The sequence below is a fragment of the Sinohyriopsis cumingii genome, chromosome 10 (assembly GCF_028554795.1).
Source record: "Sinohyriopsis cumingii isolate HCF-2022 chromosome 10, ASM2855479v2, whole genome shotgun sequence".
NCBI classification, from domain to species: Eukaryota; Metazoa; Mollusca; class Bivalvia; order Unionida; family Unionidae; genus Sinohyriopsis; species Sinohyriopsis cumingii.
This window is the reverse complement of record NC_142970.1, coordinates 63073135-63134082: the sequence shown is the minus strand read 5'-3', so window position 1 is coordinate 63134082 and position 60948 is coordinate 63073135. Positions and strand designations below refer to the sequence as shown.

At 36.4% G+C, this 60948-nt stretch overlaps 1 protein-coding gene and 2 long non-coding RNA genes across 3 annotated transcripts; 2 read left to right on the top strand and 1 right to left on the bottom strand.

Annotated features, from left to right (window-relative positions):
• Positions 1-15533: 15533 nt before the first annotated feature.
• LOC149790256 (2',5'-phosphodiesterase 12-like) lies at positions 15534-45383 on the top strand. The gene is made up of 7 exons (XM_089972290.1): positions 15534-15582; positions 18458-18591; positions 19840-20002; positions 24161-24293; positions 28836-28991; positions 34028-34148; positions 43862-45383. The coding sequence occupies exons 2-7, from the start codon at positions 18468-18470 to the stop codon at positions 44122-44124; spliced, it is 960 nt and encodes a 319-aa protein (XP_089828416.1). The 5' UTR covers positions 15534-15582; positions 18458-18467; the 3' UTR covers positions 44125-45383.
• LOC149790258 (uncharacterized) lies at positions 35866-38696 on the bottom strand. Its single transcript, XR_016423822.1, has 3 exons — positions 38428-38696; positions 37708-37804; positions 35866-36849 (listed from the first exon to the last, which is right to left on the bottom strand). It is a non-coding gene; the product is annotated as an uncharacterized LOC149790258 (long non-coding RNA).
• On the top strand, positions 38888-42560 carry LOC149790257 (uncharacterized). The gene is made up of 3 exons (XR_016423821.1): positions 38888-39194; positions 39885-39979; positions 42004-42560. It is a non-coding gene; the product is annotated as an uncharacterized LOC149790257 (long non-coding RNA).
• Positions 45384-60948: the final 15565 nt, after the last annotated feature.

The following is a 60948-nucleotide window of genomic DNA, read 5'->3' as shown; positions in this document are numbered from 1 at the left end:
TTAATTACATGTTTTCTACTGGAGCATCAATAACTCTCATTCGTCCACCAACACATTCAAGCAACATCGTTTTGTCGCTGAGTATAACAGCGATTGCTCTGTAATTACCACCAGCGGTATATCAACAACAGATTGCCTGATTAAACCTAACTGTTCCAGAGAAAAGTAATGCATTGGATACAGCGTTGTAAAATCTAGTTCTGATATTTGCAGACCAGAATCAATATTTTGACCATGTCCCGTGAATGTCATCAAAGTTCAGTATTATATCCTCAGCTAGTTCTTGATGCCCGTTTATGTTTAATGAAACTTCTGTAACACTACGTTTGTCAAATATCATTGAACTGCGTGTTTGTGAGTTTACTCGTATAGCATCTTGAAAAGCAACAAATATATGTCTTGGTGCAGAAACACCTTGCTGTGATGCTATATGCCATGTGAATAAACCATTAATGTTACTTTGGACACTATCTGCATTCATCGTCAACCATGATACTGTTGATTTACCACCTTGACTCATAAAAGAGAGCAACCGCTGTTCTTCGTCGATTGATGGAGTCATTACTGGCATCCACAACGATAGTTGTGTCCGTATTACTTTACCAGCGTCACCAATAGGGCGCCAGATTGCATCATCGTCAGTAGCTTTTCTTACAAGTACAACTGTGTGCTTAGCTTAAAAAATAACCTTTCTGACATTTCCGCAAAATCGTCTACGACCATCTTTCAGCTTTAATCGACGTGCTGTGAATCCTAAGTTGAATTATGTATTAAGTTAATAATCATATTTTCCAAATCGGCGACAGCAGCGCCGACATTGTTTCTTGGTCGTCTTATATCATTATGTCTGTTGTCAGGTTGATCAAAATTATCCTTGACAAACATTACTGACGGACCAGCTGATCTTGAATAATCATCTGAATATCTTGCCAGACCCAATATCGTCGTGGCAACGTCGACATATTTCAATATTTCTTCCGTAAATCATGTGTACATCACTGTTGAATGACGCCATAATAACATTATTAACAGAATCAACTATAACCTCATCTCCATATTCGGTATTATTTGTTTTCGCAATTTCACCTTCCACTTCAATAAATGTTTCAGCGGGTAAGGAATATCTGCTTGTCTCCTGAACTTGAAGTTCAATTCGTCCAAGCTGTGTGTCATAAGACTAATATTGATAATCGCGCACAGATTCATCTTACAGAACTGGCGCATCCAAGTCAGTTGATTTATCAGATATACGTTTAAACATTTTATTATAATTACTGTCGTCTAACACGAAGACCACTTCCTCCTATTAGACAATTATTTATATCTTTTTCTGATATGGGTACACCAGCCAAGATTTATTTTACTGATATTTGCAGGCATAATTTCAGTGCTCGGAAATTTTACTGGTTGTGGTTTTAGTCGTATTAATCGTGCTAGTCTGTCCTTGATTGCCGAGAATGCTTTACTAGCAACATCACCAACTGCACAAATACCTTTATCACGAACAACGTCAATAGCTTTCGTTGATAATTGTTTTACAACCGGTACTGCTTTTGGGGCTATCCTTCTAAATAAACCCTGAACAACCTCACCTAGTCCATCTCCGTAGATAGCTTGATAGTTTGGTAATAATGAATTTATCACTCTGACCATGATCGGTCCACGTTGAGCATTATATATGATCATCTTATTTTCTTGTCACTGATCTAATTTTATACCTTCAATCACTGTGATAATCATCAACGATTTCATCAAGAAGAGATCAATAAACATTAATGTTAATGATACCACCTGTAAAAAATCTCTGACAAATATCAGCTGCTTCATTAACAATTTCTGGGGAATTATTACCGGCTCGTTTTCCGCCGATCAGAATTTTTATTCGTTCAACAACGGCAAGGACATCATTAGGACATGGAGTAACAAAACCGCTTCCTCGAGTAACAAGACCACTTCCAGTTACTCATTCTTGCTTTTTCTTTTATATGCCTTTGTCTTAAATTTTACTAAGGCTGATTTCCATTTTGCGTTTGATTTTTCAAGTTGGTGATTTATTTCTTCTTCTCTTTGTCTCCTTTTCTGTTTTGTTTGTTCAATATACTCTTCTACTTCCTGGTTAAAAAGGTTAAAATCATTGACATCCTCATATTTGATTCTTGGTTTTTTAGTAGTGACACGATATACATCCCTAATCCAATCAGCAGATTTTAGAGTTTTAACATATTCTGGTTTTACATAATTATCTCTAGCACGATACCCAAACGCGGAAATCTCACTTGTTTTTGGAGGGTCCCCGATAGCGGTAATACCATCGGGCGTAAATGTATCCATAATTTTAGTTTTAACTTTTGGCAGAGGTTGTGGTTGAACTTCAGGTTTTGGTTGAGGATATTGCTGAGGTGGTGTTTGAGCTGCTTGAAGATGGCCAGCAATATCAACAGCCAATGTCTCAAGAGCTTTTTGAGTCGCCTTAGTTGCTGTAACAATTTTCTTGGTTGGTTCGATATAATTAGTTTGAATAACTGTTTTGTACCTTCTGCAAATTCCACCTGAGATTCTTGACGAGCTTGTAGTTGCTGCCTGAGACGAACAGGGATATATTTCTTAATTGACTCTAGTCGCTCTTGAGCTAATCTAGCTGTGCGAGATTCCATTATTGATATAATAATGATTTAATTACTCACATATTACAGCAGCAGAGCGGGGGCCACCACAAATGAGTGTCCGACGCGTAAGCAAAACATATACAAATTCAGAAAAACACGAACGACAAAGATGAAGTAATTTTTTTTTAACCCAGGTAGTGAAACTCTCGGTTTTTAGTTAGAGGCTTCGGTTTTGTATTATTGACCATATATTTTTTATTTTTTCGAAGGAAGTTTTATTTTTAATAAATTGACCTTCCAACAAGTGGTCTCTTCGACCTCTCTGCTGCTAGGCTTATTATGCTGCACATTACTAAGTTATCTAACTAACCTCGGCACGGATCCGTGGTGTAGAGCCAATGCAAAGGAAACGTTGCTCCATAGAGCATGCGTTAGTGGTCAGGTGGAAATAACTAAGTACTAAGTAGACAATTATCATAAAATGCTGCTAAGATAGACAACATTTAAGAGAAACATGGTTCATGATGCTGCAGTAGGCGGCAATGTCTCTTAGTCTAAAATGCTTAAAAGTCCAAGTAACTGTAATTGGATTCCATTCAGTACCTCAGGTTTTCCAATATTTAAGTTCATAAATGTTGTGAATTTCCAGCATTTGTGGTAGTGAAGAAGACTTCTTGATTTCAGTGTGAAAATGGACCACCCAGTCACATTATCCTGACACCAGGACTGCCAGTCCTAACAATAACTCTTAATGCTGAGCCCCAAGAGAGGCAGCTGTTGAGTACCATTTTTGTAAGTCTTTGGTATGACTCGGCCGGGGATCGAACCCACGACCTCCCGCATCCGAGGCGGACGCTCTAACCACTAGACACCGGAGCGGTCGTTAATATCTGAAAAGCAAGTTTGATATGTTTGGTGAAATAGCGTTTAACGTTTGGTTGCATCACCATGTTGGCGTGCCTGGTAAAGAATTTCTTATTAATATGATTTATACATTGTGAATTATTCTGTCATTTCGTATATTCAGTGTCAGTACTCATTAATTTGAAACGAATATTTGTACTTTTAATTTTTAATAACAAAATGCTGCAACATGCATTTTTTTTTTTCCTGAAACACTTCCAGATTGAATTTTATTGACTTTTAATATAGACTCATTTCCATCATATAGAAGGGATGGGAGGTGGATGTATAAACTTGAGCAAATTGTTCACCATTCCTCTGACTGAAAATTTAATAATATAGTTTAAGACAAAGAACGTGTATGTAAGAAAGATGGAATATGAAGGAGAGTGAATAGGAAGCAAATAACATGAAAAATAGCCGCTTTTAATAATCTTTCTGGGTTTTTAGTTTGCATCACACCCATGACCAAACTTTGTGGATGGCATGCATGCAAATGGGTTAAGGAAGAACCTATTATCTTTGAGGAAAAAGGTTAAAGGTCAAGGTCATTGCGACAGAAAGCGGAATGGTTTCTACCCAAAAATTCATTCTCTACTATATACATTCACGAAGGTGTGCGTGAATGATTTACACGCTGGAAATGAAAGAAAGCATACTGATTTTTGGTGGGTGAAAATGTCAGCGTCAATGTTAATGTTGTTGATATAAAAAAAATATATTTTAGCAGCATATCGTTTGTTCCTTGAGTAAACATTGTGGATGGCTTGCAGTTTAAGTAATGAAAAAGAAAGATAAATTTTGGGGTATAAAGGTCAGAGATCAGAGATCACGGCATTCGTAAGTCTGGTAAGAAAATTATAATGTCTGTTCATTAAGTTTAGTTCAAGACAATATCAAAAGCCCAGATCATTCAGGTAAGTAGGTCAGTCTCAAGAGTCAACAATTCCCTACTAGTACCTTTATTGTGCACTATTAAATACGAGACGAGCGTTTTTATTTGTTTAACTGGTTTATTGTTTTTTTTTTTCTTTCTTTTTTGTGGTTGCATGTTCTTTTTTCTTTCTTCTTTTATCGTGTGTCTTTATTATTTATTTTTAATTAGCACATTCTTTCCGGATCTTTATTTCGTCTTTTAATCTGGTGTATAAAAAAAAATTAATTAATTTGGGATATCTCTGATTTTTTATTTAACGGAACGTACGTATCCACGAGCTACGCGACACCTATAGCAGAGAGGTTGTAAACATTATTTAACTAGAATAAAATCGTTCATAATGGCCCGACGTAATTTTCCACCAGCGATATTAATAGACCTGCCTCCCTTAATTATGACAGGATTCCCAGTTGTGCCCAAACTACCACCGGCAGTTTGCAAATTGTGATGGCCGTACATTTTCTTGGTCAAGAGTTGAAGAAGAGTCGTCGGATTCCTCTGGACCATCAGATGGGACCAAGAATGAAGAAACGGAATATTTTGATTGCAACGAAGTTTCAAAATCATTTGTTTACACGCCTACAGTGGACGATATTGGCTGCCACTTGAAATTTTGTACAGTTCCAGGTCAAGGAGAAGGGATAGCAGGGAAGGGTGCCTGGAAATCATTTCAAAGGTTAAAGTGACTGCTGGACCGGGGCCATGTCCATTTGAGAAGAGACATAAATACACCTCAAATTCAACGGAGAATGGAGTGTAAGGGACTGACCATTTTTAAAAAGGGCTATTGGTAATGCACATTTCAGTACAGGTGGGGAATGTAGTCCTACAATGTTAAACATTGGATCTAGATATTTAAGTATTTATGTTTTGGGGGTCGGTGTGTTAACCCTTTGCAAAAAGTCAGGAGAAATTATAATTTTGTCCGACCTTGAAAAGTACTTGAATTTCGCAAATGTTGATGAAAGTCGGGAAAAACCAGGGAATTTTCCGGCCACCACTTGACGCCCGAAATAATTGAGTCGTAACTAAACTGATTGTGAGTTTAGTTCTAACTATATTATTTGGAGGGTGCAGTATAAATTCTTTAATTGCTTGCAATAAAGATATATGCTGAGTCAATCTAAACTCCCAGTGGATTAGATTCATCTAGAAAACTTTTAATTTCAAAGTCTGCTTGATATCCATATCTTTCGAAAACCAGTAAAGCGTCACAAGAGGCCAACAAGGTGGTGGCAAAGCCTAGCGGCTCACTGAATGGTGTTGCAAACTTTAAATGTTGTTAGATCGAGTGATGCATGCATGCAGTCGATATGAAAATTACTTATTTTCTCAGAAATTGTGAGTATTAAAATCGTTGTGTCTTTATTCTGCTGAAAGACAAGATAAAACCATGTTGTTGATGAAATGTGACCTGCTACTTGCAATTTCCATTGCTAGTCATATAAGTACACAAATCTAACAACCCACATTTTCAGAAATAAAAAAATATTAAATGAAAGTCGTATAACGGTTGTAGTAAAAATACAAAAATGAAAGAACACAATATTCTTCATATTTATATATTCCGTGAACTTGTGGAGTTTTGTTGTATCACATGACTACAATTGTTGACATGTGCTCTCTGCTTGATAAATCAGACTGGCCAGATTGCTGGCTTTTACAGAAAGTATTGGATTTTCATTTAATGTAATTGAATTTCTGTACAACAACATTATAAAGGAGTTTGTTCTAGCAGCGGGGGGGGGGGGGGGGGGGGGGGGGCGAATCGGACATTTGTCTAAATCGTAATTTGGTTTAATTAATACCTTCTGCACCCAGCGGATCCGGTGTCGTCAGCGCCTGGTAAAAAAAAAAACGACGTCGTCGTCGGGGGAGCGTCCAATCGTCATTTAGTTTAATTGATACCTTCTGCACTCAGCGATCCCAGCGTTGTCAGCGGTTCGGTAAAAAAGCGCGACGACCGCGTCGATGTCATCGCCCCCCCCCCTGCAGCTATGATCTTACAAACAAAGTGATCACTAACTCCTCCTCTTGTAGATCAATTAGGTTATTTGACTGATCGGTAATTCTAAAATTAATTCTCGTTAAAAACCGATTATGGCATCGCATATAGACCGGATTAATCGGACTCTCAACGATTAAAAATCCCGGAGGGGCTGTTGGTGAAAATGAATAAAGGATATACCCCTGTTGAGCTTGATTTGATTGCTTGGTATTCACCTGGTAACTCCCTTCGATAACATCACACACCAGATTGATTGCTATCACCGATGCAATATTTACGTTGTATGGAGCAATATGCCTACCACCATCTCCGTTATCGTGTCTGAGGATAGTTGATGGGCGAGAAAATCATAAGAGACTTTCTTAGTTCTGGCGCGTTGTATCCTGGAAACCTGAAATCGGGTAAATCGGCTTCTGTGATATTATACTCGGTTAGGAATTTTTGTTTATTATCATCGCTGTTAGCGGATATTGTCCCGACGATTCGTTCATTGATATATTCCATGTCTGATATAAGTTGATTTAACACCTCAACGTGTTTTCGTGCCTTTTGTTTCCCGTAGTTGTTCTAGTTGTGATTGGCAAATACGATTAATCTCGGCAAACGCATCAGTGATATCATTTAAACCAACTGTGGCCTGGGCGATAATTTAGGAGTTTCCTTATACGGAAAATGCCATTGCATGGTATTCCTGTCTTGAAATATAAACCTACTGGGTAATAACGCGCCTTTTATAATAGACCAATCAGTTCGATACGGGGGGTAATCTCATCATACGATTGCTCATTCGTGTGCAAGTCCTCGGGGATTTCATGAGGTGGATTCTTGGGCCAACCTAGTATGGTTCTTATTGAACTGCCATAAATATCAACCATATACCCCGGTGTGCTTCTTTCAATCGTCGACGATAACGTCGGTTCATGAACCGTAATAGCGATTTTTGATTCCTTTCCTGTGATCGATTTTATCCTGCGTTGAAATTCTTTATTGATTTGTTCTATTTGGTATGACCCAGTTGGTATTGTAACCTCCTTCCAGTCTGGGGTCCCATCGGGTTTATTTGTCCATGCAAAAACCAGCGAGTTATTAGGTTGTTGTTCGTTAAATGCATCCGCTCGGATATTAGGCCAACTGTGATATATTCGCAATTTTGCCAGCGCTATTTCCTTCACTGGAACCGGCGACGGGAAGTTCACACTGAATTCGGGTTTCGTTGATGTCACTGATATCATACTTGTTTGTACCGGAGTGGTGTTCTCCGCGATCCGTTGAAGCAACTGAAACCCTTCGGGGTTCAGCGACATTATTATTATTCGTTGTTTTTAGTGTTTAATATTAATAACCAGAGCCCATTGAAGTGGTTCCGGCTTCCAGTTGAAAATCCTCGATTTTTGACATCGCGGAGCTATACAACTGGACCATCGTGGAGAATTCAACATCGGATATGAACAAATTATCAATCGACAACGAGATCAACCCGGATAATTTCGAGTACGCGTCGGATACTGTTTGATGTTTTACTGTATACTCGTTGAGTTTTTTCTGAAAACACGATGATATCTTTTTAGTGATTGCGTTGGCGACTCCAGCAACTGTTGTCATCGCGGAGATAGCGATTGGAACAGCGATCGGGGCTATCGTGGTCACCGTGGATAAAATAACACCGGTACCGGCTACTATACCCGACATCGAGTACACGACCGCGTCGATGGCGGTTATTTTTCGGCGGTATTTTTTTTATTTTTGCGCGGTATTGTTCGGAAAGCGTTTTCAAGTTCGCGGAGAATTCTTTTGCGGTATCGAATCGATATTGATGTGACGTCGGTGATACCTCTGATTCAATTACCTTGGTGGTCATTTTTATTTTAAAAGAGCTTGTGTTTTTAATTAATTAGATTCGCTACAAATTCCACATACCATGTGATGTTTGCCCCGGCTAAATTTCTATCAACGGCATAAATTGTAAACTGTTCAGTTGCGTTCCTGTCTATAATTGTTGATATTGTATTGTTAAACCCGAATGAACTCGACGATAATATATTAAACTGCATCATTGAAACCAGTGTCAATCGATAAATGCCCTTAACAGTTGCGGTAATATTTACTGTATTCTGTGTAGGAGTCCAATTGAATGATCCATGCCGAATTGTGTATACTGTGTTGATGATGTTCTCATGAGGGGTTTTTATTTTTTCGAATTGCTCTGCTACTCTCGGTAGTCCGTCTTTAATCGCTTCAACATCAGTTCTGATTATTTCTATTTCCCGTGTATTCTCGGTCATACTTTTTTTGTTCGCTGCAACATTAGTTTTGATTGTTTCTATTTCCCGTGTATTCTCGGTCATACTTTTTTTGTTCGCTGCAACATCAAGTTTGATTGTTCCTATTTCATATGTATGCACGTCTATACCTTTTTTGTTCGCTGCAACATCAGTTTTGATTATTCCTATTCCCCGCCAATACGCGTCTATATTTTTTTTGTTCGCTTCAATATCAGTTTTGATTGTTCCTATTTCCTGTGTATGCGCGTCTACACCCTTTTTGTTCGCTTCAATATCAGTTTTGATTGTTATTATGTCCTGTGTGTGCGCGCTCATATTATTTATGATCATTGTAACATCAGTTTTGATTGTTTCTATTTTCCGTCCATGCGAGTCTACATTATTTATGATCGTTGCAACATTAGCGCCGATTATTCCTATTTCCCGTTCATGCACGTCTACACTCCCTTTGCTCGTTGCAACATTAGTTTTGATTGTTTCTATTTCCTGTCTATACGCAGTGATATCATTTATAGTTATTGTGATCTCATCCAGCTTGGTATTTTTTTTACCAAAGAATTTATCAAAGTTGTCATCGATCCTGTTAACATTTTTCCGTAACGAGGTAAATTGGCCCGACAGCGTTGCAAAATCCAAAATAGTATTCCTTATTATTGTAATATTCGGTTCGGTTACCGTCGGGGTCCCGAAAAAACTAGCGGTAGTGAGTTGTATATCGGTGATAGATTTTTTCACCTCGGTGGCAGATTTTTTCACCTGCGCGTCAAGTTCGGTCACCGATTTATTCAACCTTATAAAACCGTCTTTGACTAATGTTACCGCCGATATATGTTCACCCGGTTTGAGTCGTCCGTCGCCGGTATACAACGCGATAGTGCCCTCGGCGGCATCACGCTGTCGTATTAAAACGTCATCCAGCGACACATTACTGGATTTCAATTTACCCTGGCGGTCTTGAAATACAACTATTTCGCCCGGGTCAACACTTGTTAAATTCAACGTATCAGCGATTTCATCCTCGATTAGTTTTTTTATGTCATCGGTGGCGGGCGTTTTTGTGGATTCTTTCAGCGCCGAAACCGGTCGTCCCCAAATATCAATCATCGTTATTGTAAAAAAAACGGTGTTTCTAATTAACCCGCCGGGCCTCTACGACCCCACTAGTGTATTCGTTTACAACCACATGAGGTGGTTTCCGCGATGATGAAATCGCCGCGAGTACGTTCAATACCTCACGGCCGCATATCGGCGGGTCGCTTAACTGCTGTGTTGGCAGCGTGGAATAAAAAACCCGGGCTGAACACGCCCGGATATACCGCATGAACTCTTTCGGCGGAGCTAACCCGTATGAATCAAAATAGACGATCGCACGCGGATCAATCGCGTATGCAACCCAATGAGTTCCCGCTCCGGAGGACCCATCGAGGTTAATTATGCCGGTTTCAATATTCCTTGGTGCCGCCGGTAATTGATCCCTCATAAAAACACCCCTGAAGTTTTTTATCGCTAACGCGTCGGCGGCGTCTATTAAATCAAAATTAGACATAGGAGTCATTAAACGGTTCCCGGTAGTCTTAGACCCTTTCCCGAATACCATGAATACGGGGTTCCCGGTAGTCTTAGACCCTTTCCGGCCACGGATCGTTTTTTTTTATAGCCTTTCCCGGTTGCCTTTTTCAGTGCCATTCCCGCCGCGGTACCAACGGCTCCTAACGCCGCCGCCTTCGCCACTGCTGGGGCCGCCGCGGCAATCAACGCTGGAATCGCAGCCAACAACGGAAATATCCCACCGGTCTTTTCCATGTTTTTAATCGCTGCGGCCGAGAAATCTATTCGAACACCCTTTTTATTCTTCATCGCATCATTGAAATGTTTTATTTGACGCGCCGTCAACGATATCTTATGATTACCACCCGCCATCTGCGACGGCTTTAGCGTTATTGCGGCCCCGCATTGTTTAGCCGACTTTGATCGTAATTTCTTGACTTGACCATCGGTCAACTCTACACTGACAACACTATACGACATTTTATTGTAAACGCGTTTGTGTTTTCAATTACATGTTTTCCACTGGCGCATCAACGATTCTCATTCGTCCACCAACACCTTCCAACAGCATTGATTTATCGCTGAGAATGACAGCAACAGCTCTATAATTAACACCACCCGGGGCTATATGAGCTCTAAAGTGTATATCAACGACGGATTGTCTCGTTAAATCAAGATGTTCCAACGAAAAATAATAAATCGGATACAGGTTTTTAAAATCAAATTGTGATATTTGCAAACCAGTGTCGACGTTTTGATCACGACCCATATATGACAGCAATCGATGATACACACGTGCGATATGGTTGTCGCCGTAATTAAGCTGTATATCCTCAGATGGTTCCTGTTGTCCGTTTATTCTCAGCGAAACATCCCTGACTCCTAATTGATCAAATATCATATGGCTGCGTTCTTGATTACCCAATCGTTCCCTATTCTGTAGCGCTATGAATATATGACGCGGGGCTGAAACACCCTGTTTTGATGCCAAGTGCCATGTAAACATATCGGCGACGTTATCCTCTTTAGCATCAGTTGTTACCGCTAGCCAACTCAACAACGATTTTCCTCCCTATTCCATAAATGCTAACAATCGTGCTTCCGTGGTAACTGATGGAGTCAGCACCGGCATCCACAATGCCATTTTAGTTAAAATGACTTTACCGGCAGCGACGCCAGCAGCACGCCATATTGCATTGTTATCATCGCCCCTTCGCGTCAGCGCGATTGTATGCTTAGCCCCATAGATAACTTTTCTGACATTTCTGCAGAATCCAAATATGTGATGGAGTGGAATCGCGCATGAAAACTTTCGGCGTGGTCTTTGCAACATTGTTACTCGTGCTGCGAATCCTAGATTGTAATTATCGTTAAGACTTTTCATAATATTGAAATCAGCGCCTGGTTTTGCTCTGCGATCTGGATTGGCTGCTTCAGCCTGGTCAACTGCAGTATTTTCTTTTATTAGCACGTTGACGTACTGAAGATGATCAGCGTTATCGGTGGAGTCCTTTGCGAACATCATAGATGGGCCCGCCGATCTTGTATAATCATCCGAGTATCTCGCTAACCCAATTATCGTCGTTGCAACATCAACCTCGCGTTCTATTGATTCAATTTCTCGCCCGTCAATAAGATATCTGGTGCTCTCAAATAACGCCATGATACCGTTGTTGACAAAGCCAACTCGAACACGATTGTCATCTGCATATGGTGCATTATCGGCAGCATTTGTCACGAGTTCTCCCTCGATTTCGATAAACGCTTCACACGGCAAAAAATATTTACTGGTATCTTGGACTTGAAGTTCAATTCGCGATCGTAGGTCGGGTTGCGCTGCATAATAAGAATAATATTGATAATCACGGACAGAATCATCCCTGCGCACTGGGGCATCCATATCAAACGCGGGATCAGCGGTTCGCGCAAACATTTTATTATTTATCATGTTGATGTTTTCAATTGCGATTTTTTCGTCGTAAATTCTTTGAATGAAAACATGGAAACCAAACGATTTGATTGTAGCGAGTAGAAATATAGTCAGAGACACACTTCAGCGGAAGTTGTTTACGTTGCATAAGGAAAAGTTTCCAACGCGTCCAGTGCCGTTATGCTATAGACCCGCGGATACACGGCGGCAGAACATTGAAGTTGAAATCCCAGCCCCGACAGCGTCAGGGACAAAAAAACAAATTCTCGTGCTGAATGATATCGTGCTCGTTGATATCAGCGTCGTCGAGGACGCGCTACATGCTGATAAATCCCCGTGGACGCTAGGATACGTAACGACAATACATTCCTTGCAGGGACTGACTATCACGGATACAATTGTTTGGATGGTTGATAATCGCATCGAATGGTCAAATCTAGTCTATCTTGCAGTGTCCAGAGTACGAAGGATAAATCAGCTTCGAAGAATTGTTATTGACGGAGTCAGTGACGAAGCCGTTGACAAAGTCACTGACGAAGTCATCGATGCAAGCGTCATTGATAGAAAACTCTCGGGTTACCGCCAACAGGATAAAAAAAAACAGCGGCGTTTTGATATTGATGCCGAATTAATAATCTCGCTACGACAACAACAGAATAATCACTGCGCGAGTTGTAATTGTGTAATGCGTTGGCGCTATTCGGATAAAGACGCTCGCCAATTTACCGTGGACAGGATCGATAACAGTCTCGGTCATGTCAAAAACAATGTGAGGTTGACCTGTCTTGAGTGCAATAGACGCAACGGCGCTAGTTAAGACCACGCGGGGGTAATTGAGTATCGTCAGGTATCACTTGTAGTTGCTCGCGTGTAAACCCCCGCTGTGGGGCAGTTGGATCCAGTCTATAGATCGGTGGTCTACCAGTTGATCGTGTTATCGTTGATATGTTATGTGTGGTAACACTCCAGATAGGATCAGTAGCTCTTTTTTTACCGCCTTCAAGCTCTCCTGGTTCATACAGATATCTAACAGTGACATCGCCGAGAATCGGCTTGGAAACGCTATCTATTTTTGATCTTCCGGGTATATACTCGTATTTAATCGCGTGGCTGGGCTTCATGTTGATTGCTCGGGTAATCTCGTTATTTAACGCTGCAATTACGCCTGGCAACCTTTTGACCCATTCACGAGATCGTTTTTCTTGGATGAATTCCTTCGCGTATTGATATCCAAATAACCGTTCAGCAAGAGTCCGATTGAATCGTTCAACAATTGCCTGATCACGATGTAGCGCAGTATGACCTCGTCGTACCGCGACGCCATGATGTTTCAGCGTTGATAAAACAGCGCCGCGAAATTCACTACCAGGATCAACTTGTAATAGATTTGGCCAGCGCAGAGGACCTCTTCGATAAATTGGCCACTTCAGTTGCTGACTTTGTTTTCAACGGCTCCGCTTGTTTGTATCGACTCGCAACATCAACTACGGTTAGCGCGTATTTGTAACCTTTGTCATGCGGCAGAAATAGTATATCAGCCTGATGAACTTCATTAGGTACGATGACATCAAAGCGCGAAAAGTTGATTTGTTTAGGCGGTGGTAGATAGATTTGCCATATAGCCTGTTTGGATAACCAATTAGCCGCAGTGGCCTTTGTTACCTTTGCAGCGCTTGCAAGCTTACCAATTGCGGCCTTCCCCTTCCAGTATCCTCTCGGAGAATAATAGATGGATTCCATGTTGTTATTATAAACGCTAGCGTTTTCAATTACCAGCGCGAGAAGCTCCGCTTCCAATCATTAATTTACCTTTCATAGCCGATTTTACCAACCATGAGGCCAATTTTTCTTTGAAGGATTTATCAGGAATAGCATTTAGCGCGTGAATTAATTTTACGTCCGCGATATGACGCTGTTGCAGATCGCTACTTTTGTAAGCAACATCATGAGCATGACACGCCTTATCGATAGCGTTTATTGGATACTCATCGGGTTTGGGCTGATTTTGATCATCGAGTCTGATATCTAATCGTGTTCCGGGGCCACAGTAGCTATATCCTGGGAGGTGTTTTTCTCCTGGATACTTTGCCCACGGGGTTCCGGGGAGTTTTGATAACTTGGCTGCAATATCACCTCCTCGCTTTTTTTTAAAACATCTCCGGGTCTAATAGAAATAAATCTGAATTTCTTTATACCGCATTGTGCACACTTGCCAGTAAGCGCCGATCTGTTATTTCTTGTTGTAATGGTTGTCATATCATTTGTGCCAGTACGCACTCTACACTTTACACAATATAGATCCATAATTTATGTATAGAGACATGAATATAATTGACTTTTCAGCGACTAAAACAAGAGAACCAGTTAAGCATGTTGCAGCGTTACCAAACTCAATCCGGATGATTATCATCGGACCATCTGGATCCGGCAAGACGCAATTGTTACTTAATTTAATAATGAGATGGATGAAGTGGGATAAGTTGTATTTGGTTGCTCCTAGCGTAGATGATCAACGATGCTACGAGGTGTTGAAAGATTTCAACGAGAATGCATCAGCGATCGCTAAAAAAAATGTTATTGAGTTTATTACGGATATCAATGATGCACCAGGTATCGATGATATTGATGGCGACGTTAACAATCTAGTCGTGTACGATGATGTTATGTTAGACAATCAAAAAAACCCAGCTAGGATATTTTCTAAAGGCAGGCATAAAAACACTGACGTGATATATGTCACTCAACGATACACTCAGATTCCAAAAGTAATCAGAGACAACTGCAATATTCTTGCTGTATTCAACGGCGTTGATACACACACGCTACGAAATATTTGGCAGACATGGTGCGGCGGTGACATGGACTTTAATGTTTTTCGAAACTTTTTTAGTCATGCTCAGTCGACCCCACATGGATTTGTAACGATAAATTTACATGACCCTCGGACACGATATCGTATCGGACTTGACCAAATATTCGGTTAAATTGTAAATAGCCACTTAGCAGCAGGGGGGGGCGATGACATCGACGCGGTCGTCGCGCTTTTTTACCGAACGCTGACAACGCTGGGATCGCTGAGTGCAGAAGGTATCAATTAAACTAAATGATGATTGGACGATCCCCCGACGACGACGTCGTTTTTTTTTTTACCAGGCGCTGACGACACCGGATCCGCTGAGTGCAGAAGGTATTAATTAAACCAAATGACGATTTAGACAAATGTCCGATTCGCCCCCCCTGCTGCTGTTCTTGATATCACGTGACTATTGGAATTCCAATGTCGTCATTTGAAATTTGTGAAGTCATGTGACTAGTAATGAAAATGGCGAGTACTGGGTCAGGTTTCATCAACGCCGTAGTTTCCTCTTGTGAGTCAGCAGATTAACGACATAACGATTATAATATTTGCAATTTCTGTGAAAATAAATAACTTCTTATCAATTTCATGGTGTGAGTCGATATAATATAAGTGTAAATTTTCTAGCCCCGCTAGTAAGTAACTACCAAATGTCGCTACCACATGGTGGTGGCAAATTCCAAATTTTCTATATGAAGTTGCAATGACCCCCACCCCAGTATAAATGTCCAAATATGACAAATGGGATGGGAATATTATTCGGAGGAAACTAAGATTAGAAAACAGATTGCTATTTGTTTTAAGCCAAATTTGTAGTCTAAATTGTTGAACCTCAGCGCTGAAATGAGAAATTGTCGTCCCTTTTATTATATATTACAAAATGATATGAGCCCCTGTATCAATACAGGTTGGGGGACTGGTTTAACAAATTACATAAAATTCTGTCCTTGCTTCTACAACAGTATATAATTTTGAAGGTCTTTTGTAAAAATTTGAATCAGCCCTTTTGAAAATGTTTTTTAAATGATGGATTTTTAAGCAGATCGTCTTAAGTAGATTAGGTTGTTTGAAAAATCTTGTTTGGGATTTTACTGGCACAGATAAATTCAGGGTTTAACTCTTTTTGTTACTAGACATGATTCTAATTATTTGTGTTTGCTATAGAATTCTTTAGAATTAAAGGTTTGAAATGAAACAAAACATAATTTATGTTCATTATGTTATTCTCACTTAGCAACATAATGCAGCAAAATAAAGTTAGAAATTTTATTCTGAACATTGAAATGCCTTTACATGCGAATTTGTAGGAATATAATCAAACTTGTTTAGTGTGATACATTTTGTGGTTTGGTACATGCCAGTAGCTTCTGGTGGGTCGGTGGTTCTTCCTGGTGTTTTCCCGGGTTCTTCCTCCACCATTAATACTGGCCACCATGCATAGCCTGTTGTGTGCTGAAAAATGGCGTTAAACCCCACAACAATAACAACAACTTGTACATACACATCCACACCTACACACAAATACATACACAACACCTACACATACCTCCAACACACACACACTCACACACATACACACACAGCAGGGCTTCAGAATAGCATTTTGGGGTAACAGGTCCATGACCTGACACCCACTGGGGGAGCCAGGTCCAACATGCATATTAACAGATCTGACATGCTGAGCTGTTGGTGAAGAACATCAGTTTCAATACAAAAGTATAGTTACATGCATGAGCTTTCATAAATGAATAAAGTAGTTTTTTAAATACAGTGCAGTTTCTTCTCTTTACTGATCTGAATAAAATGACTGTCATTGGACTCTAGATAAATCCAGCTGAAGTCAAATCAGTCTTTAGGTTTGTTGTACATTGGTATAGGTTGCTGGACCTGTCAGTTAAATCAGGGAACTTTAAACAAGTTGAACACATTTTTCTTGTATTCCGATCATATTCGACCCTTTGGAATTTTCTCTTTCCAAGTATACATTGAAACTGCATGATTAGACATAGGGTATTGGGACTGGGATAATTTTTGTGGATTGGTTCTTGAATTCTTGATCTGAGTAGTGAAATAGCTCTGGCCTACACACTTTCCAATACACGATGTTCCAGTCTGACTATCATGTACGCACAAAAAATGGGTATGTGATTTGGATTTTTTAATGTAGCTTTAAAATAAATTCAGTCATATCGCTACGATGTCTGCAGTGTGGTAGTTTATAGTGATGTCTAGCACTGGGGCATTATGCCACAGACATGTAGCATGATGGTCCCACTCAGTCACATTATCTGACACCAGGCCGACCAGTCCTAACACTAACCTCCTAATGTTGAGCGCCAAGCAAGGCAGCTGTTAGTACCATTTTTGTGAGTCTTTGGTATGACTTGGCCCGGGATCGAACCCACGACCTCCTGCATCTGAGGCGGATGCTTTAACCACTAGGCCACCAGAGCAGTCCACAAAAAGTGTTACTAGGCTTCGAGTTGCATTGCTTGCATGTAAGTTTGCAATTATATATTTGCTGACATTTTACACTTTGTTTAAGAAACAACTTTGAGACTGCAGAGGAATACTTTTAATTTTGCATATTTTGGAAAAGTGGGAGGTCTTATATCTTTGGAGTCCAACTGGGAAAACTGCAGGTCCTGTACTTCATACCACCATTATTACATACATACATACATACATACATACATACATACATACATACATACATACATACATACATATGTATGTATGTGTACACACTCACACACGCACACAGATATGTTTGGAATGTTGATTGGAGATGTAGACTGTCCATTGAATTTCATCAAAATAATAAGGAAAAAAAGTTATATCTTTTGAAAATTATATTTAGGATAAATTATATGAAAAATAAAATTTATGTCTTAATTTATTCTTGAAATCTGCCGTACAGTACTTGGTCTTTAATATATATTAAATAAGATACTGTAACAATAATTGCAGCAAATTAAATTGACTTGTGTAAAATGGCTCATTCGAGTCATATGTTGGCCTACTTTTCATACTTCATCTCTTCTCATGTGGCAGTGGTTCTTTCCTGGGGTTTTCGGGGTTCTTCCTCCACCATTGATACTGGCTGCCATGTATAGCCTATCTCGTGCTGAAAAATGGCATTAAACCCTACAACAGCAACAACAGCATACTTGACCTTAAGGTCACATTGTTTGGGTTGGTGGATTTACAAAGCAATCAAGTGCGGGGACTTGTGTTTTACAAACACTGGTTCTGAAGTATTACTAATAATGTTTGGAACCAATGTAGATTGAGTTTGGTATATCAAGTTCTTCTCTTCCCAAAATAACCTTAAATTCCCCAGATAAGAACTACAAAGATAATATTAGATTTTATTATCTTTTCAGATTCAGAATCATGTCATACAATATCTTAGCAGAAATGTACTTGAATAGAGATTATATGACTGAATTCCAGTACTGCCCTCGTTATGCTGTGGAACTTGAATATAGAATTCCTCTGCTTCTAAAGGAGATCAAAGGTAAGATGACCACCCCATAGGTAGCCTCACTACAGTTTGATCACATGTTACAGGTAAGATGATCATCCCATTGGAAGCCTTAGAAAAGTCTGATTACACATTACAGGTGAGCAAGATGACCACCCCATAGGAAGCCTCACTACAGTCTGGTCACATGTTACAGGTGAGTAAGATGATTATCCCATAGGAAGCCAGCCTGCAGCCAGGTCACATGTTACTGGTAAGATGACCATCTCCTAAGAAGTCTCGCCACAGTCTGGTCACATGTCACAGACCTCACAGAAAGCCTCACCTCAGTCTGGTCACATGTTTCAGGTGTGTATGATGACCATTCCATCGGAAGCCTAGCTACTCTCTGGTCATATGTTACAGGTGAGTAGGATGACCACCCCATAGGAAGTCTCACCACAGTCTTGTCACTTGTTACAGGTGAGTAAGATGACCACCCTGTAGGAAGTCTAACCACAATCTGGTAACATGTTACAGGTGAGTAAGATGACTATCTGATAGGAAGCATCACCACAGTCCATCACATGTTACTGGTGAGTAAGATGTCTACACCATAGGAAGCCTCACCACAGTCTACTCACATGTCTGGTCACATGTTACAGGTGAGTAAGACTACAAACCCATTGATAACCTTACCACAGCCTGATTGTTACTCTGATGTCTTATATCATTTTGTTTTATTTGTTGACTTTAGTGGAAGAATAATAGTGGACAGATATGAATCTGAGTCAGTCTACAAGACTGAACAGATTAAACTGTTTTCTGATAAGAGTACAAGTTTTTTTTTTGTAGTAGGAAGGGAAAAAAAGGAATTAGCCTCAAATAAATTTGCTATTTTGCCCACATTTTGTGGACTTTTCGGGCAGAGGCTTGTCGATAATAATGACTGGCAATTTTATGGACCCTTGTCTCTAATAAGGACTAGAAATGAAGCTTTGTGTGCACTGTAGTAAGTACTTAAAATTTTTAAGGAATTTTAGGCCTGTTTTTCAATGTGAATTGTTAACATGGGCGTATACTTCTCAGTACCTGTTTTCATTAAAATAGTACTTTATAACAGCACTAGGCAGGTGACACTTTTAAGTTCATACACTATTTTGTGTATTTTTTTGTAGTATTTTGTAATTAAATTTTGATGTCGTATCATCTTGTCCTATAAAGAAACTAACTGTTAAAGCTAGAATTTATAAACTTTTCTCACTTCAGTGTAATACGTTTTGTGAACACAATTTATTATAGGATACAACAATGACATTCTGTGTCTGCAAGAAGTTGGGAGGGAATTGTTTCGAGATGACCTTTTACCTTCACTGGTGGCCTTTGACCTTGAAGGTCATTACAGGGAAAAAGGAGGGGACACACCAGAGGGAACAGCCATTTTCTTTAGAAAATCCAAGTTCAGGTTTGCACCTAGTGTCATTCACAGAATATAATATAGTGCCTCGGTTTTAGAATCCTGTCTTCTGTTTAAGAGAACAATTATTGTCCTTGTTCTGATGTTATGTGAGAAATTTTCCATGCATGGCATATGCATTGTGCATGGACAGTACCTCATATTACCTCACTACCAGGGTGTTAATTGTATTTTCTGAAGGCTTGTTTTGGCTTGGTTTGTTGTTTTAGAGTACAGCAGCACAGGAAGGTCATTTACTACCAGGCAATCTGGATTCAGGTTCCTTGCCGAACAACACTACACAGTAGTCAGCCTGACATGATGCAATGGTAGGATTCAAAACCACATTTGTCAGGCTGCAACTCTGGCATTCGAAGCTTTAAGGCATTTTTATGACAGAATCAGTCAGGCTGCAAATCTGGCATTTTATCCATTAAGCTATCATGACATTTTTATGACATAATTATATTGTACTGCAGAACTGCACTAACAGCCAGCCTGGCTTTGTGGTCAACTATGTTGTTTTCTTTTGAATGTACACTGGTCCATTACTGTAAACTCACTCATTATGCTGCTGCCCATTTTATAATGCTGGTTTGTCATGGCACCCATTAAATAGGATAAATTTTGTTTCACCATTTATACTCTTGTAAAAGTTCAATCCTAATGCAAACTTCATTGATCCAGATCTCATGTTGCATATTGTGCCTGCATATTTTGTTCTATGCAGTTTGCAAGGAATAATCAGTAAAACAGACATCATACACTCTGACCTGCCACTGAATTATGTGCTTGCAGATTAGGGTCTGTGTTGTTTGCTGAAGTGAGTGAGTATATACATCATTTTATCGCTACATCACTCATTTCAATAAATATTACATCCTGGCTAATGAGAATGAATATAATGTATGTATAAGTAAGTACCTTATTTGTGTTAGACTTGTTCAACCAGACTCTGGTTTAGCTCTGTGAGATCACTGCCATTCAAAGGTCTAATCTAGTAGATCATTGATCACTGTTTCATATATTAGCACCTTTGTCAAAATTTATAGAAGCAACACTGCAAATATATTTCTTGCTGTCTCATAATTTATTTGGATGCATTTTCTTTGATCATTCAGACTAGAATTCTCTTGCAAGCTTAAAAGGATATCATTAAGCTTTAAAGGATATCATTAAATATTGGATTATTAACCCATATTAACTCAGTCTGCTGTTGAAATGTTTACACTAAAAATGACATTATTACATTGCCTCATCTTACAAGCCAATCAGATCACTATTCCAAACTTATCAACCAATCAGATCACTTTTCTGAATTTTGGGAAATATGAGAAATATGTCATCAACCCTGTACACAAAAGGACATTCAAATCTGATTACAAAGGACACTCAACTTAACATGAATAGAGGTAGTTCAAAAATAATTCCATTTGTTTTGACATGAATAGAGCTAGTTCAGAAGTAATTCCATTGGTTATAATACAAATAGAGCAAGTTCAAAGTAATTTCCTGAGGTCTTGGAAACGCTTAATTATGCGTATTTGGATGCCGTTTTTTTTTTGGGATGCAGAAAATCACTGAGGCGGGAGTACTCTTTGCGCATGTAATAGGTGTGTGGCAAAATTTTAAGACTTGCCAGTCCTGCTTCTGCCACCTGCTTTGTGGGAAAATGTGTTGATCAGTTAGCTGTGCTGATATTTACAATGACAGAATTCAGTGACTGAAAGACCCCTTGATGTACATGTTGCCATTATGAGAGTACATCAAAAGAACATGATGCAATAGATGGGTGGCAATTTCAAAGGCATTGACTGGTGGCTGGGTGGGAAAATGTACTGATATTTACAGTGATTGAATTCAGAGGCAGAAAGACCCAGAGATGTACATGTGGTCGTTTATAAGAGTACGTAAAAAAACCACTTTAGCTTTTGTTATTGTGTTCATTTCCAAATGTAGTGGAATAAGCAGTGACCTCAGAATCAAGACATGTTGAGACTTAGATAAAATGCCATTCGTAAATTTGGATAAGTATTTTGGGGTTAAATGGCAAACTGCCGAAGATTGTAACGAGATTCAGAAGTGTGCTAAAGCTGTTAGATTTGATAGTTTGGATGGGACAGAAGCTAAGTGTAAGAAAGTGTGTGATGCCTAGCTTAGTGTTTGGAATAAGTCCTTACTTGGATTGACAAAATTCAGTCTCACACTGATGGATGAAAAGGAGCTATGTCTCTGTTAAAAGAATTCAGAAATTAAACTCAGTGGCAACCAATAGTTCTTCTAATTTTCATAGTTTTTGAGGGAGGTCCAGGGGTCACGTTACCAGGTGAAGTGGGCAACTAAATCTCCTAAGAATGTAAACCTTCTGTTAGGAGAGCAAAAATGACTTTGCCCTGTGATTTTTTTAAGAGGCACATTGATGGACCATACTTTTTTAAAATGCCCCTCGACCTTAGCCCGGTTAGTTCTAGTGTAATAGTGAAATGTATTCATCAAGACATCAGTAGCTAGGCCTAGTTTTTATATCAATTACGTTGACAAACTCTTGCCCATTCACAAGCATTATGTTTTGATAGCTGATTGACCATTAACCCATTTCCGAGTAAGGTAGCAACTATCAATTTCCTGCATGCTATCCATTGATAATAAAAACATATCAGCTTGTGTTTTGAAACTTTAACAATAGTGTGTAAATATGAGTTTGTGTTTTAAGATCAGAATCTGTGATCTGGATATATATTAACTGCCTCTTGTACACTATTTCATCATTAAATTAGTTTGAAACTGTAAGTGGGCCTAACAGGAAATAATGGCTGACTTAGCTAAGTCTGGGATGTACCAGTTTATTAGATTGTCTCTTTTCATAAATCACCGGGAAAATATGCAGTTAATTGAAAGTGATGCCTAGGTATTATTTTATTAAGATTTAACTTTAAAATGCAAATTATATAGGTCAGAAACGTATGGGACAATGCTGTGTTGTGGAATTCACAAGATGCGCTGTAAGGTCTAAGTTGTTTTCTGACTTTACACATATTTGCGAAAATACTGCAAAAAAACAGCAAAGCAGATACATGTACTATTTTAATCATTGCCTAAAATTACTACAAGGAGGTAGACAAATAAATAAACCATAAATTTGCAGTCCTGTCAATGGTCTGTTGTAATGAAGCTATATTAAACTGAGTGATTACATTACAAAAACCTCTCCATCTAAAAATAGATGCACTCACGTCTATGTTGATTCTGTAGGAAAGAAGGGTTTAGTTCATATACCAACTATAAAGGAGACGTCCTTAAATTTGTGCATTTTAGTGTGTTACTTATGAATAGTTACAATAATGTTTAATCAGCAACAAAGAAGTGAGGACGAACAGTATGATCTGAAGACACGTGTGCATCTGCCTTCATGTACATGGTACAGGGGTTGTTTCAGACACGTTTAGAAATCTTTGAAAGAGCCTCTTTTGTGAACTTTTAGAAAGTATAAATAAATAAAAGAATTTAAAAAAATTGATTATGGGTAGTTGATTAAGCATTTTTACTAACTTGAAATCACAGTAATATCACCTGGTTACTCAGTTAAAATTCGTTACAGTGTAGTTTCTTTTATTCTCTTTTAGAGTTATATGGCCAAAATAACTCTGAATATTGTCTGCTTGAAAATAAATTATTGCTTAAATGCAAATATGAATATTGGGAAATAGAGAGCTTAATTTAAATAAGAGAACATATATATATATATATATATATATATATATATATATATATATATATATATATATATATATATGCGTTTCTTGCTTTGCGTCTGCTTCTCCCTGTTGAGCTCTCACTTCTCCCTGTCGGGTGCTCTGTCCAAAAGGAGAAGTAACTATTCCCTAAAATTCAACTATAGCTTGACCCCTGGAGGGGCTGCAACTTTTGATGGTGGGACTCTTATTTATACCAGAATGGGAGTCCTGGACTCCTAGTTTTAAAATCCTAGTGAGACCTCTGAATTCCATTTGTTTTAACATGAATAGATTAGTTCCAAAGTAATTCCATTGGTTTTAACATGAATACTATAAATTTCAGTATCTACACAACAGTTGATATATTTTATCTAATTAAGGTTTGAAAAGTTATAAAACTTTAAATTTCATTAGATATGTATTTACCCTACAGGTATTTAGGACAACATGACATTCTGATCATAGACAAACTAGAGACAGATCCTAGGTGTGCCGATATCCTACAGAAAACCTACTCAAATGAGAGTTTCAGAGAAGCCTTTAAAACCAATTTCCAGACTGTTCAAGTAAGTTTACCAAGAATTTTTGATCGGATCTCCAGGAACCATTAAAATTCCCCATGTCCAAAGAAGAAAAATTTCATTGAATATATGTATTGTCCTGGACCTTGTATGGCAAGAGTCTTAATTTTACACGTGTTTACAAATCCATTTTGAGTGAAGTATGCTTTGAGTTACTTGAAATAAATAAACTAAATTAATTTTGCTATTGGCTCAGTTCACGTCATTTTGTACTTTGCATGTCATGTTGTTGTGCCATTGTATGGAAAAGTACTTAGAACAAAAACTCTAATTTAAAATTAATTTTGATCCATCGTAAATTCTTGCAAGAAAATAATGGCTTTTTTCTTTCAGTGAATATCATTTTTATTTCTGTTTTAAATTTCCCCAAAGGACTAGTGAAAAGCATTTTTATTATTTGTTGTAGGTTTCCCAACGCTAGTTCATTTGATGTCTATGCTTTTGTTCATCAGTGCTGAAATCATAAAGTGATACAAACTGCATTGAGTTCAGGACCTTTCATGGCAAGCCATGGCATTCTTAATGTGTCAGTAATTGACATTTGTAAAAGTAACAGTTTGGCTGAGATCTGAACATACAATATGTACTCACTTACAGAGTCCAACTGCAAATTGCATAGTGTGCTAAAGAAACAGGTCTATACAGTTTACTAAATATTGAATAATCAGTAGAAGAAACAATGGAGACCCTGATCTGCTTGTGCATTATGCATTGGCTTATCAGGGTCTGTTTGCAGCTGTACTGGACTTATAAGAGCATATATAGGGTACTATGAATTAATTTATTTTCGTTTATATCAGTTTTCATGGTAGGAAAAATGTCAAATTTATGAGAAGAAATACTTTGGTTTTCACACATGAATCACTCTTTGTTTGATCTTTGAATTTGTGGTTTGCAAGAACTACAAAATCCATACAAAGTTGTACTGTCCCACGGAAATCCCATACAAAGTGGTACTATCCCATGGAAAATTGTGGTTTGCAAGAACTACAAAATCCATACAAAGTGGTAATATCCAATGGAAAATTATGGTTTGCAAGGACTACAAAATCCATGCAAAGTGGTACTATCCCATGGAAATCCCATACAAAGTGGTACTATCCAATGGAAAATTGCGGTTTGCAAGGACTACAAAATCCATGCAAAGTGGTACTATCCCATGGAAATCCCATACAAAGTGGTACTATCCCATGGAAAATTGTGGTTTGCAAGAACTACAAAATCCATACAAAGTGGTACTATCCCATGGAAATCCCATACAAAGTGGTACTATCCCATGGAAAATTGTGGTTTGCAAGAACTACAAAATCCATACAAAGTGGTACTATCCCAAGGAAAATTGTGAATTAATAGTATACAGTTGGCAGTCATTGGGCACGATCACTGATTTAAACAAGAAAAATGTGTGCAGTTTTTGTAAGGAAACTATTGATTTTGGGGTCAAAAGGTCTAAGGTCAATGACACTGTGACAGGAAGAATGGTTCTGCACAGTAATCAATTATGGGATCATAGTCCAGGGTTACTGTGAGTGAAGAAGAACATATGGTTTCCACACAATAACTTTTATCCTTTAACACAGGCTTGGACCAAATTTTGTTTATGGCTAACATTTGATGAGCCTATTGATTTTGGGGTCAGAATGTCAGAGTTCAGAGTCAACGACAGAATGAAATAAAGTGCTGTAACATTTTCGATATGTGCTACGTACAGGGTTGATAAGGAAAGCATTTTAAGGACATGATGAAATTAGAATGAACATGTCCCTGTATGTTGATCTCAAAGTAAATGACAAAGCTAAAGTAGAATAACATGGTTGCATTTGTAACTAAAACGTCAAAAACTGACATGTGAAAACTGCCAAGTGTTTGCTATCTGACACACTTTAGAATCATAATGCTGAGATATAAAATGAAATCAGCCCTTTTTAATTACAATACCAGGTTTTTCACTTAAAAATTGGGCAGATGCAGTTTAATTCAGAGATGTTCGATTTCAAGTAATTATGCTGTTAGTTCCTGTGTCACAGTCTTATCATGTACCTATTTCTGGCTCACAGTCTACGTGATATTTGACCTGTGCAATGATGCATAACTAATTGAATGCAGAAGAAATTATTACAGAATGCAGATTTGGCTGCGATTGTGACTTTGATCAGACATGGAATATATGCTTATATTACCAAGCTCTTGGATGATTTCAGTAATGAGCCAGATCCATGCATAGAAATGAGGTGATCTTGCATCTGATTGGCTGATTTGATTACCACTCTCAAAGCCATAATTCTGATCTAGTTTGATCACAATTGAAATATGGGCTCATACAATTAGGGTGTTGAACAATATCGAAAGTGAACAGAATCCATTGTTCTCTCCATGGCTTTTACTGTAGTAGTCCTGATATGCTTTATTTCAACTGACAATGCTTAAGAACCCAATGAAGTCTACTTGATAGTGGAAGATTTCATATAGCACCCTTTCCATGAGTTGCTCTTATATTTTGATCATATACTTTCTGCAGGCGAAAGAAAAATTTTGATCAATGAACCATAACTTAAATGGGTGCTTGCATATGAATTTATCTTGTCTGTCTATCCAAGTAGGAAACGAAGAATTTTAACCTTCCAGTTTTATCTGTTTTGATAACATGCCAATAAAAAGCTTTGGAATTGATTCCTTCATTTATGTTTGAAATATTTCTCCAATAAACAACTTGTTTACAATTGGAAAGTGTTATATAATAAATAAAGTGATGATATTTTTAGTCAGGACATTGCTGCATTAATTTGTATCTATTTATTTTTCAGAATTACAAATCAAAGCATCGAAAATTCACTCAATGAGCTATTTCTACAACCTTTGTAACTGTCAGAGATGAAGTTAAAAACCACATCATGTTTTTGACTTCAGAATAAATGTAACTTCGATTGTTTCATGGTTTATCCAAAGTCGAAGACTGATGATTTGTAAGTTAGGGAAATAAAGAATACTATGTAGATATATGTACTTTTCTATTTTGCCGATCTTACATTTTTTACTTTATGATGATAAAGCACGTATTTGAAATATGATGCTACTGTAGTGTACAATGACCCCATCATTATGTAAACTTTCATGGGAGATCATTGGAGTTCATGAGATGATCTTGCATATGATTGGTTAAGCTTGTTGCCACATCATAATCGTATCTTATTTTGATAAAACTTCAGATTTAAGTTATATTAATGAGATACCTGGCTTCTGATTGGCTGATCTCTTTTGATCTAGAGATGCTATCTTTCATTCAATTTCTATAAATTGATTTATATCATGATTTTTGGTCATCTTGGTTACGAACAAGAAACTATACATTAATTATGCTATTATCTTTAGAAAAAAGTGTGATCATGATACAGAAAAATGGTTCAGATCAAGGTGATATCAAGTTATGGACATATTTACCTAGGTTGTCCCTGCTTATTGAATGGTCAGCTGTTACGTAAGCCAGGTGAATTACATCAGGTTCACATGGGGCTCTTTTTTCATAAGTACTATTTAATTAATATTAACTAGAACCATCACTCTTTGTAATCTTCTACTATTAATTCTGAATTGAATTAATTTCTGCTCTCATTTGTCAAAGTTGACCAGTGTATTAGGGCTTGGTGACCTACATTTTCAAATGGTCAGTACAGTATGACAGTAGGTGACAAAATGGCATCTAAAGTTTGATAGATTGTTTCTTAGTTTGAATTAACTAATGGTAATATCCTAAAGATAAAAACAGGATCAGAGTGTTGTTGCTGTTATTGTAGAGTTTAACGCCATTTTTCAGCACAAGGTAGGCTATACATAGCAGCCAGAATAAATGGTGGAGGAAGAATGAAGGAAAAAACCCACCAACCCATGAGAAGCTACTTGCAAGCTTTCTCACATACCCACACTAGCTGAACCTGAGACTCGAACACACGCAGACATAGGTGAGATGACAGTGATCCATAATGGGGAGTGCTTTAGACTACTCGGCCAGTAGGGGCCCCGGATCAGATTGTAGCAACAGAGCACAATGATAAAAATAAAGTTCTCTGTCATTGAGATGCTTGTGTTTGTAAGACAAGACAGCATGCTTTGTTGTTGTGGGCTTAATGCCAATTTTCAGCACATGATACATGGCAGCCAGTATAGCTGGTTGAGGAAGAACCCAGAAAAGCTCTTGGAAGAAATTCTGACCCACTGGAAGCTACTAGCAAGCTATCTCAAACCCACATAGCCCAGGCCACTTGGGGTCCCGGGCCCCCAATTGGCTTGGTAATTTGGACTAACATGATTGCTACATCAGGAACTTGAGAATCATTTCATTTGATCTAACTATTAGTAAAGTTTATGATATTATAGCCATGACAGAAATCTGTTCTGACATGATGTGTCAATGTTATTGCTGTAATGCTCACTCATATGACTATGGAACGGCATATTTAGGGTATTTCGCTGTGTTCTGTTCATAGTTGGTGTGCATTAGACAAGTATATATAGAGTTGATTTTCATTGCAGGTGCTTGTTTTAGAGACCATAGACTCTCCCAGACACAAGCTTGTTGTAGCCAACACTCATCTGTATTATTATCCATCAGCATCGCATATTCGACTAATACAGGCAGTTGTGGCTCTCAGGCATTTACAAGATGTTCTACAGATTTATCAGCAGCAGGTTTGTTTCATATTGCTTTAAAGATTGATAACACGTTGGGAATTTTTTCAGAATGTCTTTAGAAAGTGCTTGGAATTTGCATATATGGCAACAAGATTTAGACTTTGGAACCAGAGGAAACTAGATGTGATTTTCAGAATTGGGCAGCAGGATGTAGAATCATTTGAACCCAGGGAAAAATGTGATCTGCATATAGGGTATGCTATGTCTATATCAGGGCAACTTCATTAGTTGCCCAACAATAATGTTATATCCAATCCTATCACCCAAAGCATCCAACACTGAGCTTTTTCACCCATTTGCAATTCTCATCATCATTTAGGATCTATTCACTGCAGATTTGTAATTATTTTGTAAAGTAAAATATGAAGTGTACTCTGTGTATGTGTGTGTGTACTTTTAAATAGACACCATTGTGAATACACACCAACAGACTGGGGACACAGCTCAAAACAGGGACCCCCCTTTTGTAATGTCAACTTAAATGGAATGTCATGACCTTACTTAATCATACAAATGTTGAACTAAATGTATCTGAGCATGTCCTCGCTTTGTCAATATTTTTTTCAGAGCATACTGAACAACAATACACATGTCCGACTCAACTCAAAACCTTGTATCAGTTGGAAAACTGCTTCCCCATTTATACGGTAAAAATTCATGGTTTTGCTGTTGGCTTGTGAACTTTGCTGAAGATGGGTAACTGGACTGAAAACATATGATACATCTCTTTTAACTCAGAGAGCAATATCGATATACATGTTTGTTAATGTGATGTCCTGATCATAATACATTTCACCAAATTCGATCAGGAACACAAGAAAACTGAAAATGAAAGGTTTCGTTTAGATATTATGCTCAGTTTTTATAATGGGCATGATATTCTAGCCGTTCGTCTGTTCTTTTATATTTTATCTCCTATTTAACTTTGAGTCATTCACGTTTGGATAAGAAATAAACTGGAAAATATTAGCATGAATTTTAGTTCATTCAAATGTGGTTAGAAGCATAATGGTAACCGAAAAATAATGCCATTTCTTTGCTTCAGTTAACCAAGTCAGAGTTAAATCTGACAAGTTAACCGTGAGCCAATAGAAAATAAAAAGAAGTTTTGTACCAGTTACAACACTGAAAATACAAGTGTTTGTACTCATATTTATTGTTTCTCGATGTAACTTAAATGTGAATGCTGGATAATGTGAAACAAAACAATTATAGTAATTTTGTTTCATGGGGGGAGGTAAATTATCAAATATTTCTCATTCTTTCCTCATTTAGTAAATACCTTATATTCTCTACATCTTTCTCTCTTCCTCTCTTGGCTCTGTTTCTTCAATCTGTCTTTCTTTCTTCTTGCTAGCTTGATTACTTTCTGGCTGTAAGTCCCTTGTTTTCCCCTATTTCTAAGGACCTGATGACAATAGTCATTAAACAATGTGTCTCTAATCAATCAGTGATCACCAATACCACACTATAACTTCACAACTGGTTTTTCCACTAAGTGAAAGGCAGAACATTAATACTGTTGCTCACAAAGGGTCTCTTTAGAGAATGAATGAAGCATGCTATAATAATTTTCATCAAATTAATGCATGGCCACCAATATCACAACTACACATTTACATCACAACTTCACAATTACCTGTCAACCTCACAATTGCTTTGTTTCACCTTATTACATTTCCATAACATAGTGCAGTTACTTAACTACTATAAAATACAAGTCACAACTCAAGCACCAAATGCCGGGAACTATTTTTCCTACACTACCTTAAGAAAGTCAGATCATGATTTTAAGCCTCATTTTGCCTGTAACTCTACACCATATTTACCATCATAACAAGAATAAAAGGCGTATCCAGATAACGAGACAGTCCCTTCCTAATCATTCCATTATACAATTTACTAGTCCCTATCATAATATATACTGCACATGGAGTCGCACAATCAATCCACACAATTAGATTTTAATAGGGACTACTTGGCTACAGGGATTTGTATGGTTCTGACCTGAGCTTACTAAAACTAAACCATGAAACCTCAACAACACTGAAACTCTGTGATGATTGCTCATAGTAATTGGCTAATTAATCGGGCTAAGGACTAATTCACCAGCACTGACTACCCATAATCAAACACGTGATCACAAACATCTAGGAAATCCTTAAAATGGGGAGCTATATACAAATTGTCATACTCCATATTTACTACTGTACATGATGATGTTTGCCCCAACAAAATGGCTAATTATTCGGGCTGAGATATACACTGACTCCCTATAATGAAACAAATAATCACCAAAATTTAACAAAGCTATGTGAATACAAATGGCCCATACCCTGCTTGATTACAGTACATACAAAATGAGGACATTTTTGTACACACAAACTTGGGAAGGTACATACAAAAAAGGAATATTTTCATACACACAACCATGACATGATACTTACAAAATGGGGACCTTTACATATTAATTATAAAAAAGACTGGTTTTCTGCTGAAATTGGACATTTTTTAATACATTTTTGGTGTGTTTCATATCAAAGGGATCTTATAATGCATTGGCTTATTAGTGTCGGGGATTGCACTGAAGTGGCAAATTTTAGTACACCAAAGTTAAGAATGTGTTATTTTGTGGGACATTTTAAATTCTAAACTATATTCTTGCTAATACAATTATTTTAACTGAAGATTGGCATGCAGATCTTTGATTATTTCATTTTATATAATAATTCAACATGATAATTTAAATTTAGTTTGTTAATATGGATGTCAGCTATGTGCATGAGGTGGGATTACTGCAGTATTTAGATTGAATTGATCCTTATTTAGAATCAAAATACATACTTATGGTATGTCCCCTATTCTAACTGTATATTTGTGTGTCCTTGTTCTGATGGTAAAGATTCTGATAGTGTGTTTTGGAAATCAACCACAAATCAGTTACAGATAACATATCAAAGTAGATCTTCATCCCTCATAATTTGTTAAAATAAAGATGTCCCCGTTTTGATGGTAAAAATTTTATGTCCCTGTTTTGTAGGTTTTACAAGAGTATGTGTGTGTGTGTTTGTGTGTGTACAGGTTTTTAAAAAAGGGCTTAAAGACATGTAAGCACAATTTTGTTTACATAGTGTGGTGTAAATTTAGGTATCTCAAAAACAACAAAAAAGAAAAGGCCAAGACAAAAAAAGGGCAAATTCACTAGAATATAAATATAAACTGCAAAAAGCCAAGACCTTCTCAGTTGGAACTTCATGAGATGCATCTCAGGGTGAGATGCATTAACCTCATTAGCCACTTCTGACACACAGAAGGATGTATTGAGTGAATTCTACTTTAAACCACAAATTAGTTTCCTTTCTTGAGTTTAAATTTTCACAGTTTTGGATTGTCATATTTGTGTTGGTATTAAATTCATGCTTGCTGAAGTTGGTGCTAGAATTTTTGTTGTTGAATCTGTGCAAGTAGGATCTTTAAATTCATGGTTTGTTGCAACCACAAAATGCACTAAAGGATGGAAGGAATGTTATACAGCTCTACATAAAGTGTTGTTTGAAAAAAATGCAAATAAAAATAATTGTGCACAAACTTTAGGAAAATGAATAATAATAAATGTAAACACAATGTACTAGTAGATTAAACATAACTAGATGGATGTTAAAATTATGTAAGATGTATATATAAAAGATACACAATAATTGGTATGCTGTGAAATATATGAATTTGTAATAATAAGATCTGTAGTATAGGTCATTCATTTTTATCTAGCTGCTTTGGCAAAAGCTCAATCTCGCAGTCATGTTGGCATCTCTGTGCATTACATCCATACAACTGCTCATACACTAAATTAGACTCAGTGTTGAAGATTTTGGGGTGAATTTCGCTCTGAAAGATTTTCCATTTTAACAAAATAAAATGTAGCTCACCAAAAAGGGGTCTCATGTCGTACAAGTGAATGTATTTATGTTTACCATTATTGTCATGTCGTACAAGTGAATGTATTCATGTTTACCATTATTGTCATGTCGTACAAGTGAATGTATTCATGCTTACCATTATTGTCATGTTGTACAAGTGAATGTATTCATGTTTACCATTATTGTCATGTCGTACAAGTGAATGTATTCATGCTTACCATTATTGTCATGTTGTACAAGTGAATGTATTCATGTTTACCATTATTGTCATGTTGTACAAGTGAATGTATTTATGTTTACCATTATTGTCATGTTGTACAAGTGAATGTATTCATGTTTACCATTATTGTCATGTTGTACAAGTGAATGTATTCATGCTTACCATTATTGTCATGTTGTACAAGTGAATGTATTCATGCTTACCATTATTGTCATGTCGTACAAGTGAATGTATTTATGTTTACCATTATTGTCATGTCATACAAGTGAATGTATTTATGTTTACCATTATTGTCATGTTGTACAAGTGAATGTATTCATGCTTACCATTATTGTCATGTTGTACAAGTGAATGTATTCATGCTTACCATTATTGTCATGTCATACAAGTGAATGTATTTATGTTTACCATTATTGTCTTGTTGTACAAGTGAATGCATTTATGTCCACCTTTATCGTTGTGTCATGCAAGTGAATGTATTTATGTTTACCTTTATTATGTTACACAAGTGAATGTATTCACGTTTACTATTATTTTGTCATACAATGTTTTCATGTTTACCATTATTTTGTCATTCAAATGAATGTATTCATGTTTACCTTTATTGTTGTGTCACACAGGTAAATGTATTCTTGTTTATTGTTATTCTTCTTAGACATTTTCATGTCTGATGATGAGCCACTTTTCCAAACTTTTGACAGATTCGTATGTCAAAAACTTGTAACCAATACGAACACTCCTACCCCTGCACCCATCCAGTTGAAAATAAATGATCTTACTTGGATGGCCTCCCCTACCAGTATTATAAATTAAAAAAGAAATGCTAAGTGTAGATGCCAGGTTTTCTTGGAGTGGGCAAGAATTTGTGACTTACCTTAAATAACATTTATTTTCAGGATGAGGAAAACAAAGTTTCTCTCGTGTTTTGTGGAGATTTCAATGTTCTACCTGACAGCATGGTGTATGAGTTTATGACAAGGAGACAAAGTAGAGGAGACCATACTGATATGCAAACTAGTAAGTTGACCTTCTTGGTGTATTTGTGAATGAGAGGTCAATCCAGCTTTTAATATACACTCGTTTGTACAAAAGCATATAAAAGGGAATTTGATTGTCTCCTTACATGCCAGCCGTAAGGTGTTGTATATTGTGCTGTTCATATCTCCCTATTTCATTTATGCACAATAACTAAAGTTCTCCATCTACCATTGCCAAACTTTATAGGTAGCTTGCAATAGGGAAAGGTAGAAATGTATCAAGTTTGTGCCCAAAAGATTATAGGTCAAGTTCAAATGGACTGGAAGATGAAAACTGTTTCCACACAACAACTCGATTTCTATACCATATACACTGACCAGGTTTTATAAATGGTTCACATTTGACACAAGAAAGACACCTTATTTTTGTGGTAAAAATCAATGTCGCAGTGACTTTAAGAATTAAAAACTCCCATGACATTTCAAATTCTTTATCGACTACATTGACTTAACTTTGTTGATGGCTTGCATTTGAAACAAGGAACACATCTATTTATTTAGGGGTCAAAAGATCAAAGATCAAGGTGCAACAAATAAAAGAAGGAACAACTATTTACATAAAACCATCAAGTTTTGTGGCCACATGCCTTGAATTTGGTCATGGTCAAAGGGACTTCAAGAAAAAAATAGTTTCATCAAAATAGCTCTAATTAAAAATCTTTATAGTGATTCCAATTAAAATAGCAGTGCTCACTTATTCCAAATTTAGCATTTGATTTCATGCAGATAATTTTAAAATAAATAACAATACCTTTTTCATCTTCTATCAGTTGTGTGACAGTGCAAATTTTATTGAAATTGCATCATCAGGCCATGAGGCCATAATAACTTAAGGCATGAACCTGTGTCCATTATGCATTGTCCTTCATCAGCAATTGCTTGCTGCTACTCTGGAGTCAATATTTAAACTGATCTGATTTTGATCAAGATTAGAATGTGCATTTATGTAGTGAACCTGATCAAGTAACCTTGTTACTGTTCGGCATGCCATATTTTTGATCAAATTTGGAAAAATATGCTTATATCTCCCGGCTGTACTTTTTCCATCGTATACTCTGGAAAAGGATGGAATACGATGGAAAAACATGGAAAACCCTGGAAAATGATGGAAAAATGAAATATTCTGCAGAATTTAGCATGGAAACCCTGGACATTGTGCATGGAAAATGCTGGACATGCCTGGAAAATGCTGGACATTTTGGACTTTGAAATTTTTCAGCATGGAAAACCCTGGAAAACGATGGACATTTTGGACTTTGATTTTTTTCAGCATGGAAAACCCTGGAAAATGATGGACATTTTGGACTCTGAATTTTTTTCAGCATGGAAAACCCTGGAAAAGCATGGACAGTTTAGACTTAGAATTTTTTGGATAAATTTCAGCATGGAAAACCCTGGAAAAGGATGGACAGTTTGGACTTAGAATTTTGGGGATAAATTTCAGCATGGAAAACCCTGGAAAAGAACTTAGTCAATTTTCAAGATTGGTACAAAGAATTATTTTGAATTACCTAAAGAAAGAGCAATCATGACTAAACTGCGCTGTAACACAGATTTTTGAACTTGAAACTAAACTATTATTTCAAACCTATGATAAATATATACTGAGAAATAGAGGACACAAGTCAAATAAACAAACTAAACCATACACACACACACACACTTGACCCCTGCTTTAAAAAAACAAACTACAAGTGTTGAAGTAGTACATCATTTATTGTATGTACCACATATGTAATTAAATGTTCATTATCAAAAGAACATCACTATACAAAAATGTTGGTGTAACACAAACTATACATGTATGAAAAGATATCCTGAAAAATTAGTTAAATCCTGACCAGAAAATATCTAGTGCATATAAAATCATAAATATGTCCAAATCTGTTCACCACTTGAGCTTGACACTACAGTGTATAAGTATGAAATTCTGCTGTGCAATGGTGAGAGCCATTTTAGTCCTTTTCATGATGATTGGGGAGAACAGTACCATAAATGGCATTTCCAATTTCAACAACACTAATAGGTTCTCGAAGACACTTGATCCTATTTTTGATGATGAAAGGAAGTCTTCTTTCTTGTCAGAGCCAACTTCATTCCAAAGAGATGTTTGCTCATAATTATTAGTTATGTACACCTGTACAGCCCCCAGTTTCACACATTTCTTCTTTATCGGAGTACAATTTTTTGCAGATCCCACAATAAAAATTGTATTTGAGATACTCCTTACTGAATTCACATTTTTCCTTCAAATCTTTGACAATTGTCAATCCTGTGTTTGCTGAAGGAAGATGCAACTGAACTAAGTCCAAAAGGTCACATATTTAGCATCTGACAAATTATATCTTGTTGGCAAAGCCCCAAGGACAATAACATGTTCAGACTTTGTGATTTCACTACAATATATATCTTGTTATGGGGCTATGACATAAAGTGGGGGATCTGTGACATGAGATGGGTAAGACTGAGTTGCTTCATTCACCTGATGATACTGTTCGTTGTCTGAACTTGATTAAAACTCTATACTTTCTTCTGAGTCAGATGAAAAACTCATGTCACTGTCACCATATCTAGTTGGTTCATCTGTTGATATTCTCATTATATTTGAAGATTAGTATTACGTACAGTCACCAATTTCATAATATCCAAGACCAGAACTGGATTCACCTAGATCAACAACACTGTAATGAGAAATACAAATTTTAGTGAACGTGTATAATTCATATTAAAATCTTAACATTCAAACATTATTGTTTTGTTGTGGGAATTGAATATGTACAGTTAATATTACACTGTTACAGTAGTTTAGTTTGACAAATCCAATGTTAATGCATGCATTATTTAAACATGGGTAATGCAAACATGATACACAATGAATGCATGTAAATGACAAGTAATTGATACACAATAATATACTCAATCATACAAAGTACATGTGATACAACATACACTTCATAAATGTATGTGATGTTTTCAGAAAAACAACTCAAGTTTCATAACATTTTAGGGCATTATAAGAAAAATGAAAGTAAAAATTATATTTAACATTTTAAATAATTAAAAACTTAAGTATGACAATGCATAACAATAAATTATTATATCTTGTTCTGCAAGAATCAATACTGATCAGATATTTCCTGGAATTTCTGTAATTGGCTGATTTGGTTAAAAATGGTGTACATTGTGCATATATTGTGTATGGTGTGTTGGATAACCCATACAGAGTGAATGTTCTGTTCAAACACGCACACTGAATATTCTGTCTGTAAATACTGAATGATTTCACCATATACTCAGAGTTTGTTGAACTCTGAAAATTCCACTTAGTGTTGTATAGTGAAATTTGTTTATTCCTTAAATTATTGATATGATAATGAAACTGTGTTTAAGATATGAGCCATGTTAAGCTGTGAATGTACTAGGTAAGAACAAATGTATAAAGAATAATGCTTATCTTCACACAAATAAACATTGTTGTGGGAGACAGCTGCAGACATTATTTAAAATGTAAAAAAACTCTCTATTACTCCTGGAATTACCATTGTTTTCTCTTCCTCCAGTACATAGTGCTTTTAGGAATGGACTTTGTGGAATTAACTTCAAACTGCTTATATATTTTGTCCTGAACACCAGTACCTGTAATACACAAACAGCATTAAAACGTTTACAGACTGTACAGTCAGACTGATTAAAACATTAACATATCGTTCAAAAATCATCTTCATGGTAAAACTTGTGTACATTTTAATCTTGCTAAGATTAATGTGAAATTTTTCAAAATTTCTTTTTCCAGGACTTAAGTTACTTAAGTTATGATTTTACTTATATATGTAGCAGTCTGAAAATTTAGCAGTAACCTAAAGACCTTTTTGGACTAGATCTACAAATACTCAAGAAATTCACAACTTTATCATAATACCAGAGCAGTCCCTGTTTGGGCTTACATGTATCACTAGAGTTAACATTTCCAAGACTGACAATTACAAGGTTATGGCTGTTAAAATAAAATTCCACAAATTAGGTTGCTTTGAAAGTTATATATACATATATATTGAAAAACAAAAATACCTACTCTAATTTTACAACTGGTGCAAAAGGAAACTTGTTTTTGACCTTGTATATCTTTTCACATTTATTGAAATACTTGCTTACAATTTAATTACCAGTCATACATATATAGTGTTGGGCGGTTAATCATATAGTCAGTTTATACTTGGGCAAACGAGATAAAGTCGAGACTCCGTTTATCTCATACTCACCTATAATATTTGGGTGTCCAATTTGTGTTGTCTTTCCATTTGTGTTCCACACCTCGACACGATATTGCCTCTTGGTCGTAAACTTTGTCTTCTAAAACCACTTTACTGTAAACCAATCATTCCCCAACATATCCAAATCACGGCGTTGGTATCCGATGTATAGATATTAACTCTTTAGATAAATCATAAATCAAAAGAGAACAAAATGTCTGATTTTTCTGTCAAGTATTCGCCTTCGCGTATCGGAGTCACGTTTTTGTCACGCAGAAATAGCCGACGTTGTTCCGTATGATGATGGCTGATGAAGCTGACTATGATGGGATATAAAATTAAGAACTTATTTTTTTCTAACCAATTACTACATTGAAAAAGCCGGCATATTTCGATTTCATGCGTTAGAACCAAATTTTCTGTAAAAAGAAAAAAAAAACCAAAAAAAAAAAAACCGTTTCTGTAAATTTTGGTTCCAAAATTTGGCACCGAAATACGATATGGATAACCAGTCTAGAATTTGGGCGCAATTTTCGATTGGAGTGTCATTGAAATTGTATAATATAAAATATCCCAGGATTTTAAGATGACCACTGAACCAGAAATATCACTGATTATATGGGTGAATGATCGTCCCATTCAGGGAGGCATAATCTGTATGGCTGATGTACGCTCGCCACGAAAAGAAATGAAGGAATATCGCACGGGAGAGAAAGTGATGGCGGTTTGTCGTGGATTCAAGGGATACCATGAGTGTATTATTGCGAAAATAGCAGGTAAGTCATTACTCAGTCCAATTGTAGCAAAATTATTTGCACGGCCGCCAAGTACTTTAGCTGCGAAAGACTTCGCGTGACGTAAATTTACGGAAAGCTATTACGAAATATATCCTATAGAACAATTTCTTTTTTTCATGCTGTTTGAAGACTGATAAATTAAACGTCAAACTTGTAAGGATATTGAAAGGTATGTGTTATGTTTTAAGCTTTGTTTACATAATTGGCAACATTTTTTACTTATCCTAATGCACAATGACCAGTCATCTCGTGTCTGTCGTTCAAAAAAGTTGGTACGTGCCGGCCTTGCGAATATACATTTCCAAATTGTAAATTTCACTTTAAATTTTATTTACCCTTGATATTATTAATGATCTGACTGGTATTTGTATTTTTTACATTTTCGTTATTATTTTCCAGACAGTGTGCTATTTGTAGCAGTAAGTTATATTTGTTTTAATTAATTTTAGACTGTGACTCGGAAATATACCGGTAGATCTCTTTTCCAATTAATCTTCAATTCAGATTATGGCTTGTTTCTGACTATCCAATTTATATTCAGCCATTTCAGTAATATTTAATAGTAACTTATTGTATAATTAATAAGAATGTACAGTTGTAAACTGTTGGAAATGATTATCATTTTTCCTCACCAAAAATACTTGTTTAGTTTGTGTCCTTTAATTTCAGAAAAAAAGTGGCAAGGCACAGTTATGTAAACAACTTGATGGCGACAACTTCATTGAAATTCTTCGATCTTTTAATTTGAATTATGCAAGCGAGAGGTAATACCACATTTGTTTCAAATTCAAATGTCTAGAACATTAGCTGTAACCTGGAGTTGTGTATGTAGATAAGTAAATATATCAGAAACTTAGTGCATATGAATCATCATGGTGAAAATTTGGATTAAATTTTTTTTCACACCCAGCATGAGGCAGAAATATGTCAAATTTTGGATTTTAACAAAGCTGCTAAATAAATATTCAGAATGCTGTACAGCTCTGGTGAATATATTGGCAAGACACTAACTGGGGCAAGAGCCAATAATAAGTACACACAAGGTCACCTCTCCAAGAACAGTCCAGAATTCAAATAATTTATGGTATATTTTAAATTATTAACCATGCGTTTTAAACTTTGTTAACCTATGACAAAATATATGCCAAATTGTAACAAAATTTTTTTATGAACTAAGGCTGGAACATTATTATGAAATTTAAACGTATACACAACTACTACTTGAAACATTATAGTGTAGACAGGCAATATTCAAATGGACAATGTAAATCTACTTTCAGTTTAAATGGTATAATCACAACTGCATGTATATGGTAGCCAGTTTGTGTGTGCGTGATTCAGATGTTTAGTAACGTAGCTTTAACAAATGTTTAGTCACATCGCTACGATGTCTGCAGTGTGGCAATTTATAGTGATGTCTAGCACTGGGATATCATGCCACAGACATGTAGCATAATGTCTCCCACCCATTCACATTATCTTGACACCAGGTTGACCAGTCCTAACACTAACCTCTTAACCATTTACCTTATAGAGCATAATTACAAAGTGCAGCATGCTATAAATAGAGCACCTGTTACCTATTCGACTCCATACGCATAGGCCTGCCTGTTAACTGTTAAGCAATGTAGTGTATTTTATGTTAAACAGCAATTGTAACCATTTTACATTTTTGGTACACATCTATTATGTGTGGAAAAATTTAAGATTAAAAGTCTGATTGTTATAGCTGCGTAATTATTTTTCACTGAAGAATTTTTTACGTGCTTTAAAATCTTGAGAGGACTCATTCACCGTCATGTCAGGGAGGCCGCGTGACCAATCGTATCTGCCATTTCTCATACTTCAAATTTACAATTTGTCGTCTGCATCTACATCACTAAGTCATCTGAATTTGATAATTTATGAAAACTAATTGCTGCCTGCATCAATATCAGAGCCTTTACCTAAGTTATTGAATCTTTCGTAGTTCTGATTCTAATCGTGAAAACTTCGTAAGTACTGAATGAAATCCGCGACCTCCATTTTGGAGAGTGGAGATTATGACCCAGTTGCTTTAAATAGCAGATATCGACCAGGGCAAAAACAGTGACCACGTGATCTGATGTGATTGTCATTCACAGAAATGAATGTAGTATCTAAATGGGGGTTTTCCCCGAAGGTGGCGCTATGAAAACCGGCTTAAAATGGCTGATGTTTACAGTAGGCGTCAAAAGGCGCTTCCATGTGAATGGAGTAGAGGCATCAAAAGATGCTTGCATGAGGTAAAGGGTTAATGCTGAGAACTAGGCGAGGCAGCTAATAGTACCATTTTTTAATAAGTCTTTGGTATGACTCGGTTAAGGGTTCAAACCTGTGACCTCTCACACCCGTAGCAGGCGCTCTAACCACTTAGACTTAGGCCACAGGAGCAGTTAGCTAGCCAGTTTAATTTGTGATGGAAACCACAGGTTTTTAAGCCTATCAAGTTAGTCATCAAGCCAAGTGCCTCATTACAATTACCAACCTCAGGGATTGTAAAAGTACTGTAATTGCATGAAATGTTTCAGGCATAACTCTCATTCTCTCACTCCCCTCTCTCTCCCTCTCTCTCTCTCTCTCTCTGTGCCTCTGTCTCTGTCTGTCTGTCTCTCTCTCTCTCTCTCTCTCTCTCTCTCTCTATATATATATATATATATATATATATATATATATATATATATATATATATATATATATTTTTGGGATTGAAATAAATTTGAAATCTTGCTTGATTCGATTCATTAATATACAATGATTTGTATTTCAGAAATCATGAAGGAGAAGTATAACATTGGGGAGGTGATGGTGGGACAGAAGCTTTGCGATTTGGTTAAACCATCAAGAGTACCATCAATTCCACAGACTCCAGTGGTGACAACAGAAAAAAAAGAAATGTGGTGAATGAACTATGAAACAACACGTGTAAAAAGAAATATTTTAAATTTTTTTAATTAAAATTGAGATAGAAATTAACGTGAATTTCTGTTATTTTGTTGTTAAGATTGCTTCAGAATAAATTCAATCTATAACTAGAGTAAGAGAACATATTTTTAGAAACTCGGATGATGTTAAGGAGCCAGTAATCTGGATTTTATGTCACCAGTAGAAGTGTAGCGACATTTATGACAACTTAAGCCATGTTGTCTACTGAATACTAGTGCACAACCTATTAAGCTACCAGTGACAAGTATAGTTTTTAATTTTTGTTTCCTTGTTTAAAAGTTACTAAACATCACAGTCAATACAAGGAGTTGGTTGGGGTAATTTGGATCATGTTCTTCTTGAAATTATCATCAAATAAAAATTGCATCACTGTTAAAAATCTCGTTTTCATAAAATATTTCAACAATTTTCAGCTAAATTTTAGTGTTGTCCAGGGTTTTCCAGCCTACCCTGGATAAAGACTGGAATATTAGTCTAAATGCTCCAGCATTTTCCATGCTAGAATTGTCCAGGGTTTTCCAGCCTACCCTGGACATAGGCTGGAATATTAGTCCAAATACTCCAGTGTTTTCCATGCTAGAATTTTCCATCGTTTTCCATGCTAGAATTGTCCAGGGTTTTCCAGCCTACCCTGGACATAGGCTGGAATATTAGTCCAAATACTCCAGCGTTTTCCATGCTAGAATTTTCCAGCGTTTTCCATGCTAGAATTGTCCAGGGTTTTCCAGCCTACCCTGAACAGAGGCTGGAATATTAGTCCAAATACTCCAGCGTTTTCCATGCTAGAATTTTCCAGCGTTTTCCATGCTAGAATTGTCCAGGGTTTTCCAGCCTACCCTGGACATAGCCTGGAATAATAGTCCAAATACTCCAGCGTTTTCCATGCTAGAATTGTCCAGCGTTTTCCATGCTAGAATTGTTCAGGGTTTTCCAGCCTACCCTGGACAGAGGCTGGAATATTAGTCCAAATACTCCAGCGTTTTCCATGCTAGAATTTTCCAGCGTTTTCCATCGTTTTTCATGGAATATGATGGACATTCTACAGCCGGGCGATTATGATCCTTGATGCATTGGTTATGAGAAAATCCATACATTAATTAGGTGATCTTGAATCTGATTGGCTGAGCTAATTACCTCTCTGGAGGTTTTATTCTTATCTAATTTTGATCAAACTTGGAAAATATTCTTAAATCAGACAAGTTGATAATGAGGAGATGCATGCATATTAATGAGGTCATCATACATATGATTGGTTGAGTTTGTTCTCTGTCTGGAAGAAATAGTTTGGATCTGATCTTGAATACACAATATAATATGAGTTTTATATACTCAAGATCTTTGATGGATTTTATAATTAATGACAGCTGTGCATATTAATGATATAATCTTGCATCCAATAAGCTGAGCTTGTAACCATTTTTGGTGTTGAGAAACACTTATTAAAAATACTTTCCTCACTAATTTAATAAATAAGCATATATGTCTATTCAGATTTAATATTGAATTGCTTTGTGAGAATGCTTGCCAGTAGCTTCTTGTGGGTCGGTGGTTCTTTCCGGGGTTTTCCCGGGTTCTTCCTCCACCATTAATACTGGCCACCATGCATAGCCTATCGTGTGCTGAAAAATGGCATTAAACCCTACAACAACAACGTTTTGTTAAATTATTCTTTTTTTTTACAGTTCCCAAAGACCAGTATGTTCCTGATATGAATTTCTGCCACAACCAAAATTTAGCATCAGCTTGTGGTATTTTACCATACACATGCTACACTGAACTTTGCCAAGACATGCTGGATTATATTTTCTATGATATCGATGGCCTGGAGGTGGAAAGAATCATTCCACAGCATGATCATGAAGATGTTCAACAGCACACTGCATTCCCAAGCGTTGTAAATCCTTCGGATCATATAGCTCAGATTTGTGAGCTAAAATGGAAGTAGTGTGTGTTGCCCATCAGCAACTTTAAATTTTGCCCACGTTTGTAATCTTGTTGCCAAATTTCTGTGATTCTGCAGAGAAATATATCAGACAAGGATAGTGTTTATTTTTTCTGAACTGAATACTGCAATCCAGTTACACACGATTTAAATTTTTTGGTTACTGCACCAAGTAATATAAAATTAGTGTAAAGTCAGCTTTGATGCGATTGACAGGCTATAAGATTTTTTCATTCAAATTTTGTGTATTCGGACAGTTGAAAACTAAATGAATTGTTGAGTGTCTCTTGGATGAAATTCACGACTGAGAATTTTAAAAAATTGTTATTTATGTTTTTTGCCTATAATTGTAATTATCATTAATGAAAACTGTCCATGTATTTGCTGAAGTGTAACTTGATTGAATAAACAGCATAAAGGTAAAGTGTGATTGGCTGTTAATGTACATCATTCTCTTGGTGTGCAAGAAATTGTAGGGCCAACCCCAGCCATTGCACGAAGTGTCACCTTAAGTCCGTTTATTGATTATTCAATCTGGGTAAGCCCCATCATTAACATTTTATTTAATATGTATTTTTAGTTGTAAGACATTCATCAGAAATGAGCTGACATGTGCATAATGGTGATACCAGGTTTATCACCAATTTAAATAGATAATCACATAAAACTTGATGTCATAATTTTATTTCTACATAAAATGTTTTTGATAAAAACAATAAAATAGAAGAAAATGCCCTTAAAACATTGTAATCATTATTTGTACAATATATCATAATTGTCATAAAATAATTTTGTATATATTATTTGATCATTTGTGACATTTATAGTCAGAATGACTCAAAGAATGATAACAGTGAAGGAAAAATGATAAAGGAAATATAAAATAAATTGCCAGAGTTTGAACATGCCCATGACCAAGTAGCACAAAATAGAGAAATGAAATTTTTGCTAACATATTTTGCATGTAGATGACCAGATAGATTTGCAGGCTTTTATAGTAATTGTTCAAAATTCATTTGCCTTAATATGACACTAACTATGTTGGTCAAATTAGGGAAAATTTCCTTGAGATAGTTAAGTATATGGTAAACTTATTTTTTATGTAGATGATTAGCTTTTCAGGTTATTTTACAAATTTTCAGTTTGGGGACAGAAATTTTAAACCTTGTTAGTACAACTGAGTAAATACCATTTAAATTTTACCCATCTGTAATGGAGGCACATTGTCCCCAATTACATGCAACCCCCCCAACAGGGGCATAATGTCCCCACTCTGTCCACAGGTCCCCCAATGTTTAGAAGAACTGTAATGCTGTATCTGGGCTACAATATTTTTGGGTCCTCCTGTCTAGCTTTTGTTTAGAAAAAATAATAAAAGACCATATAGAATCAATATTGAAAGTATTTATTTGTAAATTACCTTAAGTACAAGAGCAGGTGAACATGCAATTATTGAATGTAAATATTTACATATACATAAACATTTAAGATTTAATACCAGACTTATGTAAACCAGAGAATCACCGGACACAAAGGTGGAGGAAGGTGCAATGGAGCTTCAAGTATAATTGTACCTTCTCCACCTCTCTGAGAGGATTTAAGAATATATTTGTAATGAATTATAGAACATAGAATTCATGTTATGGAAGTACAAGAAAGAATTGCTTCAATCAGGGCGGTGAATAAGGTGAAGGTGAAGTATTAACCTTCAGGTGTTGAAGGTGGTGAGTACCGTAAGGTGAATAGTGATGGTTTAGTAGCGACTTAACATTAATAAACTTATATATCAGTTCCTGAGGGAACAATGTGTATGTTTCTCAGGATTATATATATCATAATGATCTCTTGTCCTCACTTACATAGGTTAACTGTGGTGGTAATTAACCGAAGATGAAATCAAATCAACCAATACGTTAGCAGACATCACCTCGTGAATAATACATAAATTCTAGAATTTCCCGTAATGTCAAGCAAGCATATTTCATTAGAACTAACCATTGCAACTTGACTATGTTTATCCAACATAGCTCAAGACATTATATAATAGTTGAAATGGGTACAACATCACCTGATGCTTTACTTCCATCTGTTCCAAATGCTGAACAAGATAACAGTGAAGCTCTACATTATATGTAAGTGGCGCTATTTATAGAAAAAGGTCATGTGACCAATAGCCAATCAGATTCCATAGCGCTTGCTGACCAAAAGAGTACAAATGGTGGATTAGTATTGGCAGCGAGTGCACAGCGAAACATTGGAATTATGGAATAAATTGACCATGTCCTGGTGGAATTATACATGATACAAGGTAATTTCATTATACTGCTATGACTAACATGTCAGAAATGTACAAAATAATCATACAAGGTTAAAATACATACAGAATCAGTTGATCACATGGTGTCAAAACATCTTGAGTCAGCGTGTTGTAATACAATACGCAATGCAGGTAACAAAATTCACTTGCTAAACGCTGAAAGACATCTCCTAGATAAGTACATTATACTTATTACTATACATAAAGCACACCTCTCATCTAGGAATTGATGCATACTAATTGCATTGTAAATTCGTAATGGCGGTCATTTTCATTACAGAAAATTGTCCCCACAGAACCTGGTTCACAAGCCACCACCCTTCAATGGGCGGGGGCACATTGTCCCTACACACCATTGTACCAGGTCTCCATTCCCCCTGGACATGGGGACATTATTCCCCACCTCAGTCTCAGGTCCTCCCGGTGACAGATCACCCATGACCGGGGTACAACATCTCCACACACATCCAGATCTCGCATTCCCCACAGCCAGGGAGCACATTGTCCCCACACACAACAGGGCCCATGTCCCATGGCCGGGGCCACAATGTTCTCCCATATCCCCTGGTCCCATGATGTCAACCAATTGTGGCTTAGTTCCATGGTATGGAACTTCAATGCAAATGACGTTGCTTCGCATAGATTAGTGGCCAGTTATAAATGCCCAAGTACTTAATAGATAACAGCAAAGGAACAATGGCTCATAATGTTTCAGGGAACAGTAGTGTTACTGTATTAAGTTATCTGATTATGACTCAGACCAGTAGCATGGCATCTGTATGCAATAGACATTGTTGCACAAAGCTTGAATTAATGCTCAGTTAGAAATGACCCAGAAAGGCTGCATAAGGTGGACAAAACCATGGAAAATCAGGGTCATTATGCTTCACAGAGCGACACTGTCACTGTATTAGGCTATCTAATTGACCGGGGAACTAGTCCGCAGTGTAGAACCTGTCCAAAAAAGAATATTGCTCCACAGAACATGCGTTAGTGGTCAGTTGGAAATGACAAAGTACTTAGTAGAAAGTCTCCTAAAATGCTATGTAAGATAACAGCAGTATGAGAACACTGGCTCATAATGCTGCAGCAGGTGGTAATGTCGGTGTATAGCAAACGAGATAGCATGCAACCTATAGAAAAAATAACATTTCTGCCTACTGAATGTATTAATGGTCATTTAGAAGTGACCAAATACTTAGTAGAGACTTATCCTAGTATGCTTTATGAGGTGGAAATCAGTAACAGCATACATAATATTTCTTGGAACTTTTTGGTGTGTATTAGATAATATTCGAGCAAACTATACACTGTTTACTATATTTGGGTGATCATTCTATTTGTAAAGAAGTAACTTGGAGAAGCTTGGTCTATAAAACTCGATACACTGTCTACAAACCTTGAGAGGGTTGATCCATCCATTGCCTTTTCACTTTGCCATCTTCCATAGAATGGGTCTTTAATTATGATATGACTTCATACTTGAAAATCATAATTAAACTCCATTCTAATAATATGTTTAAAACATGTTTGAAATAAACAATTCTTTTTGCCATAAGTCTTTATAAAATGTAAAAAATGTAAAAAAATGGGTATGAAACTGCTATTTAGTCACACAAAGTTTCTACAAGTTATTAACTGTAAATAGAATGAATACCCCATTTAATTAATATGGACCCCGCCTGCCTTGAGAGTAAATATTTTTTAAAGTTCGATCAAGAAAAGAAAGCAATAGATCAAGTTGAGCAAACGATTCAATATCGTGCACATAGGTTTTTGAGAAATGGATGAACAAAGTTTATCTATAAATAAAAACCTCAAATACTTACACGTAAATAGCAAAGATAAACTTCAAATATCTTCTGACAGAAGTATTATAATGAAAACAAAATTAGAATTTTAATTCCATTACAACGAATGGCTATACAGATGCCCATTTTATTGCATGTGAAATTTTAGTGCATGTCCAGTGTGCTCTAATATATGTCAGGATTGTTAGTTTGCATTTTAATTGAAGCTTAATTTTCTTGAAATAGAGGGCTATAGTTTAGACCTGCAAATGGCAGTTGTTTATATATATATATATATATATATATATATATATATATATATATATATATATATATATATATATAATGAATATTTACTTCTGTGTTATGTAGCTTTAATATACATAAAATGGATGAATGGGAACTTTGGGCAGTTTAATGAGGTGATCTTGCACCCATTTGACAGGTTTTTACCATTCTGAAAGCCATTTTTCTGATCTAAGTGCAATAAAACTTTGGATATCGGCTTATATGATCAAGAGTTTGGATGCGTCCTATAATGAGTTTTGATCTGTGCATATTGAGATGATCTTGTGTCTGATTGCCTGAGATTATTACCACTTTTCATGCCGTATTTCTGATACAGCTTTGAAAAGACCTGGAATATAGGCTTATATAATCACGATCCCATATGAGATCAATAATGAGTTAGAGCCACACATGTTAATGAGGTAATCCTGGATCTGATTGGCTAAATTTGATACAACTCAAGATAATTATTCCTGATCCACTTTTGAGTAAACTTGGTAAACAGACTCATCAAGATCATAATTCGAAGAAACAATGCCTACTAATGAGATGACCTTGCATTTGACTAGTTGCGTTTGTCAACACTGTAGTTACTATTTATGCTAAGATTTTCTTTAACTTGGTAAATGGGCTTATATCAACAACATATCCAATGACTTGTATTTTGAGCAAAGTCTGTGCCTGTTAATCAAAATCAGCACTATTTGCAATGGTTCTCAATTCATATGCTATTTAATAAATTTTGAATACAACCACCATAAGCTGAGCCTGTTATATTATTATTACTAACCATCCATACCGTACAATAAGAGTTCTCAACAAACTACAGTATCCAAATTCTGACGATAACTTGCAGTTGGGGCAAGAAAGTAACTTTTAATTTTAGGCTAAAAATCTTAAAAGTCCAGGTCACTGTAACTGAAAGTAGAAAAATAGATTCTGTATAGTAACTAACGTTTTCCAACATTTAAATTAAAAAATGTTGTGGATTGCTTCCATTTGAAGTCATGAAGAAGTCTTGATACCAATATCAAAAGGGCAAAGGTCAAGGTCACTGACTGAATGTAAAAATGTCTTCTGCACAAGAATCATATAGAGTTACCAAACTTTGCAAATGGCATGTATTATGGATTAGGTAAGCACTTTTGCTTTTGGAGTAAATTATTGAACGTTGCAAATTGACTATGCCAGTAACATGTTACAAATGCCATTAAAATCAGCCTACAATAACAATATCTCGGGGGTTTTGTTTTGTGGGTCTTTTGTATAATAGTACTTTCAGAGTATCAGGATTGGCAGAAAATACAAATAAAGCAAGTTGAAAAGTAATTCCACTGGTTTTAACATGAATAGAGTAGTTCAAAAGTTATTCTACTGGTAGTCCGAGTTTCCTCTGACCCTTGCCACCCCATTTGTTTATTTTATCAGAAATTGCAAGTATAGGATTCTTTATATCCTTAATCTGCTGACAGACAAGATGAAAATACAGCTTTAATGAAATTTGACTTGGAACTCGCCATTTACATTCCTGGTAATAAGACTGTAAAAAAATTGCAACATACATGTCAGTGACATCAGAGGTTCAATAATCATGTGATATCAACAATAAACCATTTCCATACATATTATACATAGAATTCGATAATATTAAATAAAAGTCACGTAATGTTTGTAAATAAATATAATGCACACTTAATTCTCAAAATATTTATTCAGAGAATAACGATCAGAAACCTGCCAGTATTGCAGCAAGGTTGATAAAATCAGGTCCATTAAGTACTAGCACAAAATTGTCAGCGATGGTATTTTGTTTGTGTAACATGACTACCGCATTAACATGTGCTCTCTGCTTGGCGAATCTATTTTTTACGAATTGCTGCAAAATTTAGAGATTTTCTGTTGTTATTTTTAAAATAAATACTTTGAGAACTTTGTTCTTTCATTTTTCTATAAATATTACGTGACTTTCATTAATATGTTCGATTTGTTTTCCTACAGCAAAATCAGAAATGGTTTATTGTTGATATCACATAACTATTTGACCTCTGATGTCATTGACTTGCATGGCTCAAGATTTGTGTAGTCATGTGACCTGAAATGCAAATGGCAAGTTACAGGTCAAATTTCACCAACACTGTAAGTTTGCCTAGTCTGTCAGCAGATTAAAATCATAACAAATGTTATACTCACAATTTTTGAGAAAATAGATCATATTCATATCGATTTCATGCTGGTATTTTTTAAGATCCCTAACAACTTTTCTTGTGTAGTAGTATAGCATAAGGAAAGCATTTTTAAGATACCTAACAGCTTTTTCTTGTTGTGTAGTATAGCATAAGGAGAGCATTTTTAAGATCCCTAACAGCTTTTCTTGTTGTGTAGTATGGCATAAGGAAAGCATTTTTAAGATCCCTAACAGCTTTTCTTGTTGTGTAATATGGCATAAGGAAAGCATTTTTAAGATCCTAAACAGCTTTTCTTGTTGTGTAGCATAGCATAAGGAAAGCATTTTTTAAGATCCCAAACAGCTTTTCTTGTTGTGTAGTATGGCATAAGGAAAGCATTTTTTAAGATCCCAAACAGCTTTTCTTGTTGTGTAGTATGGCATAAGGAAAGCATTTTTTAAGATCCCAAACAGCTTTTCTTTTCAGGACATATTTAAATTAGAATGAACATATGTACATTGATCTTGAAAGCAAGCGACAAGTTAAGGTAGAATAAAATGTGTTTGTAACTAAAACGCCAAAACTAACGTGAAAATTGGCAAGTGACCGCCAGCAGACACACTTTAGAATCAAAATGCAGAGACCAGAAAATGAAATCAGCCCTTTTTTAATTACAAATATATTCCAAGTTTTTTATACTTAAAACATCTGAAAGATGCAATTTAATTCAGAGATGTTCCAATTTCAGTAATTTTGCTGTTAATTCTTGCATCACAATCTTCACATGTACCTGGCTCACAGTCTGTAAGTGATGCATGACCTGTTTCAAATGTGCCTAGTCTGGCTTACGGTCAATAAATGATATATGACCTGTGTCAAATGTGCTTAGTCTGGCTTAAGTCAATAAATGATATATGACCTTGTGAAATGTGCCTAGTCTGGCTTACAGTCAATAAATGATATATGACCTGTGTCAAATGTGCCTAGTCTGGCTTACAGTCAATAAATGATATATGACCTGTGTCAAATGTGCCTAGTCTGGCTTACAGTCAATAAATGATACATGACCTGTGTCAAATGTGCCTAGTCTGGCTTACAGTCAATAAATGATATATGACCTGTGTCAAATGTGCCTAGTCTGGCTTACAGTCAATAAATGATATATGACCTGTGTCAAATGTGCCTAGTCTGGCTTACAGTCAATAAATGATATATGACCTGTGTCAAATGTACCTAGTCTGGCTTACAGTCAATAAATGATATATGACCTGTGTCAAATGTACCTAGTCTGGCTTACAGTCAATAAATGATAAATGACCTGTGTCAAACATACCTAGTTAGGCCTACAGTCAATAAATGATATATGACCTGTGTCAAATGTACCTAGTCTGGCTTACAGTCAATAAATGATATATGACTAGTCTGGCTTACAGTCAATAAATGATATATGACCTGTGTCAAATGTACCTAGTCTGGCTTACAGTCAATAAATGGTATATGACCTGTGTCAAATGTACCTAGTCTGGCTTACAGTCAATAAATGATAAATGACCTGTGTCAAACATACCTAGTTAGGCCTACAGTCAATAAATGATATATGACCAGTGTCAAATGTGCCTAGTCAGGCTTACAGTCAATAAATAATATATGACCTGTGCAATCAACCCTAAGTAATGAATCCAGATTTATGCATAGTAATGAGGTGATGCTGCATCTGATTGGCTGAGTTTATTAACACTCTAAAAGCCATAATACAGATCCAATTTGATCAAAACTGAAATGTGGGCTCATATGATCAAGGTCTTGGACCATATCAAAATTATACAGAAGCCTTTGTTCTCCCATAGGTGTTTAATGTAGTCAGGATATGCTATCATTTCAGCCCATAACCTTTAAAAACCCAAGGAAATCTGCTGATAATAGAAGAGTTTATATAGTTGTGTGGTATCAGTGTATCATATATGATGATGAAAAATTGCATCTTTTCATTGGTTGCTTTTAATATTGACCATGTACTGTCAGTAAGATAAAGGAAAATTTGATTAGTAAACCATAACTTAAATGGGTGCTGGCATAACAAATTTCTCTTTTCTGTTTATCCAAGAAGAAAACAAACAATTGGAACCTTGCAGTTTTACCTGTTTTGAAAACATGCCAATAAAAGGCTTTGAACTATTCCTTCATTTATATTAAACAAAATTCTCCAATAAACAACTAGTTTGCAGTTGGAAAGTGTTATATCATAAAATAAGTGATAATATTTTTAATCAGTCTATTGCTTTATTAATGTGTCTATTTTTTTTCATAATTGCTTATTAAAGCATAAAAATTTATTCAATGAGCTATTTCTACAACCTTCATAACTGTCAGAGATGAACTTAAAAACCACTTCATGTGTTTGACTTTGGAATAAATGTAAATTGGAATGTTGCATGGTTTATTCGAAATCAAAGACTAAAGATGTTGTAAATTAGGGAAATAAAGAGTACTGTGTAAATATACATACTTTTATATTTCATTGATATTAATTTGTTTACTTAGATAGAATAAGAAGTTTTATATCTGAGACATCTGTGATGAATTTGTTTAAAAGATGATGTCTGAGGGCCACTGACTCTTCCTTTATTGGTGAAGCTCTACAGACCATGACACACATAGCAGCAGAGAGGGTGAACAGACCACTTAAGGGAAGGGTCACCCTTGTGTTTAGACCAAAAAAAAAATAGTGACCCTTCATAGAGGTCAATACCACGTCTACGATTATTGTTTGTCCCAAACAGAATTGTAGACAAACCCTCTCTGCTGCTATCAATCATGGGAATCATCATCTGAATCATGGGAATCTTCATCTGAATCATGGGAATCTTTTGTTTTGTTCTTCAAGTAATATTCAAGTTCTGATGGTGGTTTTTCTATTTTTGGATTTATGTTCTTTCTTTTTCTGTAATAGTTCATCAAACTTCTGTATCGATCTCCACCGCAATTTTTACAAATCTGATATAATCCTCTAATGACGTTGTTACATCCAACACAACTTCGTGGACCAGCATGAGGATTTTTCTTTAAAATATAATTATGTTTTTTGCAATATTCTCCACAGCATCTTTTGTTGCATTTATTTGTTGTTCCTTGAATTAACCACGCACAGTTGTTCATTATATGAATGATATCTGTTTAATTAAATTTACACCCCTTCTGCTAATATCAATTAAAAAATTGTTATATTAAAACTAATGGTATATCCTGAATCTCATACTGCAAGAATAGCACGAGAACGATTAGAAGCAATTAAAAAATTTCTTCCTGTCAGAGATTCATTTAGAAAAAATTACAAGCGCAGCAAGAAGCACAAGTTGAGTACGAAGAAGAAACTAAAAAACTGTTTAAACCCGTCACTGCAGCTACTGAAAAGGTTACAGCTGTCATCAAAGAAGATCTTCTTCCGGTATCAAAACAAACAGCAGAACAAACTGAAAAAATAGCAAGAAGAACTAAACAGACAAAGAAGATTTTACGAGATCTTCCACCTGGCATAGCCAGGGAAATAGTTGCGGCTCAACCTCCACCTGTTGGTGAGGAAATACTTGAAAGTATTGGAAAACTTCGTACTGAAGTCGCCGACGTGCAAAAAGAACATGCACCTGAACCCGAACTAGTAGAAAAAAATGTAGAATTGATTGCAAAATTTAGGAAAGGGGTTGTTGAAGAAATTAGAAATACTAAAGAAGAACAATTACCCGAAGCAATATTAAATAGTATATTTAATAAATCTAGTATTTTAAAACCCCATTATGAAAAAGTAAATGATGATAATCTTATTAAATATATATATCGCGTATATTACAACAAAAAACAAGCTAGAGGTCAAAAATATGAAATTATTAATGAAGAAGTAAAAAGACTTTATAGACAGAGACTGAAACAACGTGAACAACTTGCCCAGCAGAAACTTCCTCCACCTTTACAACAAATAGAACAACAGCAATTGATGTTGAAACCATCTAGAGAGAAAAGGAAGCAGATGGCAAAGGAAATGAAGCGAAAAATGGAAACAAGAAGAAGAAATATTTAGAGATATAGAAACTAAACAACAGGAGAAATTACATTCACTGGGTAAAGAAAGAGATCCTGACGATGATCCTCCAAGCGCTGTAGGAAGTGGGTTCCTGACTACATCAGAAGGAAATAATTTTATTTGTCCTGATAATATCCTCAATGACGTGTCACGGTTAGAAGTTCTCATAGGAGGAAAACGTGCCGGAAATAATTCACCAGAAATAATTAATGAAGCAGCTGATATTTGTCGGCGATTATTTCAAGGCGGTATCATGGATATCGGAGTTTACCGAGAACTTATCGATGAACTTGTTGATGACTAGTTGTTAAATAAATGGTAAATTAAAAAAGATGATCATACATAATAATCATCGTAAACCTGTACAGGTCAGAGCGGTGAACTCACGATTACCAATCTACAGAGCTACTTACGGAGATGGACTTGGTGATGTTGTGCGGGGATTATTCACAAGGATAGCTCCAAAAGCAGCACCTGTTGCAAAACAAATATCGATGAAAGCTATCGATATTGTTCGTGAAAAAGCTCCTGGATCAATTGTCAATGTTGCTGGTAAGGCGTTTTCGGCAATCAAAGAAAAACTAGCACAATTATTGCGACGAAAACAACAACCACCAGTGAAACTGGCAAGTACTGAAATTATGCCCGCAGACATAAGTAAAATAATAAATCAGGCTGCAAATCAAAAACTAGCGGAATTATCTGAAGAGGCAGAAAGAAATATAACATCAAATTTGATAGATCAAAGACTCAGTGAATCAGGAAATAATATTTCAAGCATGATATCAGGAAGTGGAGTTTCCAAACACGGTTTTCGTGTTAGACGAAAATAATTATAATAAAATGTTTAAGCGTGAATCCGATGAAGCATTTGATATGGAGGCACCTGTCCTTAAAGATGAATCGGTACGTGATTATCAGTTTTATTCTTATGAGGCACGAATACCAGATCAACGTGGAAGAATTGAACTACAAGTTCATGATACAAGTAGATACTTTTTACCCGCTGAGGCTTTTCTTGAGGTAGAAGGTACAGTTATAAAAACGGATGATACTAATTACGGAGGTGCAGTAAAAGTTGGTTTTGTCAACAATGGGATTATGGCGTTGTTTGATAGCGCCATTTATATGATCGATGGAACAAATATTGAATCGATTCAGAAAGATGTAGACGTTGCTACAACAATAATAGGATTAGCAAGATATTCTGATGATTATACAAGATCAGCAGGTCCTACAATGATGTTTGTGAAAGATAACTTCAATAACCCTGAAAGCGATCCGTATAATATAAGACGGCCAAGAAATTTTGCCAATAACACTGATGCTGATGTGTGGCCAGTGGTTCATGGTTCTAGCGAAAATTTCAACTTGGGATTTGCAGCACGTAAAAATATGTTACTAGGAGACAATAGAAGATTTTCATGTGCAATTTCACTATCGCATATTTTTGGATTTTGTAGAAATTTTAGAAAAGTTATTTTTGGAGCTAGACACACAGTTGTTCTTGTGCGAAAAGATGATGATAACGATGCTCTGTGGAGACCTGTTGGTGATGCTGGTAAAGTAATATTGTCTAAACTTTCACTGTGGATGCCGGTAATGACTCCAACGATCGCAGTAGAACAAAAATTAATTTCTTTCATGGACACTGGTGGTAAATCCTTATTGTCATGGTTAACAACAAGCACAGATAGTATGCAAAGTAACGTTAACTGTCAGTTCACATGGTATATAGCATCACAACAGGGTATTTCTGCACCGGGACATATTTTTGTTGCGTTTCAGGAAACTAATCGATTAGGCTCACAAGTTCACTCTCATATGATATTTGATAAACTAGGTATCACAGATATTTCTTTACGGATAAACAGACAACAAGAACCAACAGAAAATATACAACTAAATTATGAATAGAATCGTATAGGACGTGCATATCATCGTTTAATGTCATTCATGGGACGTGATCAAAATGTTGATACCGGTTTGCAAATATCACAATATGATTTCAGAACTTTGTATCCGATTTATTATTTTTCACTGGAACATCTTGATCTATCAAAACAGTCTGTCCTTGATGTACATCTTAAAGCAACATTGAATACAGGTGGTGCTAATTATAGAACAATCGCGGTCATACTTAGCGATAAAGCCATGTTACTTGAAGGTGGTAGTGGTCGAATAAGAGTCGTTGATGCACCAGTGGAAAATCTCTAATTATTCAGAAAAATATTATTTATATAAAAATGTTGTATAGTCATGTTAATGTTACTCTGACCCCCGGTCAGGTCAAAAAGCTTCAATCAAAAACCACCAGCAAATGCGGAACTAAAATATCACTAAAACGAGATCAGATGGGTGGTGGTCCAAACAAATTATCGTTGACAAATAATCAGATTAAACATTTCAATAAAGCCCTAGAATCAAAAACCGGAGTTCAAATACATCTTTCTCCGAGCGCTATAAAAGATATGATTAAAATAGGTGGATTTTTCCCACTATTAGCTGCAATACCAGCACTACTTGCAGCAAAAGCTGCTGCGTTACCTGCGATAGCCGCAGCTGCTGCACTGGCATTAGCAAAAGCTGCTGCGTTAGGTGTTGCTGGAGCGGCGGGTAAAAAAGTTTTTGATAAAATTACTGGTGGACGATATAGCAAAAAAAAGGGACGCGGTCTAAGATTACCGGGATCTCGCTGGGGAAAAGGTCTAAGGCTCCCACGTTAGATGTTCCAGCATCAAATTTTGATTTACTTGATGCTGCTAAACGATTAAAAATAAAAGCCTTTAGAGGTGTTTTTATGCGAGATCAATTACCAAAACAACCAAACAAACTCGAAACAGGTATTATTAATCTCGACGAACGTTCCGGACCTGGTACTCATTGGGTATCATACGCGGTTGATCCACGTGGAATCGTTTATTTTGATTCATACGGGTTAGCTCCACCTGCTGAATTTATCAAATATATCGCACCACTTCATGCAAGAACCAGAGGTTCCAAAGTTTGGTATTCAACGCTACCCACACAAACAATGACAGATCCGCCAATATGCAGCCGTGAAGTAATTAATGTACTCGACACTATATCAAAATCATCCAAACCGCCACATAAAGTTGTGCATGATTATACAAGCAACCGCTTCGTTGCGCGTAAAGCGTTTTAAACAGATCTTGGATCCGAAGGATCTTTTATAATGGTTGATATTTACGGAAGAAGATCTTCCCGCGTTAAGGGAAAATCCGGCGATGTTGATCTGTCGAAGTATGCGACTAAAGATGAACTCGCTGATATCATGAATCTTGCTGGAGTTGATCCAGACGAGGTTGTTATTTTTCAAGATCGATATGGTAAACTAAAAACGAGCAATATCAGATGGAATGATATAGTTCGACGAGTACTTGGTGCAGTTACGGATAATATTCCCGTGTTTACTGACAGCGGCAAAATCAGAGATTCAAGTATATCGTTTACAACAATTAGAGATGAAATTGCAAGAAGCGTTGCTAAGCGCTTGAAAAATACCGGTGACACAATGACGGGTGAACTCAGCATGAACGGAAATAAAATAGTAGTTTTAAGAGATCCAACATCTGACGAAGATGCAGCAACAAAAAAATACGTCGACACCTTAGATGGTAAATTATCCACGCTGTGGGCCGAGTATGAAGTTCACGTGGGCGCTTTTGCAAGATTTTGCAGAAACCATCAAAGAACCGCAGAAGAATTCTTCGGCACTCCGTTTGTCGTTGACATAAAACTTTCTGATATCAAAAGTAACATAGACACGATCAAACAAACACAGCAAAACGTCGTAACGGGGATTCCTGAGATCTTTAATAAAACCAATTTGATTAAAATTCCAGCCGGAATAACTCCTGGGCATATCACAAATATCGTATGCACAGTATCATCGGGATTCGCAACATGGTCTCAGCAAAATAAAACCATCAAATATACCGCAACAGTCACTGGCATGTACAGGCTGTCTGTGTTCAGTGCTGCGCGATTTGAGATATTTACAACGTTTCCATGGCGTCATTCAACGGATAGGTTTTCCGGAGTTGTATCTGTTATATTAAATAGCGGAACCGAAGAAATTTTTATCCTGGAAGCAGATGATAAGAAATTAACCGCAACATCTTACTGGTGGTGTTTGAAATTTGTAGCTGAAACACCTCAATTGGTTACTGCATAAAAATATATGGACTGTGCACAATACAGATACAATCAAGCGCGTGAATGGCAGGGGGCGCTAAAAGATCAAGTCGAACAATATACAGTAAAAGTACAAAAATATCGACGACGATTAGTTATCGTTGATGTGATTGTTTATTCAGTATCCGCTGTTGTTGCTGGAACCGGTGTTATATTATCAGCGGTGACAATGATGGCACCAGCAGCCGTAACTATTTGTATTTCAGCAGCAACAACTATTGCAGGTGTGCTTAATATCATCTGAAAAAAAATATGCACCTGCACGAATGAAAAATTATCCGATTACATGATAAGATTGCATTCAGCGACGGTCGCATACTCGAAGTTATCTTCGTTGTTATCAGCGAGTCTCAGTGATGGAATTATATCTGATGTCGAGTTTTCAATGATGACTAAAATATATCACGAAGGTATCTGTATTAAAGATACAAGTACTAATAATGACAGAATTACTCCAGCAGATCGTGACTAACACAACTCCGCCAAAGATAACGATGATCTCGGTAAGTTCAACTAATCCTGAATTTAGTATTAACTTTCCTACTGCAATTCCAGTAAAGGAAATAGCACTGGCTCAATTACGGGTATATTACAGCTGGCCAAATATCAGATCAAAATCATTTAATGGTACACCAGCAAATAATTTGCTTGTATTTGCTAACAAGAACAAACCAGTTGGTACTCCTGACTGGATAGATGTTGGAATACCCACTGGTAGTTATGAGATCGAACAAATCAATGAGGAATTTCAACGTAGAATAAAATCAATAACCGGAAAAGAAGCAGAAATATCAATTAACGTTTATGAACCGACGCTGTCCTCGACGGTTGAGATACATTCTCCTGATTATGCCGTTGATATTTATCAATCCACGATAAGATCCGTACTAGGTTGGCCTGAAATTCCCCCGGTGTATGAAGGACCACCAGAACCAAAACGAGCTGATTTTACGTCAACAAATAGATCTCGTCACGATATTGAAATGAATTCAAATTGGTTAGATTATATAGAATTAAAACCAGAGGTGATAGGGGAAGAACTTTATTTTGATCCTGTACTTATTTCTTATAATCTTAATAGACGTATTATTGCTTCGAATATTGATTCTATATTTTCTTCAATAAACTCAGACCATACAATACAGTTAAATAGTTTACGTGATAGTTTTCGGGAGTATTTATCTGATTTGACATCTGCGCGCGATAATATCATCAGGTACATAGAGGTTTTAAATTTTATAGTTGATTCTTCTGAAATTATTTATAATAGAATTATAGATGTCGTTCTTAAGTCATCAAGCGATTATAAAAAATCCTTCGCAACCAAGTACAAAATATCCGAAGCTGATATTGCAACATTTAAGTTCCCTGATTATAATCCAGATAGATTAAGAAAATCTGTCAATGATGTTATCGATGAACATTTTCCTAAAATACTCGATGCATAGAGAAAACTAGACCCACCTCCAACTGTTCTCAGATATAATAATGATCCACATGGCGGCGGCAGACACGTTTCTCCGGGAATCGTTAATATAGCCAGCACGATCGTGGTCAATCTGGTTTGTGACATAGTCGATGGCAGCTATCAAATAGATCTCGGAAAATCAAATCAGGCTCAACAAGGATATATTTTATATACATTTACACCACAAGTTCCCCCTGGAAGTTTAATCGTGCAAGAACCAACTAATCCTGTATATTTGCGGTGTCACAATAATATGTTAACACGAATAAATTTTAAGCTCACAGACCACCTTAATCGCTTAATTGACATGCGTGGAGAAGAGCTTGTGATAAATCTGTATGTGAAATCTTAATTAATCCAGTAAATGTTATATAATGTACCAGCACGTGATTGTTTTTTATACACTTGAAAAACGCCATCAGAACAGTGTTTTCAAAACACAGAGCAATTTAGTTATTGATGAATACGGAAGCGAGAACAGTTAGACGAGCTCCGCCGAGAACATC

Bases quoted from the DNA above. Each gene is read 5' to 3' on its own strand.
- LOC149790256 (XM_089972290.1), top strand. From the start codon at position 18,468: ATGTCATACAATATCTTAGCAGAAATGTACTTGAATAGAGATTATATG. The intron at 28,992-34,027 runs GTTTGTTTCATA...ATTTATTTTCAG, and splicing joins TACAGATTTATCAGCAGCAG to GATGAGGAAAACAAAGTTTC. The intron at 34,149-43,861 runs GTAAGTTGACCT...TTTTTTTTACAG, and splicing joins CCATACTGATATGCAAACTA to TTCCCAAAGACCAGTATGTT.